At 46.7% G+C, this 72,089-nt stretch overlaps 3 protein-coding genes and 1 long non-coding RNA gene across 4 annotated transcripts; 2 read left to right on the forward strand and 2 right to left on the reverse strand.

The window, feature by feature from the left end:
• Positions 1-4,353: 4,353 nt before the first annotated feature.
• Positions 4,354-6,411, reverse strand: LOC135372417 (uncharacterized). Its single transcript, XM_064606032.1, has 5 exons — positions 6,154-6,411; positions 5,874-6,047; positions 5,651-5,795; positions 5,152-5,241; positions 4,354-4,427 (listed from the first exon to the last, which is right to left on the reverse strand). Exons 1-5 carry the CDS (start codon positions 6,324-6,326, stop codon positions 4,416-4,418), a joined length of 594 nt encoding a protein of 197 aa, XP_064462102.1. The 5' UTR covers positions 6,327-6,411; the 3' UTR covers positions 4,354-4,415.
• Positions 6,412-12,461: 6,050 nt separating this feature from the next.
• Positions 12,462-13,592, forward strand: LOC135372472 (uncharacterized). The gene has a single exon (XM_064606080.1). It carries the CDS (start codon positions 12,462-12,464, stop codon positions 13,590-13,592), a length of 1,131 nt encoding a protein of 376 aa, XP_064462150.1.
• A 24,463-nt stretch (positions 13,593-38,055) lies between these two features.
• LOC135372515 (uncharacterized) lies at positions 38,056-39,169 on the reverse strand. Its single transcript, XR_010416017.1, has 3 exons — positions 38,955-39,169; positions 38,713-38,889; positions 38,056-38,183 (listed from the first exon to the last, which is right to left on the reverse strand). It is a non-coding gene; the product is annotated as an uncharacterized LOC135372515 (long non-coding RNA).
• A 1,371-nt stretch (positions 39,170-40,540) lies between these two features.
• LOC135372473 (uncharacterized) lies at positions 40,541-41,752 on the forward strand. Its single transcript, XM_064606081.1, has one exon. It carries the CDS (start codon positions 40,541-40,543, stop codon positions 41,750-41,752), a length of 1,212 nt encoding a protein of 403 aa, XP_064462151.1.
• Positions 41,753-72,089: the final 30,337 nt, after the last annotated feature.

A 72,089-nucleotide genomic window follows, 5' to 3' on the forward strand; every position in this document is an offset into this window, starting at 1 on the left:
AGCCTGAAAGTAAAGGAAAAATAAATAATTCTGGCTAGGAACACACGTGTAAGAGCACTTAAATCTGACCAAGTCTGACTCCAGTTTTATGATATATATCAAATAATTATGGCTTCACTCCCTCAGCAGTATCTGCATAATATCAGCAACATGGTAGCTAATGGATGCTGCTTATATTTGAGGCCACAATTTTATGAATAGATATAGATGTGCAGAAAATATGTGCAATGAAAAAGCAATAAACAAAACAAGTACCAACCAAAGAATGTCCCTTTCGTCTGCGTTGTACTACTCAGAAGCTTTGTGCATCTGCACTCTCTGTGCGGTGCCATTATGCCTGCGCATTATAAGTGCCACTGACACTGATCACAGCATCTCATGGTGCTGGAAGGCATCGTAACGTTTTGTATTTCTTGTGACGTTCTTTACCTTGGTGTTGATTCTGGCTCCACAGCCACTGTTCTGAATGGAATAAGGCTGTTTCCCTTCGTGGTGCAGCTGCCAATTCCAATATTTGTTGAGCTCCATGCTAACCGATGCAAAAGATAATTAATGGTGAGCTATTATGTATCACTATCATGTATATTCACACCGAAGTGGGTGCCCAAACATAAGGGACTTTTCAATTGGGACACATATACCAAGACGATCTGTCATGAAAAGGACTTTCTCCTCTATGCTCTTTCTCGTTTAACATGTTCATAGACTTGTGATGCAGTATGTGCTGCGAACCAGATTCCCCGCATAGAACACGTACTTTGCAATATCCAGCACTTGCAGTTTATATAGATCAGTATAAGCATTTTTCTTTCTTTTTTTTTATAAGAACAAGAACTGAACTGCAAAAGCATTCACCTTTCACATCCCTTCACCATGCTAACAATCCACCAGGTTGGTGTACATTTACTGTAGTCATCCAGCCATCGTTGGGCATCCTCATGGTTCAACAAGTTGGCACGAAGGTCTTTGATACCATGCGTTGAACATACTTTGTCCCCAACACAAATGACGGATTAGGATTCTGACATTGCTTCCGGAGGAACGTGTCCCAATTATACCTACTCTGGAATCATGTTGCTTGCACCTGTCGGCCTTCAGAACCCTAAACTTTGCATGAAGACACTGAGAAACAACACACCTGCGGCACTTTCAGTTTACTAGGAAATGCATGCAAAGTATACGCAGGTGTCCGAAGCTGCCATAAAAGCGCATTGTAGAGGAAAGCTCACATGATCTCTGGAGCTGGACCAATGACTGAGTACTAGCCACCCTTTTTTTTTTTGTCGCCAATCATGCGGAATGACTGGGCATGCGTTTCTCTCGCACGACTTTCCTCCTTTCTTCTCCGCTTCCCATTCGTTCGAACTCTGTGTCTACTGCGCCGTTGGAAGGTGCCGAAAGCGTCCAGTGTTCCTGTGTCGTCGGGCAGCTCAGCGACTATTGGATCTCGATAATTCAGCAGTGTAATGAAATACACCTAGTAGCACAATTTCTTGCCAGAACATTGTGGTAGTGTTTTACTCCAACGTTGCAGAAACGTGGCTAATGTCCTCTTGAAAATCTGTTGCAGCAACGTTGCTGGAAAACATTTCTGCAACATTGCGACGGCACTAGAACCATGTTTCCCGAACACAAAATTGAGGCAATATTTCCGTCATGTTTCCACAATATTGTGACACCGTTACAGCAATATTCTTCAACGCACAAACAATATTTCGGCAACATTTGGGTAATGTTTTCACTACATTATGACAGTGTTACAGCCATATTTCTTTAATACAACACAACATTTAGGCAACAGTTATGTAACGTTCCTATAGGCACCGCGCGCTAGCCAGAGGGCGCTGCTGTCGCGTGATAGACAGCGACACTTGTGACCATTTCGTGCGTAACGACGTGGTACCACCACGCCGCACGGCAGGCTTTCGTGTATTTGGTTGCGGAACGTGCGCGTAGAAGTGGTGATGGCTTCGCGAATATTATATGCCGGATTTGCACCCATCGATCCAAGGGACCATTTTCGTGGTAGCAACTTAAAGAAGGGACATCTTCTACGCAACGCTAGGCACGTAAAGTGCCTGCGAGAAGAGGTTTTCGCGGACGGGGCATCCAAGATGACCGCGCAGTGCCTGGCGCAGACAACCGCGCGCATTTACAAGATAACAGCTCAGGTGAGAAAACTAGTACTTTTGTGTATAAATGGTAGTTCTTGAATGCCGTAGTTGACGATTCTGCGTAGTCGGCTCTTTCGTTAACCATCGTCTACCTGTTCCGGGCTGTTCCAAAATATATTTTCTTAGATCTTCTACCTAAGATGTGATTTGCGTAAGACATGATTGTGTTGCCCTTGGTGTTTCTTCTTTGTCGTCCCACTCATATATTAAACCGCATGCACTGAGGTATGGTACCGCAATTGTTGCGGTGAGTCACCTCATCCTATTGTCGTTCATGTAAGTGTTGTTGTTGTTGATGTTTCTTCTGCCTCCTTCATCGCGGTTCACATTTCTTTTTAAACTTCTGTAGCTTCAGCCACCGATCCCGCGTACAATCGCCGGAGCACATTGTACCTGTAAAGGTGGCATTGTTGGCCGCTGTAAGCACGTCGCGGCTGTGATCGTCACCGTGAATTGCCCTGAAGATGACTCCTGCACCGGATTACCACAAGCATGGGGCAGGCCTGGAACGTCACTGTCAGATACGGGTCTAAGGAGACCTCTCCAGGAACTCTTTTCGGGTGAGTAGTATGTAGTTCACAAACCAATCTGCCACAATGACTTGATGCATGTGTCGTCGGAAATGCTGAAATGCGAAGCTTGCATGTGCAAATTAGCAGCCACCTCTGCACCAACTTGATATGCATACGTAGATCATCACGTGCACCAGTATTTTTGCAGCATGTCTCATGTCAGCCCCAATTAACTTTATACACCTGCAACCTGTTCATTTTTTTTTTCAAGAACAAGCCAATTTATTCAAGCCAGTATGCAAGCCAGTCTCACCGACCTACATCCTGAGACACTTTCCTGGATTTTGCACTTCATTAGTTCAAAACCTCAAATATGAATATGAAGACCCAGTTCAAAAAGACTGCAGAATTGTGCTCACGTCTCTTGTTGATGCTGCCGTTATCAAACATGATACTGAATTGTTGGCTGAGCTGCTCATTGGTAATCCAACCAGGAAGCTATTTCATGCAATGAGTGTTGCAAGAATTGGGCCAAAACCAAGGCTGGTCCTTGCGAGGAAGGACTGGACTAAAGAATTAAATGATAAATCAGTAAGACTTTACAAAGACGTCATAGCTTCCCGCAGCTCAGTTGACGTTGGACTGGATACGCGAGGCCAAAGAACAAATGGAAGGTAAATCTGTACTACGATTTGTACGTAGCTACGATCTGTATTGCTTTAGTTGTGTGCAATGTGTTCATGGTTGTATTATTGTATGCTAGTGGCAGGAATGTATTGGGACTAAAAACATTCATGTGCAGATGGTTCCGGGAGAGACAACTCCGTATTACTAGCACACAGACCCACAGAATATGGACCAGGGTGGATGACTTTGACAAGCTTGCCACAATGCTGACAACAGTTCGGCCACTGAAAACTGCAGCCACGGCTTATGGTAAACACGTAACCCAACCTGTGAATACATTTTGCCAATGTCAAATATGGATATGAAATGACAAGTGACATGACATGCTAACTTATCGGTAATTTAGTGTTACAAAAGCCCTTCTATGATTGTGAGAGTTGTGGCATGTTGCTCTTTATTTTGTTCAGGAACTCAGATGGAGGGAGTAGCTGTACAAGAATTTCAAAGGAAATTCCCCTCAACAGTATATCAGGTATTACTGCTGTCAACATTGTAGTATACGGTGTATGTCATTTTTCTCCCATTTCCTGTTCCAGGTTGGCCTACTAGTGCACCCCGAGCAAAAGTGGCTCTGCGCTAGTCCGGATGGTGTTCTGCGGCTGGATGATGGACTTTATTTACTTGAAGTCAAGTGTCCATTCGGTCGCAAGGGACTTCCTATCATAGATCATACAGCAGAGACAAGCTACGTCCCATACCTGCGCTACGAAGATGGGAAACTCACACTTAGGAGAACACATCAGTACTATACTCAAGTGCAAATTGGAATGTATATTATGAATGTTAGCGAAACTTTTTTTTTTGTTTTTTCTGAGGCACAGTCCATCAACGTAATGGTTCCACGTGATGATGATTACCTCAGTGAGCTTATTCCCAAGCTTGAGGTATTTTATTTTACACACATGTTGCCCAAGATAGCTAGTAACTGGTGATTAAAATTCAACACTGCCAGCAGAGTTGTCTACTTTATTCTTGCATAGGTACAGAGTGCAGCATGTATACAGCACAATGAATCATAATTAGAGCCCTGTGTTTTTGAGTTTTATTTCATGAGCTGTAAAAAAGGGTATGTAAAAGTAAAAATTTTCGCAGTCTTAATTTTCGCGACATTAAGTCTCCTTTAAACATAGGTAGCTACATAAAGACATATTCTCACATATTCGTTCTTGCCAAACATTTCTGTAATTGCAATGCTACTTTCACAACAGTAGTTTGCTAGCATATCTGATTTCACAAAACCAGCATGGAATATTGTTACGGGATTTGAGTTCACGTTTCACTTTTACACTAAAACACAGAGTCTTAATCACACTCAGGTGCACTCAGTACTCCTTAAAACACTCCTTAAAGCACTCCTTAAAACAGTGTGGCATTGTAGCTCTAACGGTGCTTAGTGACGGAGGAAAAATCCAGTCCCTGGTTGCGGTCACCAGATTCGTGAGGACAAGAAAAAATACTCTACTTGCTGTTGATCGATGCACACCAAACAACGTACCCAAACTTGAGAACGATACTCCTAGTTTCAATTTCATCAAAAACATTAGCAGCTTGTTTGGAACAGTAATGCTGACTGACTTTACTCTGAGGCTAGTAAGCAAACTAAGAAGTAATGCAAAGCCTTGTAGGCTTATCCCACATAACTCCTGCACTGTTGCTGCATCATCACAAACGCTGTCATAGCCTTGGAAAATGCAAACACGGTCATCTGGGCCAGTCGAAGATGACTTGGTGTGCGGCGTTGCCTGAACTGCACTTTCAGTACAAGACAAGTGGCTAACCTGTGTGCTGCCGGCATTGTCCAAAATTGTGCACATCAAGACGGAGAAGGTACCAACATCACACTGGCTGGTGGCTTCTGTCTGCGTGCCCTGCATGAGAGATCACAGATGATTATCTCTTTTGTTATCATTAGAGTGTGGATAAATATGCCCCAAAAACTCTGTAATTATAGGTTCAACTATGCGCTAAAAACCTTGGAAACATGCAGTAAAAACGCTGCATATGCAATATTTTTCCTTGCTCTTGGCAAGAAAAAAACATTGATATTCGATAAAATTTGAGCATTTTATTAGTGTTGATGTGGTAAAATAACACTACTGTCGTTCAAGAGCACACCACAGAGAAGGTAGCAGGAGTACATTTATGCGTAATTTGTGTCATCCTATTTTTGGGCTACATGCTACAGCGTATGAAGTCGGGGTAGTTTGTAGGAATCCATGGTGTGTAGACAGCAAAAAGACGCGGGCGACTGCTACAGTGGTGTCAGGTCATACTTACCGTGGATATTAGGCCATGTTCCACATCACAGTCAATCATGTCTTCAATATGTAGCCATGAGGAATTCATGTCTGTGGTTGCAACAGGAATTTCCATGTGCCGGGTGGCGTTAGTGTTGCCATCAGAATGGGTACGTTTCTTGGATCTGTAATTTCGGCGGCGAAAGAAAGTGAGAAAATGTCACCGATGGTAGTCAGCAAGTTGCCCAGACATGATAGCCTACCTTTCGTAGCGTTCAATGACATCCACTGGTCTGGCTGATTTTTTCTTGTACACTTCCGGGAAAACCGTTGGAACGTAGGCTGGGTGCGCCTCATCAACGGCTTTCTCATTTCCAACGAAGTGCGAGCTGCATATGACGCTTGTGGGGCTCGGCTCCCAGTCAGTGCCATCCTCGCTGCGCGAAAAGCAAACGTGTGTGTGGTTTGAAATAAAAGAAAAAGAAACAACTCGATGGACCGAATTATCTCCATAAAATATGTCAAGCAACTAACGTTACTTACTTGACCCGTCGTACAGCTGTAATCCACCGACGTCGGCGTTCCTGTTCATACCACTTGTTCGGGAACGAGTAAAACTTAATGGCAGGTTGCTTCCCTCTTGCGTCAGCTCTGTTATTGTGGCATCCAACGACACAGCAGTAACTTCCCTTTTTCCTTTTACTACGAGGATCCATGTCATAAACTAGCACGAATCTCGGTGTATCGCTGCCTTCGCACCGTACCGCGTACCGCTGCACATTGGTTTGGTACCATGCGGTCGCGCCTCATTTCGCCTCGGCGTGGCGCTAGCGTCGGCAGAAAACTGTTGCGCGCGGTCCCCATACAACATTGTAAAGCGTTACATCCATATTTGTTGAACACACCTCAGGTAGCACCGAATGGTATGGCAACATTTCATCAATGTCAATGTGTGACGTTGCCCAAACGTCGCTAATGTCCATTACTTTAACATCATTTGCAACATGCATTTGTAACACTCGAGCAACGTATAAACAACACTGCAACAACATTGCGGCATCGTAAGTGCACATTTATTAATGTGTGTCCACATAAGTGCCTTGCCCCTCCCGCCAGACTGGGGGGAGAGACCCGTATCATCACCAAGCAGGAGAGCTACCTATGCCGGTAGACTCTACTGGCGAAACCGTTTGGGCGTCCCACCGGATGGAGCGTATACTTCAACACAAACTGTTCGGGTACTTTCATTAAGGGTAGTGGGGCGTGAAACATTTGTAATGGTGACGATGATGCATACTTGCAGTTAACCCATGTATCTGTAATGAGTTAAGTATACCCAAAAACATTCCTCATATCCTTTCCTGTCAAGTACCATGGAGGGAATGCAAGACTTAAGGACATAAGGTTAAGTTGTAAGGAGGATAAATAAAAATAGGAAAACTAGCACATGAAAAATAGCACTTACCAAGTACTGTCTTGTTCTGACAGGTTTTGACAGCCTTTGCTCTGCCAACAAACCAAACGAGCATCACCATCTGCCTGTTTCTTACCCTGTATTCACACGAGTCGGCTTTCTGCTGGCGGCAAGTCGGGAAGGAGTGAAAGGATATCCGAGAGAAACAAGGTCACTACGCGTTTGAAGACGCCTGCTCGTTCTCTAGCATTCACACAAGTCAGTTTTCCAACAGCTGTCAGTTTTCCGATCCCTTCTGTCTCCGTTTTCGAGCTTGCATTTCATCTGAGTCTAGCGCAGAATGGACCAGTGAAAGAGAAAACGTATTGAACTTGCGCTCTTTGGGGATGATGCATAGTGCATTCACATGGAAAACCGGGCAAGATATGGGTCAAAGAAGAGATGCTCAATAAGCACTATGACGACACGACCTAGAGTCACTAGATAGGGACCCCTATTTAGTGACTCCTGACGCAAACTCCTGTCAGTGTATTTTGAGAATGGACATTGACACATTTTATTTTATTTTTCACAAATGAAGCATATCTCGATGCTGAGCGTGCCGACAAGTGATCGACTGGCGATGACGCTGCAATATCGAGCTACAGGTAGGCAATAATCAATTTAATTAAATTAAATCAATTCAATTTTATTTTATTTTCGGTAAGAAAAGTGGCTTCCAGTTGTTATGTTTCTATACATGTATTGGAAATGTACACGTGAACGATTATGTGTAGTCAAGGTTTGTCCAGCGAAAGATATATCCACTTTTATAAAACTTATACTATGTATTCCGTGTCTCTTTCGTGTCACGGAGAGAAAAAGTATCCTGTGCAACACTGCATTGCAGGCATCCATATATGTATTGTTCCGAAGCTGCCTCGCCGGTGTGTCCTTCCACCACTTTCAGGGTAAAGCCAAGCATCTTTTTAGTTCCAATTGAGAATTTACCACTATACAATGAATGCCGTTGTATGAGACACATGCAGATCAATTCTGATTTAATAAAAAGCAAACGCGATCCGTATCCGCTGCGTCGTTTTCTCCTTCTGCCGCTGGTCGTCATAATCTGTGCCGGGAGGTGAAGATATCCCGCTGCCTCCGACTGCTGCTCCGGAGACCAGAAAGGAGTGACGCGGTGAAAAGCGCTGGTCACGTGGCACCAGAGAGCAGTCACGAGCACTGCTGCCTGAGCATCAGCCGGCAAAAAAACTGACTTATATGAATACAGGTTTACATGCAGTAGAACAAACTCTCTTGCTCCCTTCCCCTTCTTGGCTTTCCACGGTTCCACGGGACACCGTTTTGTCATGTATATCGGCTTCTTCGACAGGCCAGTCATGCTCTTCTCGGCACCTCGCAGGCGACCGCGGAGCTTGACCTTCTTGGGCAACGTTATTTGACTCGCTTTTGATCGTGCCATTACAGGCGCTGACATTTCCTGGAGATACAGTTTGTTCTTCATTTGCAGCTATGCAGACTTGATTTAAGGGACATGGTTCACACTTTGCTACTGCAGGTTCTTCTGCATGCTCAATGTACATACGGTCTTTGTCCTCAGGAATCCGCTCAGTGAATGACTGGCCTGCAAATGACTGGCTGGGACTGCAGTTGTCGTTAGGAGATTTGTCAGTTTGCTCCACATGCTCAATGTTATGAAAGTCTGCAGAATGAGGGTCATGCAAGGCCATGGCATCCTCGGTTGCCCATGACTGGTTGGAGCAGCAATTGTCTTTAACAGGTTCGTCACTTCCCTCCGCATGCTCAGTGTTATGAAAGTCTGCAGAATGAAGGTAATGGAAGGGCTTGGCATCCTCAATTTCAATTTGTTGAACCACACTGACGTCCGTCCCTCCTTCCCAGGCCTTGACAAAGTCCTCTAGTACTTGAATCCTTTCAGAGAACTGGTGCTCAGCTACATCAGCAGCCAACTGCGCAAGTTGCTTGCAAAGTGGAAAGGCTTTTCGAAATGTGTGTGTTATGAAAGACCTCTCTGACTTTTCTTGCTGATATGAGATGCTGAGAACTGTGGCTCTTTTCTTCGTTACTTTGGTCTTGGAATATTCTCTGATGTGAAAGGTAGTACCCAAAGGTAGTAGTAGAGCGGTCTACCTGACATTATCAATCAGTGCAATGTCGTATTGGTTCATACCAGACGATTCTCTTGCTACCAAAATATGGCGACAAGTTATTTTCATTGTTACCCTGAATGGACAGGTGCAGTGTGTGGACAGGACCACAGCCCTGGACCTTGCTAATAACTACGCCGACCCATATGACTCTACAACCTTGCTCCTCATAATTTTTTGTGGCACTGGTTTCTATCTCACTGCTGTACTTACACGCTTTACTGCCAAACCGTGATTGATTGCAGAGGCTACGCGCTAGCATTTCAAAGTCAGCCTTGCGTACCCTGAGTCTGTGTGCTTTGCTACTTGCTGAATGTCTTCCTCTCCTCAACAAGTGCCACTCAAGGCACATGCTTTGATGCACAGTTGTCACCGCTGTGGAGTTGCACATACAGTCATCTAGCATGACGTGTTCTATGCCTTCTAAGTAATTTCCTGGATACTCTGATGATCCAAAGCAAGGAGTGGACCACCCTGTAAAAGGCATCGGCTCTTCGAGGCAACGAGAATTATCTTGGAGTTGCAAATAGGCTTTTCACATCAGCCCTTTTGTGCTGTTCATGTTTATACAGTCAAACCTTGTTATTGCGAAGTCTCACGGGAACCGCAAATTTGTTCGTTGTATCCGAAATTCGTACTAAAAGAATGCCTCGAGAAAATGCAGGAGATTGCCGCTAAGCTACGAACAAGTGTGTGCACAACACTGGGGTATGATACAGTCAGGCTACAACACAAAATGAGCACTCAAAAAAGCATATTTATTTGAAAAAAATCTGTTATCACTTGTTGCCTCGTCGCGATAGCATTGCGCACGACGATGTCGCTCACCTTGTTGAGACATCTTGACTTGAACGTTGGCTTGAACGTGACATCGTCGACGTCGGGGAACGTGCACTTCCGCAACCTTTTTCGGGAACTTGCGAGGGATGCCGTACCTTGAAAGCTTGCTTTGATGTTCTCCCTTGCTTTCAGAATCGTTGAAAGGGTGTTGGCAGGAATCCCGTACTTCTCGGCGACATTCTTCTTTTTCGTGCCACCGTCAACATCCTGCAGGATCCGCATTTTCATCTCCAAAGACAGCGCTTTCCGTTTGCGAGACATGGCGTACCAGTAGTCGAAGGTGTACCCACGTTGCCCACACTGCCAGAAGTCAGAGGGAATGGGTCACGTTACATGTGGTCACGTGAGTTGACGAGGACCGGCCGCTGAGGTGGAGACGTGGCGAGGAGGAAGCGAGAGAATGCAGAGCGCAGTGCCAGGCTAGGACGCGAACGCTCATTGAGGTTGTTGAAGATCGGTTAAAGGGGCCGTAAACAGGTACAAAAGGTGCACATTTCTTTGTGTTATATTATTGAAACTTATGCAGTGAAAACTCCTTGCAATTACTAACGTTCAAAAACAAAAGGTGTTTGCATACGGATGAAATATTCACTGCACTCTTTCGCAGTTTAGCTCTGCCCCGCGCTCTAACTTTACGTCATTTTGACGTAGCGCTTTCCTCACCAATTACGATCGAGTGTTCCACGTATGATTTTATTGCAAATGCGGAATTGGACTGATGAACGTGAATCCTCTTCTGTTCAAAATCTAAACAGTTACAGCCTCAAACTGAAAAAGAAATGCGTTTAATTTAGGTATCCTATGCGCACTACGTTTTCTGGGCAGTAGCACGCAGGACACCACGAGCGCGAATGAATATCCGGGACTACAGTTCCGGAATCTTAGGTAGGTGTATAGTAGGTGCGCGATGGAACATCTTCGTCATCTTCGAATGGTTCCGACAACTGGGCTGCCGTACTTTGGTTTGAGCCACGCAGCAACTGCGTCACCAGCTCGTGTGGTACAGTGGATAGCGTGCTGGCCATGTCACGTCGTGACTGGGAGGAACCCGTGTTCGAATCGCGTCATGTGATAGCAGCCAAACTGTTGACGCTTGCGCCAGCCGTGGATGTTGAAGATGTCATGACGTTGAATTTCAGAACCACAGAGCGCAAAACGTCGTTTCACACAAACAAACTGAGCGCTCCGACTCACAGCTGATAACGAAGTATGTTTATTGGCTGGTAATAGACCTTATACGAAATTCAGAGCCATCTGTCGGGCGCCGCCGTCAACAGGAGGCCGTTTGCCATGTTCAAGGGCTCTTTGATGGCGCGTTTGTAAGCGAGGACTATGCAGTCAGCGAATTTTGGCTATTTTGCTGGTTTGTGAATTTATTCAAGCCAATTTTGTTGATTTGCGTGGCGATGCCGTCATACTGTGTCGTTCCACGTTGCACTCAGAGTGGAAATATTGGAGAACACGGGAGCAAGGTGAGCGAAATCTGTTTCATACTCGAATTACTTAATTTGCTTGAGAAATGTCAACAATTCCACATGGCTGGGAAGGGGTTCATCGTGTGAGGAAAGTAAGGGTGAGGATACCGACACAAGAGTAAAGTAGCAACAGTACCCAAACTGATAAGCACTGCACAAGACAAATTGCCCGTTCGAGTGCCCTCCCGCCAGTTCGTAGGCTGCTCCCCTTTCACTGTGCGTTCTCCAACTTTTATAAGCTTGCAACGGAAGCCAAGGTGTCCTGTGCAACTTAATCAGCCTTTTGCGGACGGTTTGTCCGAAACCAACGCGAATTTCCCTATTCATTATCATTAATTTATTTGTTGTTCCAAAACGTGGACTCCCTAGCCGTTGCGAATAAATTCGCTCTCTACGCTTAGGATTATACACAACGATGGCATTAAACACGTCCGGTACGTACATCAGGCACGAATCTCGACACAATAAATTACGCATACTATGCGTGCACAGTCGGTTTCTTTTTTGGTGCCCATTTATGGGTGCCTATATATAATACATACTTGCTAGTACATTGTTTATTGATCATCACACCGAAATGTTTCTGGTTTTTTGGTTACAGGTCTCTTTTCACTGTTTTCCAGCAGACAAAGAGCTCCGGAAAAGATGTCTCGTTGCCATAAAGCGTGTTCCAGACCTCGACGTAGACACAGCTCGCATCTGTTCGAACCACTTCATTGCTGATGACTTCGTAAGGAATGTTTAAGTGGGCGGAGGATACTACATGACGGAGTCATCCCTTCTGTGTTTTCATTTCGTGAGCTGCCAAAGAAGCGTAGAGCTCCACTGCAGAGAATCATACCGCTAAGGCCACAAAAAGCTAGCGCACGACCGCTACAAGAGATACAGCAGAACGAGGGCGCATTGTCACCCATAGAAAATGCTTCACTAGCCGCGGACACTGTGTTTGACACCATGAACAATGCACAGGAGGGGCAAAGCGATCCAGGCTTAACCTACAACATGCAGCAACAGAATGAAAATGAAAATGTGCTGACAAAGGAAGAAAGGCAAATACAAGAGCTGCAGCGAGAATTGAAAGAAGCAAAATCAACAATAGCGAAACTGCAATGGGAAAATGAGCTGCTCCAGGAAAGGTGTAGAGAGTATGAAGCTGTGCCCGCAGAATTTTCCGTTGATAGATTTAAGGATGATGATGACAGCTTTCAATTTTACACTGGGCTGCCCAGCTATGGAGTCTTCAAAGCCCTTCTTGACTACCTTGGTCCAGCATCACAAGACGAGGGTATGCCATATGACGACCAACCAGCATTTTCCCGGCGGGGTCGAAAAACTGTTCTCAGCACAGAGGACCAGTTGGTCCTAGTGATGGTCAGACTAAAGCTTGGACTGTTCCAAAAAGACCTCGGGCATCGTTTTGGCATCCACCAGAGCACCATGAGTAGACTCTGCACTGACTGGATAAACTTCTTGTACCTACGTCTGTGTGAGCTACCACTATGGGCCACCCGGGAAATTGTTGACAAGAACATGCCACGAGCCTTTGTGGATAAGTATCCAAGGACACGGGTCATCATTGATGCCACAGAAATAAGGTGTGAAGTCCCAAGTTCTTTTGTTCTACAGTCTGAGACATACTCAAACTACAAATCATGCAACACATTCAAAGGTCTGGTTGGAATATCACCAGATGGCCTTGTCACATTTGTGTCAGCTCTGGCTACAGGATCCATCTCGGATAGAGAACTTGTCAAGAAAAGTGGATTTCTTTCACTCCCGTTCACGGAGGGAGATGTCGTCATGGCAGACAAAGGCTTCACAATCGGTGACCTTCTGGAACCACTGAAAGTGGAGCTGAACATACCACCATTTCTGAGACAACAACAGTTTGCAGAAGATGACGTGCTGCAAACTGAAGCAATAGCATCACTCCACATTCACGTTGAGTGCAGAATTCAAAGGATCAAAATCTTCCACATATTCGATCGTCGCATACCCATAACAATGGCTCCCCTGATCGATCAGCTGTGGACTGTGTGTGTTATACTGACTAACTTTCAATCATCTCTGATAAAAGATACCTGAATTGCACAGTTGTAAAGGAATCATGACACGCAAGCAAATTAAGACCCGGTTTCACCAACGCCGATTAACACCTGAACAGAGATGAGCGATCCCTTAACTGTGCTTCACGAAAGGGAGTTATTGTCACTGAAACATTCATTGCGTCACCAACTGACGTTTGCAAAAAGAATTGAGCATTAACTTCAAGTTTTAGCAACATTTGATCTCGGTTCAAAGTTAACCGGTGTTTGGTGAAATCGTGCCTGAGTGTTGTGAAGTGAAGACTATTGAAGTGAAGACTATTCAGATGAAACTGTTCCAGCTTTATTCCAAGTAGTGCACACTGACTAGATTGCTTAGGAAATGCTGAGTATGTATACTTAAGGAGTCACTCCCTATGTATAGTAAGTCATGTAATCCCTTACCCTGCTTGAATATGTAACCTAAGAACTTTTAAAGGACATTTGCTCAAAAATAAATCTGTGTTCAATGTACAGTCGAAAAAATAATGGAAGAATACTCGTGCATAGTTCACGTCAAGTTTGCCTGCTCACCTTGAACAATAAATGGCAGAGCGTCATTAAAATAAAAGCTGTCCAACTTCTTTTTCATTCCTGACCAGGCTGAATCTGAAAAATCCACACGTTTAATGATAATCCATCCTGAAGAATACACAACAAAGTGACTCCACCTCATGTTTGCACAATACATTTGCCCCATGACCTGGGGGTAGTACACACTGGTCTCCTTCAGTCTGGGTTTACCGTCCACAATTTCTATACAGAACCGGGAATCTTCGAGGGCATCCTCCAGAGTCGTGGATCTCTTCGTCCAGGGGCATTTCACCTCCGACAGTCCATATGAAGGCTGCTCATGATGGTCATAAATAACACGATCAGGTGTGGCTGCCAGCCAGGGACTACCTGGCCTGACCATTAGTCCACAGTTCTGAACCATGACATTATGGCCAAGACGTTCCATCACTTCGGTGCACCAGGCAACTGCTTTCCCCTCGCTTTGTCCATGGTTGCTTACGTCTCAGCACCATGTCGAATCGTGATGCTGTCAGCCTATTTAGCCGTGCTTTTTGCCATAGAGAGCTGTTAAACTGCTGCCTGGTGTCCCTTTCCATATCCCTTGCCTCTTCTTCTGACAAACATATGTTCTGAAAAACATGTTAATATTCAGCTGCACAAATATTGTCTATGCATCACGTCACAACATTGAAGGGTCCTCTGCAATAATGGCGCAACTGAAATTTTACACTTGATATGCAAAAAAAGAATCTGGAATGCCACCATGCAGATTTATTACAAACAGCATTCTGCAAGACATACCGGCCAATGTTCTTTTTTTTTTTTTTTTTTTTTTTTTCTGTTCGAAATTTCTTCAGATATTAAAGTGTGAAAGCATCCTTTTCAAGAGCCGCTTAAGTCATTAGCAGATAATTGCGAAAATTGTCCAAACGAGATGTTTTCAGGCAAGTTTAAGCTACACTGTATTTAAACCGTATAAAAGTTGTAACATTACCTTCAGAGTCGAGACGTGAGCCACATCTTGAGGAGGCGTCCACTGTGGTTCATCCTTAAATAAGGTGAAGATTGGTATGGGACCAGATGGTACAGCATGAAGTCTCCCAAGGGAAACCAGTGCAGTATAATCTGGTGGGAGAGGTGACAACTGAACATCCATTGTAGAGCCACGGGGGGCTCGTCCAAAACTCGTGTCAACATACGAACAACTTGAGGCTGAACCGAGAACATCCACAAGACTGGTACTGCAACCTCCTTCTTGTAACCTGACTGCTAGTGTCTGTGAGGCCTCTCGCTTTTGGTCCTCCGTGCGCACACGCTTACGAGTGTCATAGAGCCTGCATGGCAAAGGGGCTTCTGAGCAACCTTCTGCAACTCTACGCCAGTTAACATTCATAACAATTTCGGGTGCCATTGATGTGCGTGGTCGCCTCCATTGTTGTGGGTGTTCTGTTGGTGCCAGTTCTTGCAGCGGTTCATTGTACCCGAGGCTTTTCAGCTTCGATAGGACCCGTAGTACCGCCAGAAGGTGGTGGCAGTACCCTCCGCTTCCTGCTGGACAGCTACAGTGAGCGTACTGAACAGCTGGCCCTACACATAGAGTTATGTTTACTGTGTATGGCGCCTGTGTTTTCGTTTTGCTCCTGTAGCATTTGCATTGCACGGCGTAACTTGGTTGGACAGCACTGTAAATAAAGGATTATATGTGTCGGCAATCCTGTGCACATAGGACAATTGTGAAATACGGTGAGCTAGATGAGCACACCATTCATGAGCGTGGTTGACTTCACATGTGATGTGACCAACAAGCATACAACCACTGTCACTATTTCACGAGGTGCTGTACGCGCGTGATGCACGCACCACAAGTGCAAAAGAAGTTGAAGATAAAATGCGCGTGCGATGTCATATGTTATATGGGTTGTGTGGAAGTTATATGGGTCAATGAGCTGGGACGACCTCAACAAAATGTACATTTGGGCTTTATGATATGCGTTCTTTCATGGGGTATAATTATTTCAGAAATGTTTGGTGGTCTGTTTACGGCCCCTTTAATTAGAGGAGGAGGAAGACTGGGGGATGAACCGAGCTCGCCCTGAGCAATAAACGAGGCATTCGATGTCTGTCTCTCAACCTGAACGGAGGCTAGTTCTTCTTACTCAACAGAGGTCATTCGCCTCATCGGTGACATGTACGCAGCATCGCTGATCTTCGTGGATTAGTCATTCCGCGATAAGAAATTTGAGATGGGAAATGGGATGAAAATAGAAGAGATTGCTTAGTTGTAGAAAAAAAATCCCCATAGAACCCCCCATGGCCAACCAAGTGAAGAAAAAAAATTTGTAATTAGCGACTTCGTTTTAACGAGGTTCGACTGGGTGCCGTGCAAATTTCGGGAGAAGATTTTGGATTAAACATGTTCATGAATTCGACACCTTTAGTGTACAGCTTCAACTGCTTGTTCGAAGGCGTTTTCCACTTGTCCAATTGTGAGGTTTGAGTGGTTGGATCTTCATTGTTTACATATGCTACGAGAGCTGCTGCATGCTTACGGTTACCTTCCACTGTACCTTTACATTTACAATGCGCTTGATTAATTTGTTTTCGTACATCAAGCAGAAAGAAATATAATTGTTGAGTTGCATTTGGGTACGGACATAACTTACTTTCCCAGCTAATGTTAATATGAAGTGAGTTTAACCTCTATTCACACGAGTCAGATTTCTGCCGGCTGACGCTCAGGCGGCAGGGAACGTCACCGCTCTCTGGTGCCACGTGACCGGCGCTCTTCGCCACGTCACCACTTTCTGATCTCCGGAGTGGCAGTCGGAGGCAGCCGGATATCTTGTCCTCCCGGCACAGATTCTGACGACCGACGGCGTCTGCTGCCGGCAGAAGGAGAAGGTGATGCAACGGATACTTATCGCGATTGCTTTTTATTTCATCAGGATTGTTCTGTATGTGTCACATACAATGGCATTCACTGTACTATGGCCAATTCTGAATTGGAACGCCAACGATGCTCGGCTTTACCGCGAAAGTGGTGCAACGACACACCGGCGCAGTAGCTTTGGAACAATTATGCAATGCATAGATAGATGCCTACAATGTAGTGTTGCATAGGAAGCTTTTTCTCTAAGTCAGATGACACAGACACGGAATACAAAGCATGAATTTTATAAACGTGGATATATCTTTCGCTGGACAGACGTTGACTACACATCATCGTTCGCTTGCACGTTTCCAATACATGTATAAAAACATAATAATTGGAAGCTACTCGTCCTACCGAAAGGAAAATAAAAATTTATTTGATTTAATTTAATTAATTATTGACTACCTGTAGCTCGACATCACAGCTTCATCGCCAGTCCATCACTTGTCGGCACGCTGTAGCGCCTATATTGATGCTCAGCATCGAGATACGCTTCATTAGTGGAAAATAAAACCGAATGTGACAACGTCTATTATCAAAATGCTCCGACAGGCGTTTGGGTCGTCCACGCGGAGATTTGGGTTAATGCTGTTTTACATTCCATAGCGCTTCTTCGGAACTTATTCTTTGGCCCATATCTTGTCCCGTTTCTCACGTGAATGCACTGTGAACCATCCACAAGGAGCCCAAGCGCAAGGAGTTTTTTCTTTCATTGGGTCCATCCTACGCTAGACACGAAATTCAAGCGCAAATACAGAAGAGATCGGAAAACTGACAGCCGCCGGGAAAATGACTCGTGTGAATGCTAGATAACGAGCGGGCGTCTTCAGACGCGTAGTGACCTCGTTTATCTGGATATCCTCTCACTCCTTCCCGACTTGCTGCCGGCAGAAAACTGACTCGTGTGAATACAGGGGCTGCGTCTACTAAAAAAGCGCCGCCAGCACCGGTAGGGGGCAGCGCTAGCGACAGCAGGCGCTGGTTTAGTAGACAAGCTCGCTGGTTTTGCTGAAAATGGCGGCCAACGAGCAGACGACGAGATCCCCGATGGTACCGCGCAGTCGATTACTGGATGTTTTTATTTCCGAAGCCTCCGAGACAGATGAAGAGCTGTGTATAACTGGCGCGCTTTCCGTCCTTACTACAAAAAAGCAAACAGACAAAGAATCCGAGGCCATGCACGAGAGCCGCCTTCAGGTTAGTCTCGCCGAAAGCGTATGTCGGTTCAAACCCTACCGCTTCGAGACCGATTTTAGAATGTCACCAACATCGTTTGAGGTTAGTTCATGTATCCACGACCCGTATAGGCTGCATGTTGGCGTCGGGTAGCCACTGTGACAGTGATGAGCCCAGCAGTCGATGTGGACGCCATGTTCAAACTACGCAGCGGGCGATGTCGTCTGCTATCGTGACGTCACACAGCCAGCAGCAGCGCGCTCAGCGGCTCCCGACCTGCTGCCTGCGCTGGCCAGCGGGAGCAGCGGCGCTGCGACAGCAGGTTGTCTACGAAACGAGCGCGCTGCCCTGGTCGACGGAAACTTGCCATCCGCTGACAGCGCTGGCAGCGGCGCTGCTTTAGTAGACGCAGCCAGGGTTACAGGAACACATTGCTGTGTCAAGCAAAATGTTACGTACCTCAATTACGACTGAGTACGCCTCAAGGTTCACGTTCGCTTGCCGCATGCAGCGTCCTTTCAATACAGACGACTGATGGCCCTTGCTTTCCTCTGACACATCAAAAACATAATTGCTGTTCTATAGTTTTTTCCCTTTCTCCTCGTTTGCACCTCTAAAAAATCCTGCACTATCAGCTCTGCGAAGGCTGGTCCTCAAAACTATGTTTGTAGCCATCGCATACATGCAAACACATCTGCAACATATTAAATCAATCAGCGCACAGCAGAAGGCATCACCACAACCGACACCGAACATGCCGTTTGCGGCGCTGTCGCAGGGAGACCGCGTGCCTCCTTTAGGTGTCGCACACTCCCTATGAATGTTCAGGTTGTCTTTCAGATACTCGATGGGGTCGAAGCTTGTGAAAAGGTTATCAAAGAACAACACAGTGTTTCCGAGATCTTGAATTCTTTTGGAACCACAACATTGGATCCAAATAGCAAATTGTTCCCATCTTGTATCACCTGTGCACCAATGAATGTGGTTTTACCCTGGTGCTGCAGCATGTCATGGATGATGCCAGCTGAGCTGAGCTTGCCTTACAGCACATTTAGAAGACACACTTGTCCAGAGTGATTGGCTTGCTCAAGGTTGTCTGCATAGTTAATGTATCTTTGAAGCTGCTGGAACCATTTTAGGACATTGTTTTAGCTGTGAAAGAGAACCTCGACTGCATGTACCAGCAAGAATCACCTCGTCAAGCGAGTACGAGCGCTTGCGACCCAACTTTGTTCCCGAGGCTTTTCAATCTGTCTCTGCTGGGTCCCCAGCCACACTGGGATCCCGGGGAATGAACGAGCCGACCGTGAGGCTCGGCGAGCGTTGGCACAAGAGGAGTCAGCTCTAGGACTACCCTACCAAGACATCCTGCCAGTGTTAAAGAGAGCTGTCTGCACACAGTGGCAGCAGGAGTGGGACATGGAAGAAAATAACAAGCTACACCTCACACAGCCACACGTTTCTCCCCCGCATCGGACTGAACACATCAACAGATCATCCGAAGTTCTTTACGCGAGATTGAGGATTGGACACACATGGCTCACGCATCACCACCTACTCAGAGGTCAGGATCCGCCAGCTTGTGCGCACTGCGGTGACAGCTTGACTGTCTTGCACGTACTGGCATCCTGCCCTCACTTCGAACACCAACGCCAACAGTATTTCACCGCATTCTACAGATACCATGTCCCACTCCACCCAGCCCTTCTACTGGGTGACACCCCTCTTGTGCCGTTTGATAACGTAATCAAATTTTTGACCACGTGTGGGTTTCTTAGTCAGATGTAGATGATAAGCATTGCTCCGCTTTTATCCATTATCACCGAGCTCCTCATGTAAATATCTCATTGTCACACTTGTAGATAACTTTTAACTGCCATGCTCGCTTGCTATCGTCATCCCCCTCTCTCTTATCCTGGTCAATCAATCATCGCTCATCGCTCATACCTGTAGATAGGTTTTAACTACCACACTCTCTCTCACATCATCTTTCCCATAATCGTCTCCGACACACTCAGCATAGTTTTGGCGCTCTATGGCCTTTGTTGCCTTTGTGCCATTAAACACATAATCAATCAATCAATCAATCAATCATGTACCAGTAATTCTTCACAAAGAGTTCCAAGGAAAGCACGAATTTCACTTGGTGAAGTGTTCAGCGAACATCCAGTCTGTCGCACAGAATAGAGATTTGTCTGCTGGCAGGTATGCATGATTATCTCGCTTGTAAACATGGACTGGAAATACTCGGAAGGAGTCCTAACAGATGTGGGTGCTGAGAACACAGGAGGAGGTGCCTCAAAATTTGTTATATCTGCCGTTTTTTCAAGTTCTTTGCCTGTTTGGATGAATGTCAGTTTCCTGGTTCGCTTCATTGGCAGTTTCGGTGGGCAAAGTTACTAATTTGTTTTTCGTTTTTGTGCTTTTTTGGTGATGTTGCCCCTCGTTCATCGAATCTGATCTCATTTGCTACTGCTCAGGTGGCTACGTCTGTTGCACAGTCCACGTCAGTTGTATCACTGTTTAAATGATAGGAATGTTTGAAGGATAAGCGTACATCCCAAGCTTCTACACGCTGTTAAAAAATGGCTGATGTGCATTATGTGTAACAGAACTGTCCGCAACCTCCCACTGGGTTCAAGAAGATGACAAATTTTTATTCTGTGGTGTCGTTCCACCAAAAAGTTGGCTTTGTTTTATTATGCTTATCACCGGTTATGAAGGATGCCATAAAAATAAAGTGAGTATATATATATATTTCAACACACATCCGCTTGATTTCAGTAGTTTCAGCACAAAAAGCCTTTACACATTAGGCATGTTCATAAGGAAGGTCACACAGTGCACGGTTGCAGTATCCTTTGCTGCTGTCCTTTAAACTGTGTTAATTTAGTGAACATTTGTCTGACTTTGTTTACATGGACACTTCTTGTCACCTCTTTGCTGGCATGATGCAGCCGTATGTTGACGTATTGACTTGCAACCGACCTGAAGAGGTGGAGTAGATTGTTTTCGAGAGGAGAGCTTTTGAACATGTGTTCGTGTATTGGCGGGAACAGATCCTGGTCGTGCAGCTTGTTGACAATTTGTGCCATAATGATTTGTGCAACATTTTTCTTTGGGCAGCTCGTTGTGCGAGACTGTGGCAAGAACTATCTGTTCACACTTCCTTGATATTTTAACCACTCCCTCTGAAGTGTACACCCCACCTCTGCTCTTACAATGAATTAGTGAGTACGCAGGTAAGTCACTGGACGCAACTGTCAGGACATCCAAGTGCTGCACATCAAGGACAGTCGTAGCTGGCGCATAAGAAATGCTGAAATCCTCTGTTTTGGCGCTCTCTAGTCCTCGTTGCTTTTGCGCCAAAAAAAAACCCAAACATCATCATCATCACAAATGCTGCAATGTATGTCACAGCCCTAAAAAGGGATGTCAGTAATTCTCCCTGGATCAAGACAATAACCGTGATTTCCTTCAACAACACTCAGTGAGTGTTTCTCAACATTTGGCAGGAGTTGTCTCCGTGAAATTATGTCGATCACCTCTTCAGGACATGGTACACTTGCACTGCTGACAGTGAGGATTGAAATGCTCTCCAGTGGCAAACAATTTCCAGTGGCGACACTCTGAATACTTGATCGCATTCTTCTTCGCTATTGTTTCTTCACACACATCAACGAAACCTTGCATTGAAATTTAGAACCCCAGAAATCCTGTCTTCCTGGCTGTGTTGAGCAGACTTGGACCACCTCTGTGCTCCCGAAGTGCAGATAAGTACTTCTGGATTGTTTTGAACTGACCTTTGACATTGCTGATGTTTCTGTCGCTGAGGGGCTTCTTCCACTGCTTTTGACGGATACTTTGTGAATATAGCACACCAAAGTTATTAATAATGTGACGCAGAAACTGTTCTGTTGCCCCTGGCTTCTCAAATCCTGGCTGCTGCGGAATTTGGCCAAGGCATCTACCACAGAGGTACTCATGACTTGAGCTGCCAAACTCACTTTCATTGGCTGCTTGCACCAGTCAATGTGTGCTGTTCGAAGATGATTTGGAAGAAGCTCTCTGAATTTGATGCAACATGTCTAGGTAGGTGCCAGACAGTGCCAGAATTGGTTCAGCAGGGGACCGTCAAGGTAAACCTCAAGCTGGCGGATTACGAAAGGCTGATTTCTAGGAAAATAGAGAATTGTGAGATGTCGAGGGCCATGAACTTCAATGCCATATTGTCCCAAATTCTTGAACTGCAGTGGTATCAGGCACAGCAACAACAGTGACAAATGGAACAACATCAGGAACTTATGGATGCATTCTCTACCACATTGAAAGGCAGCCTGAAGCCTAGGTTTGAGCTAGTCAAGCCCGATCTGTTTGACGAACAATCAGCGAGCCCAATGTCTTGGCTCAACTTTTACGAATATGCCTGTGACAAAAATTACTGGCATCTAGATCAAGACCGGGTAATGAATATGTGAATGTTCTTGACTGGAATAGCGAAGAAATGGTACGAGCTGCGTTTGCAGGACCATCCGGATCAGTCATGGGAAGAATGGAAGAAGGATTTTCTAGTCTCATTTGAAGAAACTTCGGTGGAACGTTGGGACCGACCCATGTGCTTCCGGTATAGATCATCAGACAGCCCTTTGGAATATTTCTTTGAAAAGCGACGATTACTGCAGGTTGCCGACAGCAACCTTCCGGCGACATCTTTAGTCCCGTTGATGATGCACGGGCTGACAAAAGACATGCAAAAACAGGTTCAGGTGAAGTCGCCTAAATCAGTCGAGGAGCTGCATATGTGCCTGAAGGAACTGTGTGTTGATAATGGACCACGTAGTTCGGGGGATTCTCTGCAAGGCGCTGGAAGCACAAATTCCTTTCGTGATCGGCGGGGCATGTCATCACAGGATGGTGGCAATCGTGCATGGCATGTTCGAGGTCCACCGGCCGTAAGGACTGTGGATTATCGGGAACCTGAGGATGTTGGCAGACTGGATATATAAAAAAAAAACAGTAAAAGAGGGTGTACAGTCCCACCCGTTGACATCAAGTGAGTCTTTTTTTTTCTGTGCAACAAGGCTCTTTTATATGTCGATGTCATTGTAAACGGGAAACCCGTCAAGGCGCTAATCGACAGTAGGGCATCGGTCAGTGTAGTAAACAGAAACATTGTGAACGACGGGTGTATCACCGTCGGAAGGGCAATAGATGTAGTCAGTTATGATGGTACAAGAAACGTTTATAACCAATGGGCCAATGTTACGTTCAGTTTTCAAACCATTACCAAGCGAACAAAGGCTTTGGTAATTGAAAACGTTGAGTACGACCTCCTTTTGTCACACCCAGACATGAAAGAACTGCGCATGAACATCTACTGGAATGACGAGGTAACAGTGCAAGATGTCTCTGTTGGAACGTGTGCTCTCCAAAAAAAGAATAGTAGAGGGAGCCGAGGAGGTCTTTCAGAAATACCCTGACCTTGACAAATATCCACCGGCCACAACATGCCTGGAGGTGCCATTTGAGTTAAAAGACACAACAGTTGTTCACAAGAAACGATACAACATGTCAAGAGATGAAAGGAGCTGGCTAAAGCAGGAATTGGGAGAGATGCTGCAAGCAAAAATTATTCGACCGTCCCTCTCGACGTTTGCATCTCCAATTACGATAGTGCAAACGGAAGATGGCTCGTTTAGGCTTTGCACCGATTACAGGTGTATAAACCGGCAAACGGAGCTCTTTCCTTTTCCAGTGCCACGCATTGATAGTATCATCGATGAAACTGGCGGTTGTTCCGTATTCTCTGGGATAGACCTATGCAAAGGCTTCTGGCAAGTCCCACTTCAGGAAGAGTTCAAGAAGTACACGGCTTTTGTCACTCCCTTTGGGGTATACGAATACAACAGACTTCCATTTGATTGGAAGAATTCACCAGCATGGTTTCAGAAGATGTTGAGTGAAGCTTTGAGTGATTTCCTCGGTATTTTCTGTAACGTGTACGTCGATGACATTATCATTTATTCTCGGTCAAAAGAGGAACATTCACAGCATCTCGCACTGGTTCTACAAGCATTGTCCAAGGCTCATGTGAAAATCAATCACAAGAAGAGTGAGTTTTTCAAGCAGCAGGTTCAATTTTTGGGACGAGTGTTCGACGGTAACACCAAGACAACTAAACTAGAGTCAGTGGCACGCATCCAGAAAGCAGAAAGCATCATGAAGCAGGTGGAGGCCGGAAAGTCAGCTTACTGTGGTCTCCCTGCGGGTCCCCGGTGGAACAGTGGTCCCGGTGCGCCTTGCCTGCTAGAGGGTGGTTCGCTGCTGGTTTGCCGAAAAATTTAGGATGTTGCATGGCCGAATTACGCCGAACATGGTGTTCGTTGTTCGGGTCACCAAATGTAGAGGAAGAGTCCTGACCGGCGATGATGGAATGTCCCAGCGGGCAGATGTGCGTGGCCTCACGCTAGGACGGTGCCGGTAGAACTGGCTGGCAGGCGCAGTGGCGCGCGCCAGCAGAGGCAAGTCGTTGTCATCGTCGTGCACGGGCCGCCACACACGTATCCTGTCCCCAAGTGTTTGCCCCTGGTCCATTTGAGATTTGGTAACCTCTCCGAGTTCATTATTAGAAAAGTCAGTGCTTACGGACTTCTCAACAAGTAGGCTCCCTATGGCTTTCTTGTCTTTCAATATGTCGGATAGTGCTCTTGCAGATCTTAGTGGGAAAATGGAAAGAACACAATAAAAAAGTGAAGAAGCAAACGAAGCAATTAAGAAAGTAACTGGTGCAAATGTCATAACGCTGTGCAATAACAAGACCTATCGTGTTAGCAACATTGACTGGATTAAGAACCCAAGGAGCACCTGCGACACAAAGCACAATATTCTTCATGGGTTACCACATCGCGCAGTATGTGAAAGACATCAGAGATCTCAACCAACTCTACTGGTTTGGCAACTAAAGGAGGACCTCAGGGCTCGAGGAATGCAGAACATTTATGGTGCCCGAACTTTGTGTCACGACTGGATTCGGTCTGTCGCTTTAAATTATCACTTGCATTGTATGACCCCACTGGCATATCTCTTTGTGTTCCGCTGGTTGTGCTAGGGTGGCAATCTGCAGCACATCTTAGCAAAACTGTAAACTGCTCTACACAAGCATACAACGAATCCAAAGTACCACAATAGGGTAAGGTGGTCGATGTTGAGGACAGTTCAACTATTTCTTTAATATCAGCAAGAATAATCGCTTAAATTATACCATAATTCGTTATTGGAATCCTCAATCCCTTGAGAAATGATCCACAATTTTTTTGCTGATAGAATATTTATTTATTTCTTACGAACCAAAACTATAAGCCTACATATTTGTAACAACTTACCCCACCCTATGGGTAAGTTGAGGACATAAAAAATGTGCCTGTGGGAAAGTTGAGGACGCATATGAAATCAACTAAAGAAAATTACGCGCACCTCCCGCACGTGAAAGAAGCCGAAGTAAAGGTTCCTACGCACACCTCGTGGTACCACACCCTGCAGATTTGGCATTGTATCCATTTGGTCTGCTTCGAGGAGCATGCAGCGTAGAAACTTTTCCCACAAAATCCACAGTTGTTTTGGCCGTCCTTCTCTCCTACGCCGCTGCTTGGCGTAGCCTTTCTTCTATTCTTCAATGTTCCTCCGCTTACGTTACCTTTCCCACGCTTTGAGACATCATTTTTTTCACCCCGTTTTCTGTTGTCCCTCCGTCGGGTGGCTTCGCTTACATTTTCAGGGCACGTGACCACAAAGCTACTCTGCATTCGGCTCCGACCTGCCTGCCTGGAAATTTTCGCTGGTGAAGGGATTACCTGCCTCACAGATGTCGCAGGATCTGGTGGGGCTGTCTTCCGGACGTGGCGTACCTTGCAGCGCGGAGCTAGTGGAGGGTTCATCCAGCTGCGTAGGAGCAAATTTGTGATCCGGCACACGCAATCGGTTGAAGGGAAAAATTCCTCTGGCCTCAAAGCTGCTTGAAGCATTAGCAGGGGTCGCTACAGACGCCCATACCTGTCCCAAAATGTGACCAAACTTCGATTTTGTGAACACATCGTTTGGATGAAAGCGCACCCACTGGTTCAGAAGCTGGTGGTAGGTGTGCTTAAATAGCTTGAAAAAGCACGTGTCCAGTGGCTGCAGGGCATGCGTTGTGTGACTTGGGAGGCATAACATGACGATGTCGTTTTCTATGCAGTAGTTCAGGGCGTCTATGTCCTTAGTGTGACTCACGTGGCCATCCAAGATCAAGAGAGTTCGGCCTTGAGGTCAGTGAGCCTGGAAGTGCTTCAGCCACTGCAAAAAAATCTCTTCGTTGCTGTATCCCGAGTCCTGCATGACGACCACCGACCCATTTGGCATGCCTGCGTTGAACTCTGGCAATAAACGTTTCCCCTTAAACACAACCATGGGAGGAATGTACGTTCCCGCCGCATTGCATCACAATGACAGTCACGTTTTCGCCTTTCTCATTCAGTGTTCTTGCGACCACCGTCTTCTCACATTTTTTTGTGACCACCTTCGGCGGACGGTTGTTCATTGGACACCCTGTCTCATCCATGTTGTAGATAAGTTGGGGGTAACCTTGTAAGTTCATCTCTTCCAAAGCCTTTTCCAGGAGGTCGTAAAAGCCGTTCGCTCTTTCCCTTGTCAAACCAGCCGCCCTAACCCGTGACAATCCCTCAGCCTGACGAATTGAGAGATCCTTGTGCCGTTTGAGGAATCCTCGAAGCCAGTCTCGTCCAGCAGCACCAGGCTCTTGAAATGGATGATTCAGGTTAAGAGACACAGCAAGCTTGAGCGCTGCAGTGCGAACATCTTTTGATGTCAGGGGAAATCCTTTTTCGGCCAGTTGGAGCAGCCTTGAGACGAGGTGGGTTTCTTGCTCTCGTGAAAAGACAGGAGGTCTTCCCTGATCCACAATTGTTACAAGAGGTGTCTCTTTTGAACGTTTAACGTATCTCTTAAGGGTTGCATTCTTAATGCAGAAAACACTGGCCGCCTCTCGGTAGGACATCCCGTTCTTTATGGCCGCTACTGCACTGGCGAGTTCATCATTACCGTAACTGCGTTCACGTACCCGTTTGTACTGTCGAGGCATCTGAAAAGATCATAGACAACATCTATTAAGTCAAAAACATGCACAGAAGGCAACAGCAAATTCTTCGTGACACCTAACGATAGACAGTGACGAGTGTATGAAAACAGCGACTGTCCTCAACTTTCCCCGCAGTGCCGGGCTTCAATTTAGTCTTTTGCTTGCGTCTACCACAATGCTCAGACCCGAGTAATGCACATGAAAACACAGGGCAGTGCCACAGCATCATGACGGTAAGGTCATATGTTACTAGTGCGGGAAGAGAACTGAGTAAATTAGAAGTCAATTTTGGCGAAAGTTAGAAATGAGACAAAAAAGACCCCTCTTACCTCGACGACAGCTGAGAAACAGCGCCTGACGTCTTTGTGAAGTGCGACGTGCAGAAATTCGACACGTGCTTCCAAAGCCCACACAGTGGCTGTCATCACCCTGGTGTCACAGACGCAAAGCAATCATTCCCAAGAAAATGCGACGCGAAAAACCGAAACTGTCCTCAACTTGCCCCCGTCCTCAAGTAACCCCGCTTTAACCTATTTCTCATTTTGGAGCGACAGCACTGATCGAGGCTACACTTCTGCTTCGTCACCAGCACTCCTCGACTTTTGATCATTTGTTATTTCACGGAATGACAAAGCTTATCCCTGTCAAGTGCATTCTGTTAAGAACAAAATAAAATTTCGCTTATGAAAGATAAATAGCATCAATGTGTCCAAATGCTTGGACATCACTTTTCTCCAAAATCGTGTTTGGCGCATCATGGCCATAGTTGCTGATGTGCCATCAAACACTAATTCATCAGCATTATCATTCTCGGAAATCGGTACATCCCCCGTATGGTCAAATACTTAGCAACTGCGCCATTCTTGGTGCTGAACACCACGGAGAGCAAGCATCGGGTTGCACGCTCATGCATGTCTTCTGCTTTGACAAATGTGGCAGATGACGTCCTCAACTCTTCACCAAAGAAAAAATAAAAATACTACTGTACACTCCAGTGTGCCACATATATTTCTGAAGGTCTTGATCTTGCATGCCACTCTCTTGGAACTTTAGTGCATAGACTGAAATCTGATAGAACAACACTGACTGGGTGGCGCAATCTGCATAACGAACTGGGGATAATGCGCAGGGAAGCACAGTTTTGGCTTCAGAGGTGCATTGGGTACCTGGCATTCCTTTCTGAATTTCAGTCTGGAGGTATGCCACAAAGTTACTTTCCTTTCGTTAACAAAGTTACTGTTATTTCTGGAGCAAACCTGAAACTGGCCACATCACGATAGAGCAGCAGTACTTCCAAGTCCGGATTTTCCAGTGTTCCTGCTGTTCCTCAAAATAAGAGTTATACTACGGATCTTGTTCCGACTTGTGTCTGTGGGAGTCTGCGGGATGGCACATAGGATGTGAGACAGAGAAAAAATATATAGAGAGAGTGTTCTAGATGACAATACTTCCAGTTTATATAAACTATGCGCGGTGGCCATCCTTTACCACAGTAGTAAAACTTCTGTTTGGTAGACTGCATAGTGCTCCACAGTGCTCTTGTGCACTCCTGTACACTGCATAGACTATGCTGTAGTGTCCATCGCGAACGGTGCTCACACCAGTTGCAGGGCCTGGTGGTCGATATCGTGCTCGTCCCTTTTCTTGAAAGGAGGCGGATGACATTGGTTCCCGAACAGCCGAAGTTCTTCCTCATTCTTGAAAGAAAATCATGCTGCTGCACAGCCTTGCATATTTACACACAGCTGAAAGAGCAAAGTATTTTTCAAAGTCCATGGTGCTGGAACAACTCAGGGTAAGAGACATGAAATATGAATTGGTTGATTACATGGTCAAGTCCATTATAGAGCTTTGATTAAAGCAGCAGTACTGCCCTAGGAGGTATTGCTAGTGGGCTTGAAGCATGTGATGTGAGCTATATTATGTAGGGCATGTGTATAAAACGCTCACCACGACCAGTAGATATACTTTTCTTTTCATTAGTTGCTTTAATCTTTAAAAACTCTTTACTGTAGTGTCTTGAACTCGACACACTCTGAAAGTGTTCACCCAGGAGGTTCGCTTGTACTTCCAAATTGTCACAGGGAAACCCATTAATTTGTAGAAGAGGGAAGTTACGATAGTCGCCCTTAATACTTCTCAGTCTCTCCCAAACTTTCTTTGATGGTGTATTTGACGTAAATGATGAAACAAAGCCTCTCCAAGATTCCCTTTGAGCTTGTTTCCGTGTCCATTATGACCTTCGTTGTCGCTGCGCCAAAAAAATCCCAATCGTCATCATCATCATCATCATTGTTTCCGTGTCCATCTCGCTTTACCTCGTGCTTTGTTAAAGGCGAGCAAGTTCTGCGCAGTGGGGTACATATTAAAGATACCCCACGCTCGGTTTTGTTCCCTTCGTATTTTCTCACAATCACTCGTCCACCATGGCTTGGGGCGCTTGGGGATACGGCCGGAGGTTTGTAGAATGGATTCGACGGTGGTGCTCCGGTATTGAGCATGCAAATCGGCCTTGTAAGTAAAATTCTTTCAATCATCTTCCCTGATCTGTCAACTTTTTGACTGCCCCATACAGAATTGTGGGCATTGAAATCGCCATGTACGAGACATGGCGATGGGAGTTCATCAAGTAAATCTTCCTGTTGTTTTTGACCTACCACCACCGATGGAGGCAGATATAAAGAGCGAACTGTTAAAACCCTATGAAGGCAAACCTGAACAGCAACTGCCTCAAAATCTGTTTTCAGTGGAAGGTGCTTTGTAGGAACATAATTTCGTGTAAGGATTGCAACACCACCAGATGTACGTGTTGCACCTAGACGATCTTTTCGAAGTAGGTTCCACCGCCGGAGTGTGTGTGTCTGTTGTGGATTTAGGTTAGTTTCTTGTAATGCGACACAGAATGCATCATGCCTGTCTGACAGATCGTTGACATCATCGAGATTTGCGAAGGGCCCTCGACAATTCCACTGCAGGATAGTCATAATGGAGATAATAAGAGGGCTGTGTACAAGACCAGTCCGCATGATGGAGATTAGTATGCTGTTCAAGTTAGAAGAATAGTGTTTAGGGAGGTTGTATCCTTCTCGGTGGTTGTTTTGGTTGCTAATTAGCTTTGGTTCCCCTACCTCTTCCGCTACTTTTTTTCTCTTCTCCTTCCAGAAAGACTCGATGATGACTTTTGTGATATGCAGTCATCATCATCGGTGTTCATGTTTTGGGTAATGCCTTGGGAGGGGCACTTTGTGTTCCCGTCCCAAATGGATGGAGTGCCATCGACCTTTGAAGTGGTCGTGGCTGTTTCCTTCTGTGCGGTCGTTCGACCAGGCGCAGTTCCCGGAAGAGACACTTGTGTGTCCCTTACTTCTGTTTGGGGAGTGTAGGGTGAAAACTCAGAATCCCGAGGGCAGGTCTGAGTTTCCACAGACTTCCTCAGTGGCGCCACTCCCTTGCGCACCACGTTGGAAAAGGTTCCTTTCTTGCCAAAATCTACTTGTGATTTCGCTGTTCTGTATGAAATATTCTGTTCAGTCATTATTTTCAGTATGTGCTTTTCTTCCTGCCAACGAGGACAGGACCTGGAGTAGACAGGGTGACTACCTCAACATCGCACATTGCATTTCGTTGTGGCATAATTCTGGAGCATGGTCCTTGCCAGAACACTTTGGACAGGTCGTGTGCCCGCGACAGACTCGAGAACTGGGTCCAAAGTGCTGACACTTAAAGCATCTCCTTGGGTTAGGGATGTACGGCCGTATCTTTCAATTCAGGTATCCTACCTTGATGGTTCAGGAAGTGTGTGTAGCTTGAACGACAGAACAATATGCTTTGTGGGAAGTTATTTACTAGCTCTTCGCATTACTACGTATTTTCCCGAATATAAGTCGACCCGAGTTTAGGTCGACCCCCCCAATTTGCGATGTCCAAAAAAGAAAAAAAGTAAAAGTGGTTAAGTCAAAAAGCGTTTATTCACTCCTCATCAGAAGATGAACACGACTCTTCCGTTGTGCATTCGGGCTCTTCTTGGTGAAGCAAACATTGTCATTCAACAAGAGTCCGCACTTCCTGAACGATCGCGCAACAAGGTCACGTGGAGTGGCAGCCCAAGCCGATAACACTCAGCTGCGCATTTCCAAAAGCGATGCCCTCTTAACCCGGCCTGACTGCGTCAAACAATACAACAACTTTATTTTGAAATGGAGAGTGGGGAGGTTCATCGCCAGAGGCGATACTCTACCCCATTGCTGGTGGGGATGTCTGGAATAAATAATGAGGCGTCCGTACGTGGTCACGGCGCGCAAGGCATTCATTACCTCTGCACTATGCCGTAGTGCAGGATTCACAAGAGAGAAAGGACCGCACAAGGTTGACCCTCGCCGCCAAAGAAGGGGAAAAAGGAAATATGAGAAGGGAGGAGACGAAAGTGGAAGGTGGCGACTAGCTGAATGGTCCTGGCCGGGCCTTCCAGGACCACCCGTCTATGGGAAGCAGAGGCCAAAGTGGTGTGTTGTTTTCCCAGAGGGGCCCCGACGGGTCCAAAACAACCTCTGGGTCCACTCAACCACCAGGATCCCTCTTTCCCCAGACACGGGACAGCTACGCACAGCTATACGTGGGGGTCAACTCTCCCGCGGCGATCCTACCGTAATTGCGGGAGAGGGCTAATGCGGCAACAATGCCGGGCGATTCCCGACGCTGGGTATGTGGATGCCATTGCAGCAAAAGAAAAAAAAAGCTCATTATTAGAAAAGTCAATGCTTATGGACTTGTCAACAAGTAGGCTCCCTATGGCTTTCTTGTCTTTCAATATGTCGTATAGTGCTCTTGCAGATGTTAGTAGGAAAATGGAAAGAACACAATAAAAATGTGAAGAAGCAAATGAAGCAATTAAGAAAGTAACTGGTGCAAATGTCATAACTCTGTACAATAACAAGACCTATCGTGTTAGCAATATTGACTGGAGTAAGAACCCAAGGGGCACCTGCGACACAAAGCGCAATATCTTTCATGGGTTACCACATTGCGCAGTATGTGAAAGACATCAGAGATCTCAACCAACTCTACTGGTTTGGCAACTAAAGAAGGACCTCAAGGCTCGAGGAATGCAGAACATTTATGGTGCCTGAGCTTTGTGCCACAACTGGATTCGGTCTGTCGCTTTAAATTATCACTTGCATTGTATGACCCAACTGGCATATCTCTTTGTGTTCCGCTAGTTGTGCTAGGGTGGCAATCTGCAGCACATCTTAGCAAAACTGTCAACTGCTCTACACAAGCATAAAACGAATCCAAAGTACCACAATATTTCTCATTTTGGGGCGACAGCACTGACCGAGGCTACACTTCACCTTCGCTACCAGCACTCGTCATTTTGATCATTTATTATTTCACGGAATGACAAAGCTTATCCCTGTCAAGTGCATTCTGTTAAGAACAAAATAAAATTTCGCTTATAAAAGATAAATAGCATCAATGTGTCCAAATGCTTGGACACCAGTTTTCTCCAAAATCGTGTTTGGCGCATCATGGCCATAGTTGCTGATGTGCCATCAAACACTAACTCATCAGCATTATCATTCTCGGAAATCGGTACATCCCCCATGTGGTCAAAAACTTATCAACTGCGCCATACTTGGTACTGAGCACCGCGGAGAGCAAGCATCGGTTTGCACGCTCATGCTTGTCTTCTGCTTTGACAGGTGTGGCAGATGACGTCCTGAACTCTTCACCAAAGAAAAAAAATATTAAAAATACTACTGTACGCTCTAGTGTGCCACAGATATTTCTGAAGGTCTTGATCTTGCATGCCACTCTCTAAGAACTTTAGTGCATAGACTGAAATCTGATAGGACAACACTGACTGGGTGGCCCAATCTCCATAACGAACTGGGGATAATGCGCAGGGGAGCACAATTTTGGCTTCAGAGGTGCATCGGGTACCTGGCATTCCTTTCTGAATTTCATTCTGGAGGTATGCCACAAAGTTACTGTTATTTCTGGAGCAAAGCTGAAACTGGCTACATCACGACAGAGCAGCAGTACTTCCAAGTCCGTTTTTTGCAGTAGTGAGCTGTTTCTCAAAATAAGAGTTATACTACGGACCTTGTTCCGACTTGTGTCTGTGGGAGTCTGCGGGATAGCATATAGGATGTAAGACAGAGAAGAAATATAAAGTGAGTGTTCTAGATGACTATACTTCCAGTTTATATAAACTATGCGCAGTGGCCATCCTTTACCACAGTCGTAAAACTTATGTTTGGTAGACTGCATAGTGCTCCACAGTGCTGCAGGAGGTGGATGACATTGGTTCCTGAACAGCCGAAGTTCCTCCTCATTCTCGAAAGAAAATCATGCTGCTGCACAGCCTTGCATATTTACACAGAGCTGGGAGAGCAAAGTATTTTTCAAGGTCCATGGCGCTGGAACAACTCAGGGGAAGAGACATGAGATATGAGTTGGTTGATTACATGGTCAAGTCCATTCTAGAGCTTTGATTAAAGCAGCAGTACTCTATGAGGTATTGCTCATGGGCTTGAAGCATGTGATGGGAACTATATTATGTAGATAACTTAGTCGGAACGATGTAGCCATAGTGTTCCCGACCATCCTCAAGTGCTCACCTGGTCAGTTCTGCGCCTGCTGTGTAGGTGTATGTGTTTTGCACACATACACACATGGACACAGTGTCTGTTGGTGCAAATAGACCTCTACCGAAGAAACTTCACCGTGGCGTAATGATGACGTTGGTAGACATACGAAACCGAAACAGCGCAGGTGGAGAACACCACCATTTCACAAAGCTGTATTCCTTCACGAAAGTCAGGGGTGGCTTCTTTGTGCTAGTGGTACACACAAATGAGGCCACGTTTTTAGTCACTTTTTGTCTTCGTTCACGTTCCCAGTCCACCCGGGAAAGAAAAGAAGTCTTCACCCTAAGAGTTGCAGCATCTGAATGTCCATGTACGAGGGGTGTTCAAGTCAAACTGGGGCTTTCCGTCTTCTGAGTGTACAAATGGATCGCGCTACTTCTTCTTCTTCACACGCGGCAGGCCTCCGCGTTCACCACGTGGTGCTCCAAAGTTTCTGCAAAATAGAAGACACGTGCTGGACAAGATGGCCGACAACGAGGTGAGCACGCACATTGAACAGCGAATTGTCATCAAGTTTCTTGTGAATGAAGGCGTAAGGTCATCTGAAATTCACAGAAGACTTCAGGCTCAGTATGGCCACGATACACTTAGCCGCAGCAAAGCGTTTGAGGGGTGCAAACGGTTCCGAGACGGTCATACATCAGTGCAGGACGATCACGCGGCCGGGACGGCTCAGAGCCCAGTGTCAGAGTTCCTGAGAACATCCAACTTGTGGAGCGCCTGATCCTCAAGGACCGATGGATAACAGTTCTCGAACTGGCTCGAAAGACGGACCTTTCTGTGGGAACGTAGAACACTATCTTTCATGAACACCTCCAGTTTCGGAAAGTTAGTGCCGGCTGGGTCCCGAGGCAGCTCTCCGTGTTTGACCGGCAGAGAAGACTGGAAATCTCCCAAGAACTAAGGTACCGTTTCAACACTGAAGGACAGCCGTTCCTTGATCGGATCATCGCGTGCGATGAAATGTGGGTGCACCATTTCACTGTGCACTTTTGCACTTTTCACACAGTGGAATCATCCGGGCTCGGCAGCTCCCAAGAAGTTCCGAAGCATCCCGTCTGCGGGTAAGGTCATGTGCACGGTTTTCTAGGACAAGTCTGGCGTTGTTCATGTTGATTTTCTGCCTAGTGGTACCACCATCAGGTAGTGCATATTACTGCCAGGTTTTCAGGGATGTGCATTAGGTGCTGAAGCAAAAGCGGCCGTGCCTGATCACCAAAGGGGTCCTCCTCCTACAGGACAATGCACGGCCGCATACCGCGCATCTCACGACATGCACGTTACATGAACTTGGCTGGGAGTTGCTGCCGCATCCCGCTTACAGCCCAGACCTCGCTCCCAGCGATTTCCATCTCTTCGGGCCACTGAAGTCGTTCCTTGGGAGCTGCCTCTTCAGCTGCGACGACGAGGTCAAGAATGCGGTCCGATCATGGCTGCTACGCGGCGGTAAGGATTTCTACGCTGCTGGCATCCATGCTCTCGTGAAACGCTGGGACAAGTGCATTACTGCAGCTGGAGATTAGATTGAAAAATAAAACTTATTTCTCGCCGCTAAGTTCATTTACTTTTGCGAAAAATGAAAAGTCCCGGTTTGACTTGAACACCCCTCGTAGTAATCCTGTGAGGAATGTGGCTTGTTTTTACGACTTAGTTCACGCTTTCCTTGTATAGAAACACCACGTGCACTTTGGCGAGAGAAACTCGTGCTCCAGAAGCTGGAAAAGCCCGGTAGCCATCTTTAGAAAGAGCTGCTCAAAAGCATATGGCTACCGGTAGAATGGAGCAGAGAAAGGCCATACACCCAAGCAACATGCCAGATATTTTCTAAAATTGGTCAAGGTTTGGCCGTGACTGGCCTAAGCAATGCCAAAGAGTATGGTACCGGTATGCGATTGGTTCCTTTCAGCCAAAAAGGCCAACGATTAGGCCCCTCTTAGGCTGGCCAACAAGCACCAAAACACTTCCCCTAGGTGCCTATTTGGTTCACCAATAAGCACCAAACGTTTGCCATAGATACCTCTTTGGCTAGCCAAGAATCACCCAAATGTTTGCCACAGAATTCAGTTTGGCTGGCAAAGGATTACCCAAATGCTTGCCATGGGATTCTGTTTGGCTGGCCAGTGCGCACCCGAATGTTTTTTCGAGGCTCCCTTTTGGCTCAACTGACGATTTCAAGCTTCTCTTGTCGCATGGGGGAATGGGTGTCCAACTGTCGAGTGTGATCTGAGAGCAGACATGTACAAGGTACTCAAAAATGTATTTAAGATAAGATAATAAATGCTAACGTTAGAATGTAATTAAGATAGAGTATAAATACATGAAAATCAAAGTAATTAAGATATAGTACAAAATACTTCAAATGTATTTGAAATACAATTAAGATATACTATTTATCCTTGAACGCGAAAAGTCACCGGTCACTGGTCAATGCCGCAAGTTGCCGCTATGTGACATGAATCACCTAAACCCTGCGCACTACGCTAGCTGTGTCATAGGAGTCATCTAAGCACAAGTCCCAAAAAGATGACAAAGAGATACCACGTAACTTCACTGAGTATATGTGACCCAGAACAAAGCAAACTTCTAGCAGGTCAGAATTCGGCATTACCGCGTCAGGGCACACATAATGGAACCCTCACTCGCCCATGATTAGTACACACAGGGTAAGATCTCTAAAGGAAGACTTCCAAGAAGAGCCAATGTCCGGGTCAAGTCCGAAGAACTCAGGAAATTTCCACTGAACAAGCAAGATTATGGAAAGAAGAGACACAGAAAGTTTGAGAGGGAGATCCAAAATATGTAATTAGAGTATTGAGTAGAAAATACCATAAAATGTATTTTAAATAGAGTATAGATACAGTCACCCCTGAGGAAGGAGCCGAACTGGCTCCGAAACGTCGGGTATCCCCGTCCTGTAACTTGGTTGGAGATTTTCGTTACTATCACAAAACAAAAAGTATTGAGTAGGGTACCAAAATACCGCAAATTATATTTAAAATACAGTATTTTAAATACGGTACTCCAAATACGTACAAGTCTGTCTGAGAGCTAAATAAGCGAATTACCAGTGCTGTAAAATTTGCGTCGTCTTCAAGGTAAATATCAAAATCTTCCAGCAATAGGAGGTGCCGGATGACAGTCTAGATTAACATCGTCTGCAAAATTAGCACATAATTACGACTACGCTTTGTACATTACAGCAGCATGTAGTTGCACTTGTTTCGAATGACGCATACTATCACTGTCACCCATATGGTGCCCTTCGTGATGCTGAACAAAGTGGGGACGTGCAAGTTCTGCTACACGTGACACAGGAGGTGGAGGTGGAAGCTGTTTCTCTGTCATCGTTTTTGCACGAGCGACTGAGGGAACAATGGAAAGCATGCACTAAGACACAAGTCATGTGCTTGTCGATATTTGATAACATGTTGCCGAGCATAGCTCATAGTTGTCAATTCATGGTTTTTCATGATACGTGGAAACTTAAACATTAACGATGCAAACTCAATGTTCGGCTCTATTTTTTGTGGGTGAGAACTGCTCTTAGGGGTAGTAATATTTGTGTCGTAACTACTATTAGCTAGCTGGGCATACAGTAACTATACACGCAGGCGTGGTATTGAGAGCCTAATATTATGATTGACAATTGCGTATATGTGCGCATTGGTTACCTTGGGGAGCCAGATAAGGTGATTCTGTAGGCATTAGATGGCACTGGGTGGGGTAAACAACAGCTGGAACACCGCATTACCTCATCCGCCCCAAGCTCCGAGACTGGTATTGAATCTCTGTGCTGCCCACGTGGATTTGTTTTTGGTGCGGCTGGAAAGCCGCAAGGGTATGATGAGAATGTGAAAAAGGTTTGTAAGTCAATTTTCCTTCAAGACACCTTCTCAACACATTTTTGTTTTGACACCACATACCGAATTGGTATGGTATGTATTGAGTGCGTAGAAGTAAAGAAGTAAAGACTGTGAAATGACAAAGATATTATGAATGCATAAAATGGTTCAAACGATGCTCGCCTGATCCATACGATAAGTGGGTGATGTTTTCAGAGTCTTTAGCACTGCTTTGCCGTCCTGATCTTTTGGGTGACTGACTTTGTACCGGAGTTCAGCACTGCTTGACATTGCCTGTGCCCAGCATCCATTTTCATTGAAGTCCGTGGCAGCCAGGAGTGACCTGTGAACATGACCTCGCATATGACTGTAGCGAATAACACTCACAGTCACGAAATTTACCAATGGATGCATGCGGTGAACGCCCGTTTCAGGATTTCTAAAAGGTAGAATGGCTTTCGAAGAGGATTGTCTCTTGTTGTGCTCTCTCGCTTTTGCCTGATATTCCCGGATTAAAAAGTTATTTACTAACCATTTTAGGGTAATTAGTCATCTTGTGATTACATGCTTTCTTTGAGAGTGTTCTCTAGTATAACTAAACTGCAAAAACGACATCTGTGCTGCTCTCATAGCTTTTTTATTATAAATTTGTAAACGCTAAAAAACGCTGGACTTGAACAGCTGTACTACATGTAGCTCATTCTATGTTTGCTGAGCGATTGCTGTTAACTATATAGCAGAACATTTTTGAAGCCATGCAAGCTACTTGTTGTCTGTCAGCGAAGTAACCGATTCATGTGACACGTACCTCTAAAGACTGCGTCTTGTTTGGTAGGTTTCACATGATTAGACAGCCTTGGAACAATACCAACCTAGCTTCATTCCTTTCATGGTCTACGCATGCATCATTGGGAAGGAATTGAAGCAGAAGGCTGGTGGGGGGTACACTTCTGCGCTGTACGTCTGCCCAATAGATGACAGCTGTCCAATATTGTTCAAAAGCATCTTAGCACAGACTATGTTCTTGAACTTTAGGTGTGCCTCGGCCCCTGTCAGTAAGAAGGAATTCAGTGTAGGAGAGCAAGACATTTCTACCTGCTTTTCTATGCCTTACCTTTGTCAAACTACAGTTGTCATGGGAGATCACCATGTTCACACTCTGCATGGTGAATATTTTCGTGAACATGAATGTTGATGACTTGATTTGTCATAGAAGTCCATTTGGTCAGCGTCACTTTGCGATTTCCGCCACTGGTCATAGCACATGTTAGAGACGAAATGGGAAGACGGCGTGGTCCAGCTGGTCACTAACGGGCGGTGATGACAAAGTGGCAGTCCAGATGACGTCCCCATTTGGCCAGGACAGATGTTGACTGAAGTTATGCATCAGCAGGCATTTTACCAAAGGCAAGGTAGACGTTTATTAATGCTTTAGGTTGGTAAAGGGCCGAATTAAAGAGCTCATGAGATGTTGATGCGTCGACGCTGACCGATGAACTCTCGTGGCCTCTCTCGCGCCCATCGCTTATGTGGATGGGCGATGCCACGATGAAGACGATGATTGGGCAGCGGTGATGACGATGCTGCTGCTGCTCACACGACCTCCGCATTGAACGATGAACTGTCCTTTGTTCAGGAGGCACTTTATTAGAACGTCTGTGGGATATGGAAATCTTCCGGTTGTGAGGTCTTGAGTCACTGATGAATCCAAGTCTGCTTCGACTTTGGCAGTCTTGGTTTTTTTTCGGGTCCGGGTTAATGATTCCTGGCGTTCTCCAGAAGATGTCTGATGTTCAGCAAGAACAAGCAAAGAATGAATAAACATGAGACGTCACTCGCATGCCAAGCTAGGCTAACGAGGTCTGGTACGATCGCATTGAGTGTAATTGGTCAAAACCAGGAATGCAATGTCTGCAACTTACGATACGGAAGATAAGCCGAGTTTCATTGGAACGCATTGAGGCGCTGTCTTTACCACAACATTCCAAGACGGAAGCTCGTCTCTCAGCCGTAATCATATCAGTGAAGCATGACGTATCACCACTCCCAAATTTTTTCTTTTTTGTCATTTGCGGTTTCTTGAATTCGTAGAACAGTGAATTGCAGTAGCAAACGAATTATGACTATATATATCACGTAGCAAAGGAGGGAGAGGAGGTACTGCACAGGGGGGGGGGATATATTTATTAGACGAAAAGGAAAAAAAAAACAGGCTTCATCTATCTAGCTGGTGTTGGCCGAGCCTTTAGTAGCCACCTATCGGCTAGCAAGTCGTCATGGCCCGGTTTCAGTCGCCGTTCAGCACACCATTCATTGTAGCTCACCATAGTGCACGCGCTTCTCATAGCATGTACTCGCGGCCTATATATCTTACACATATTCATCTCCCGATTAAAGTCAGTTAATTGAGGTGTAGTTGTTCAAAATGCTCTTTATGATGAACTGGGCCCCGCAGGGGGCATCAGCGTACGCTGATGTTTGGTGAGTGGCGCCACCACGGACCCTAGCCCCCAGTCCCAAGGTGTTATCCGTACCGTGCCGAGGGGATGAAAGGCGAAGAGTAGAAGCCTTGAACGGTGGCGGTCGGGGTCTTGGTCAAGCCTCGGCCGATGGGTTTTCCTTAAAACTCCGGGACCTTCTCACGCGTATGGACGTCAAACGTGAGCGACTCTTAGGAGCGTCCATTTTCTAAAACCGCGCATGGTTAAAAATTCCTCTTCCTCTACGATCGGGGGCGGCAAACGTCCCCGGACCGAAGTATCTGAAACAAGAATGTCTACCAACTTCATAGCAAAATACATCGTGCTTTCAGCAACAGGAAATGACAAAGAAAAGATAGTGCCCCTGGGTAAGATGTCGCCGTTCTTCATGGAGAAGGCGGTGGCATCTCTGTCTAGACATATACCTGAGATCAAGCGCATGCGATCTGGCGACTTGTTAATAAAGTGCACTTCTGAAACAGACTGTGAGGCCATTCTGAACACAAATGAAATGTTGGGAAAAAGAATATCAGCTTCCTTACACAAGACACTGAACACCAGCCGAGGCGTCATCGCCCTATCTGAACTCATCGACGTGCCCGTTGAGGAAATTCTTCTAAACCTGAAAGACCAGGACGTCATAGATGTACGAAAAATAAAAATAAGAAAGAACAATGAGTACATTACAACCCGCAATATTATTCTTACCTTTGATCGCCCGACTCTGCCTCAAAAGTTAAAAGTAGGATATCTGTCAGCAGAAGTTCGCCCATACATCCCAAATCCGTTGCGCTGCTTCCGTTGTAACAGATTCGGTCATGCTGCCGACTCGTGCCGTGGCTCCGCCTGTTGCGCACGGTGTGGGAAGCCTGACCACGAAACAAAAGAATGCAAAGGGCCAGACTGTTGTGTCAACTGCTCTTCTAACCACCCATCCTACTCGAGATCCTGTGCAAAATGGAAATATGAAAAGGAAGTCCTACATGTTAAAGTCACGCAGAACCTCACTTACCCAGAAGCCAGGAAAAAAGTAGCTCCCATCTTTTTCGAGAAATCTTTTGCCACAGCTGTAAAACAGAAAGTAAAACTAGTCACACAGTACACCCAGACCGAGCAGTCAATATTCACCCAGACCAACGCAAGTCAGATCCAAGGAGGTGCAGATCCACCTCCAACTCCTGAAATTCCTGTGGCGTCGCTAACACCGGCGCCACTCCTGTCCTCACAGTCCACGGAGGTTACATCCATGGATTGCGAGGATGAGACGAGCTCTGAGCGCTCCTTTGCGAGCACGAGCTCCCAAGTCCTCCAAAAGAATAAGGCTAGTCTGTCGGGGAGTGGGTCACTGCCTGACATATCTGACAAGGAGCTTGCGGCCGCGCGGAAAAAGCCCACGAGGCCACGGGTCACACCCCCAACAAAAGATAGGTAATGAAAGCTCTTCCTAGTCGGCAAAAGTTCCTGACACATGTCCTTCTTCTTAGTACTGCAATCATTATGCAGCACACAATTCTCCAATGGAATTGCCGTGGGTTACTATCTAATGTAGATGACGTCAACGATCTTTTCGAGAAGTATAACACATCATGTTTTTGTCTTCAAGAAACATATTTGAATACACAAACACAAAATCCACTGCGTAGACACAATGTCTTTCGAAGAGATCGAACTGACGCCACCCGTGCATCCGGTGGTGTTGCGATCGTCACTCGAGGATCTCTCCCAACCAAAGCTGTTCATCTAGTTACAAACTTGGAAGCTGTAGCTGTGCAGGTGTGTCTAGACAGGATAGTCACCATCTGCTCAATCTATTTGCCACCAGCAGGCACAATTACGCAAAGAGACTTAGAAAATTTGTGCAGCCAACTTCCTAGCCCTTTTATACTTCTGGGTGACTTCAATGCTCACAACCCACTTTGGAGCAGTACAAGAACGGACACACGAGGGAAAATGTTAGAGAAGTTCTTGTTATCAACATCCATCTGTATTTTAAACACAGGGGCACCTACATACATACACACGTCAAGTCAATCTCTCTCAGCCTTAGACCTGTCCTTTTGCAGTCCATCTTTGTTTCAAGAGATAAAATGGACTGTAGAAGAAAACCCACTTGGGAGCGACCACTTCCCTGTGGTGTTAAAATATCTTGCGCCAGTGAACCCTCTAACAACACGCCCCCCTAGATGGAAACTCCAACTAGCCGACTGGAAGCAGTTTTCAGAAAGAAGTGACCTATCTTTAATTCCCTTTGATAGTATAATGATAGAAGAAGCTAATTGTCTTCTCAGCAACGTCATACTTGATGCAGCAACAGTATCTATTCCCCAGATATCTGGTCGCCTCCCAAAGCGACCTAAACCCTGGTGGAATAATGAATGCGAGGAAACTCGCAAACTTCAAAATCGTGCATGGGGTACATTTCGGAGATACCCCACCTCAGAAAATCTTTTACTTTTCAAAAAGGCAAGAGCGAAGGCCAGGTGGACACGAAAACAGGCTAAACGGTCCTCTTGGCGAACCTTCATATCTTCTCTATCTTGTAATACTCCATCCAAAACTGTATGGGACAGACTTCGCAAAATCAGAGGAGAACATATCAGTCATTCAGTCCCTCTTTTAGAAGTTAACGGTCAGGTATGCGAAAGCCTAGAAGAACAGGCTAATGCACTTGGGGAACACTTCCAAAGCATTTCAAGTTCCTCCCATTATAGCAGTGAATTCCTTAAAATTAAACAAAGGTCCGAAAAACAAAAGATTTCAGCAAATGGTGGAGACTGTTTTGGATATAACCAGGCTTTCACCATGGTAGAATTGTCACGCTCCTTGTTGTCAGCAAAAGCGACTGCTCCTGGCCCAGACCGTGTTGCATACTCAATGCTACAGAACTTGTCTGACATATCAAAAAAATGTTTACTTCGGTTCTTCAACCTCGTTTGGGTACAGGGGACACTACCGTCTGCATGGAAAATTGCCACCATAATCCCTCTCCTGAAAGCCGGAAAGGAAGTGTCTTGTCCTGCCAGTTATCGTCCCATCGCTTTGACAAGCTGCATAGGCAAAACCTTTGAGCGAATGGTCAATAACCGTCTGGTTTATTTTCTTGAAATGAATAAGTGCCTATCAGAATTTCAATGTGGTTTTCGAATGGGGTGCTCCACAGTGGACCACCTCGTTCGTCTAGAAACAACAATCCGTGAAGCCTTTGTCAGGAGACAACACTGCTTGTCAGTTTTCTTTGATTTGGAGAAAGCATACGACACTGCGTGGAGATATGGCATCCTACAGGATCTCCATTCGTTCGGTATACGGGGTCGTCTCTTTAAATGTATTGCTGATTTCCTACAACACAGAACATTCAGAGTTCAGCTGGGAACTACCTTATCCCGTTTGTTCGTGCAGGAGAATGGTGTCCCGCATGGCTCTGTTCTGAGCGTCACGTTATTCCTTATCAAAATCAACTCTATAGCCAGTGTCATCCCACCCTCTATATCCTTTTCCTTGTATGTGGATGACATCCAGATATCTTGTTGTTCAGCGAGCTTACCCAGATGTGAACGACAGATGCAACTCTGTATAAATAAAATGGCAAAATGGTCCTCACATAATGGGTTTAAATTCTCTCCTGAAAAAACAATCTGCGTTCATTTCTCGAGAATCAGAGGAGTGTTTCCGTCTCCTGCGCTGCAACTTAATGAACAGGACATTCTTGTGAAATCAGAATGCAAATTTCTTTGCATGACGTTTGATTCAAAGCTCACTTTCAAGCCCCATATTCAAAACCTGAAGGCAAAATGTGTGAAGTCACTGGATCTACTGAAAATCATCTCTCATAGATCTTGGGGTGCAGACGAGGAGACACTCCGCCGTGTATATAGTGCCTGCATTCGGTCCAAGATAGATTATGGGTCTATCGTCTACGGCTCAGCCCGCCAATCTGTATTGAAAGCCCTAGACCCTGTTCATCACCAAGGGCTCAGGCTTATCCTTGGTGCGTTCCGAACATCTCCAGTCGAAAGTCTGTACGTGGAATCCCATGAATATTCGTTGAATAGAAGACGATTTTATCTTGGAGTGTCATATGCTCTAAGAATAAGGAGTTGTGCACAACACCCCGCACTGACTTGTGTTAAAAGTACACGTTTCGAACAGCTGTTTATTAACAGGCCTTCAGTAGTCCCCCCTCTTTCAATGAGAATTGAACAAGATAATGGGGATCACAATTTTTCTTCCTATAATTGCCAAGTTGTTGAATATGGGAAGGTGGTCCCACCTTGGGAACCACTTCCAAGCCATGATACCTCTTTGACTAAATACAGCAAACACAACACCTCTACACATGTACTACAGCAAGAATTTGCACACCTGAGGGAGAGTTTCGGGACTCACACAGAAATTTACACGGACGGATCAAAGTCTAGTGCAGGTGTGACCTGTGCCATGACCTGTGGCACATGTGTGAGGTCACATCGTCTAAACAATATAGCATCTATCTTTACCGCAGAGATTTATGCAATCATCCTTGCACTTACGCACATTCTTCAAGGCTGTATCAAGTCTGCAGTTATATATACAGATTCTTTAAGTTCTGTAAATGCTATTTGCTGCATACGCAAACCAAAGAATTTTCTGATTCAGCGTGCACAGTCCTTAGTGAGTGTGGCACAAAAGAGAGGATATTCAGTTATTTTATGCTGGGTGCCTAGCCACACAGGCATACAAGGCAATGAGGTTGCTGACCGCGCTGCTGCTGCCGCAGCTTCAAAAGACATCAGTTCTTTTGAGATACCGATGCATGATATTAGGTCAGCACTTAGGAAATCACTGTATTCAAAATGGCAGAGTTTCTGGAACACTCAGACACACAACAAACTACACTTAGTTAAGCAACACATCCAAAGTTACGGAGACCGCCAGGAAAATCGTCTCTTGAGTGTTCTGAGAACAAGGTTGCGGATTGGCCACACTTTCCTCACGCACAAATTCTTACTCTGTGGAGAAGAGCCGCCACTGTGTGAGCACTGTGGCGAACTCCTCTCTGTCATCCACATTCTTATCACCTGCCCACACCACGAAATCCATCGCCAGCATCATTTTACAGAGTTTTATACGCATTTTTTGCCTCTTCATCCAGCGCTCTTGCTTGGCGATGAGGCTATTATTCCCTTCAGTAAAATTTTTAATTTTTTAAAAGACACTGGAATTGTAAGTCTTGTGTAGTTTTAGTCTTGTATTTTAGATGTTACTTCTCTCCTTTTTTAAGTACTGCACCTACTTCTTGCTAGTTTTATTTTAATCACAGTGTTGGCGCATTATGACCTATGTAGTTAATGCGCCATTAAAACTCCAGTCATCATCATCATGATGAACTGGGGAAAATCTGGGGGAAAATTCGGCGCATTCGTAGTTTTATTTTGGTTCCAGATACGCAAGTGCCGTTTTTTCCTGGTTGCCTTCTAGGAGTTCAGAGTGGTCAATCATGGCTTGCCACAGAAGCCCCCTCGCTGGTTGCTTTATCCAGCTTTATCGTCCGCATACTTATCTCCATACTAAAGTCTATCGCCGAAGGCAAAGGAAATACATATAATGCACTGTTTACAAGTTTCAGATAAATTTTATTGTGTTCCATCTGTATACATTAACATTCTTTCACGAACAATTACAAATAACAATTATATTTACATATCTACGGTTTCTCGGTTCTTTTCTCGGTTTCTGCTTCTTCGGAGCTGCTTCCTCCGCCGCCAGCAGTGCTTCAATATGTCGCTTCGTGCGGATGTGCACAGCCCTGCTGACGACGAAGGCGCCGCAAGTTGGGCACGTCTCGAGTACGTGCCCCGAAGGTGCCGTTACGACCTCCGCTTCCTGCTCCACCGCCGCTTGGCCCATCTGTATGGGTCGAATGTCTTGGAACCGGTTGAGCCACGGGTCCCCGCGTACTCCCTGTGGCTGCATGCCCCAGGGTTCAGTCCACGCGAGGACCGTGACCCTGTTCTGCTCCCTCTGCGCCATCGTCGCGGCGTCCCGTCGTCGTGGACTTCGGTTCCTGTCTCGATTTCGGTCTCGGTGGCTGGGCTTTGTCCAGTGTCTGGACCTATTGGTTGGCGGAGCCATCTGAAACAGCGGAACAATTAGCACTCCGCACAAAAATGTGTGCACCGTAAAGGTCGCTGTCTCCTATTTTGTTTCTTTTCACTACAACGCGCAAGTTTTCTCCTTCAGCAAAACACTCATCCTTTCTGGACACACATATCTGCTGAAGGGGAAAGGTTTCTAGCTCACACACGAACAAAAGTAATATTCCTGGCGTTTTCTGTCGCCATTCGTTCCTACAGACCTCGCCAAAGTAATATACACAAATTGATGACTTCTGCTTATGCGCACATTTGGGCGAAGAAAAGTTTCCCGTCAGGTACAACGGGGGTCCGTCCAACTTATTACAGCAAGGTAGAAGAGTTGCCCACTTGGTACAAAGTCATAACTGAGGAGTGCGAACAGTCGAGGACACAGGGCGGACACGGACAGGCGCTATTGCATTTATATAACTGATTTCAGCATATGCAGGTTGCGTGGGGCCGAACATTATACACTGGAAAATGCAAGTAAAATGTGTACACACTCTCAGTATCGGAGAGAAACTACGAGGATGGAGGCCAGAAAGACGTGGTTTACCAGAGGGCATGTACAGGGGAATGAACGTGTAGTATATTTCTATTGTCGGGAAAAACTCACGTGACCTCAGACGTCGGGCCAATCGTTGGGCCTCGGTAGAGTAGTTTTTTGCTTTGTTTTATTTTGTCTCCATGGGTGACGCGTGACGTAAAGCGACGCTGCCGATGGGTTCTCTTTCCCTTTCCCCTCTGTTCTCTCCCCGCTTTGGCGGTTCTGGATTTTCGTTCGCATCCAGTGAAATAAATAAAACGCGGAAGCGTTGGCTCTTTCTGTTGCACAAGGTGCTTTATTTTTCGGGATTGGTATTTCCAAATCACACATATGCAGTCTTCTGTATCTGCGCCAAACACGAACTTGACATGAACATTGTTTCTGAAGTTCGAGTAATATGCCGAAGCAACTTCACATTCACTGTTAGCTGATGTCTCAAGTGGAAGACTTCACAGTAGATCAGTAAATTCACTGCACAGGCACACACATTCACAAATCCAGCATGACAGGAAACATGTCCATATCCCTTTGCTGCTTGTATAGTGTCACATGTCAAGGCTGACCCGTCACAAAGGAACCTGTGCAGCTGCTAAGCCAAAAGATGATGTTCCATTGGCATATCCATTCTATTGCGTCCATGCCGATGCTTTTCTGAAGCAGATATGAGTTGAGCAGTACCTAGTTGATACCTGAGCAAGAAAGACCAGAACAGGGATCAGAAAACGTGAAGACTAAAAATTCTACCGGCCGAAATGCTGAGTATATGCCACAGGTGCGGTGCTATGCTATGCTACGCTAAGCGGCAGAATGGAATAGGAACTGACTTACCTGCCATCGAGTGGAAAACACAGTATTGATCCTTCTTGAATCGTTGTCGCGCCAAGCAAGCGAAGCAGACCTGCGCCTTCCACTTATCTATCACTGAATTTACTTGCAGAAGTATCCAAGAGGATTCGAGTTTTGCAGAGTCGGTATCGACGGGCACTAAAAGCCATCCAAAGCGGTACCGGCAAAGATGCTATGCGTGCGTCCCTGCTGCACCATATTTCGAAACTTTACGGCGAACTGCTCCGGCACCCCAGACACGGCGGTGACCGCTTTCCCGCGCCACGAAAAGGTTATAATTTCAAACCGACCAATGAGCGCTCGCATACCAGGGGAGCGGCCGCAGGAGCCAATGGGATGCTCTCGGTAGAGAACTCGCGCTTCGACGTAAAAATTTTGACGTTTCATGACGTTTGATGACGCGAAAGGCTCGCAGCGCCTCACTTTAGTCCGCAAAGGAACTCGCGAGTTTCATCCCCTTGGCATGTATGTCTATAGCAAGTGGTGAGTGTCTTATATAGGTGGGGTGCGATAGTGTGCGCCGCTTCACCAGAAAGAAGGAAAAGAAGCACCGGCGCATAGGCGGGTGTGGCGGTTTAAAAGAAAGGGAAAAAGCACGGGTAAAGCTATGGTGTGACGTCACATGCACGCCACCTATATGGTGAAGAAGACTGTGACATGGAGGAGGGAGCTGGGGAAAGAGGGTGCAGGTGCGAAAGGAGGAAACGGAGAGATGTCTTCGCTCTTGCCTTCCCATCGTTGTGTGTCGTTTTCCTTTATTTATTTCTTTTTCATGAAGAAGTCCGAGAGACACGGACACAGAAGACGACACACGTAGGTTCTCAGACACAGCAATAAATTTATTGGTTCATCTCAACTTAAAAGCTAAAATCTTCGAAGGGGTGCGAGAGGGATAAAAGACACATTGCTAACTACGTTTCCCCTGGTGGCAATCTCCAAGGATTCCCGAAACAACCTTCGGTGTGCGTATGGTTCCCATGCAAGCACTGTAGTGTCCTTGAAGCAAGGCTGGCAACCTTTACAATGTATGTACAATGTTATGTACGTTGGCCAGACGCGCCGGTGCCTCAATGACCGGATTAGGGAACATGCAGCAAATGTTGAAAGAATGGCCGGGTCTTCGGAACTGGTAGATCATTTACGAGATTGTAAAGGTTGCCAGCCTTGCTTCAAGGACACTACAGTGCTTGCGTGGGAACCATACGCACACCAAAGGTTGTTTCGGGAATCCTTGGAGATTGCCACCAGGGAAACGTAGTTAGCAATGCGTCTTTTATTCCTCTCGCACCCCTTCGAAGATTTTTAGCTTTTAAGTTGAGATGAACCAATAAACTTATTGCTGTGTCTGAGAACCTACGTGTGTCGTCTTCTGTGTCCGTGTCTCTCGGTCTTCTTCATGGATCTATACCAGCTAGCCTGCACCCTTTCCCTTGTTTCTTTATTTCTTTTTTGCATTTTTGTTTGTTTTGTTCTTTCTTTTTCTTTTTTCATGCTGGCCGGTGTCATGAAAACCAAGGCCATACCTACTACACCCTCAGGGCCATTAATTCTACATTCTCAATTGCTGCGATGAAGGAAACTCAAAACGCTCAGAAGACCGAAAAGTCACAATGCTGAACTATTGAAAAGCAATAAGAAATAGTTACAGTTAAAGTTCGGAAAAAATACAACTGTTACACCAAGTAACTAGCCGAGTTTAGGTCATGTGTTGGGAGTTAATGTAGGAAATAAAAACATTTTTAAAAAGAAAAGACAATCACGGAACCTGTCCTGTGTGGTTTGTGCGTCAGTACATTGGCATCCCAATGGCTGTACGAAAAGAAGTGGTATTGGAAAATTCCGGTCCAGAAAACATGGTCCCAAGCTTCCTGCACGCTAAAAATACTGGGACGTGGTAAGCCGATGAAACGGTGTCTTCCCAATCTGCCGAATCCCAACTCGCCGAATGCATTGAAGGCCGGGAAACAGCCTTAACCCTTTGAACTCCAAACGTGTTGTACCAACCGGTCGAATGACCGAGATGTCCGTTCCCTGCAATTCGCCGAATTGACCTTGCTACCGTGGCTTATTCGCTAGGATCATCAAAACTGGGAGATGACCCGAATGCCTTGGGTGTTCACGATGGATTCTCCTTAGCTGTCCGTAAGGTACCCATGAAGTTAGCCCAGGAGGTACGGTCCTCTGGCAACGTGCCTTCCGCAACAACGGAAGGTAGATCGCCCGGCCAAGCAAGCAAGCAAGCAAGAAAGCATGCTTGCTTGCATGAACTGCAGTTCACCTATTCTTCGTGGAACAGTGTGCTTTTCCTACGATCGGCGTTTCATGCCGAGACTCCCCGCAGGGGGCATCAGCGTACGCTGATGTTTGGTGAGTGGCGCCACCACGGACCCTAGCCCCCAGTCCCAAGGTGTTATCCGTACCGTGCCGAGGGGATGAAAGGCGAAGGGTAGAAGCCTTGACCGGTGGCAGTCGGGGTCTTGGTCAAGCCCCGGCTGATGGGTTGTCAAACTCCGGGACCTTCCCGTATGTATGAGTATGAAATACGGGTGACTTTTTTTGAATACTCATTGATCAAACCTACATGGGTAAATCTTCTTCTTCTACTGAGATCGTGGCCGCAAAGCGTCCACGGACCGAAGCCTTAAGGACTGTAAGAAAACAGTTCACTTCAAAATACATTGTACTTTCTTCTTCAGATACAGAGAAAGAGAAAAGCACACCACTGGGAAAGATGTCACCCTTTTTCATTGAGAAAGCGGTGGCATCACTGTCTAAGTACATTACTGAAATCAAACGCATCCGATCTGGCGACCTTCTCGTAAAATGCACTGTGTAAAATAGACTGTGAACGCATTCTAAGCACTCATGAGATGATGGGTAAAAAGATTTCAGCTTCCTTGCACAAAACACTGAACACTTGCAGGGGCGTCATCGCAGTATCAGAACTGATTGACGTGCCTGTGGAAGAAATCCTAGAAAACTTAAAGGACCAGGGTGTCATCGACATGCGAAAAATTAAAATCCGTAAGAATGGTGAATATATCACCACGAGGAACATTGTATTGACTTTTGATAAGCCAAACTTACCTGACAAGTTAAAAGTAGGGTATCTCTCAGCAGATGTGCGGCCATACATTCCGAATCCCTTGCGCTGTTTCTGCTGCAACAGAAACGGGCATGCTGCTGACGCATGCCGGGGTTCTCCTTGTTGTGCGAGATGTGGTCAGGCAGGCCACGACACAAAGGAATGCAAGGGTGCCGACCGTTGCGTCAATTGCTCCGGTGAACATCCCTCATATTCAAGATCCTGTCCAAAGTGGACGTATGAAAAGGAGATTCTACATGTCAAAATCACACAAAACATCAGTTATCCGGAAGCAAGAAAAAAGGTATCGCCATACTTCTTTGAGAAATCTTTCGCAGCAACAGTCAAAGGAAAGCCACAAATGGCCACCAAACACACACAGACCGAAGGGCACACAAGCACACCACCGGACACAGCGGAAAACAGGGGAGTGGAAGATCCACCCCCAACTCCATTTACTTCTGTGGCGTCACCGTCATCGACGCCACTTTTGTCATCGCCACCCATGGAAAAGACTTCTGTGGAGTGCGATGACGATGCAAGCTCGCAAACCTCATTCATGAGCGCGAGCTCCCAGTCTAAAAGACAGCCAAAAAGTAGTCTGTCGGGGAGTGGCTCACTTCCTGATATATCGCCAAAGGAACTAGCGGCTGCTCGGAAAAAAACTCCGAGACAACCAATAATGGCCCCTCAAAAGAAATAATGCAAGCTTACTTGAACAGCACACCCTTCACCATAATGCAGATATGTGCCACACGTGTCTTTTTCTTCCTCTGCTTTATGGCGATTCTACAGAGGAATTGTCGAGGGCTTTTCACGAATCTTGACGATGTCAATGATCTTGCAGATAGGTATGATGTGTTATGTTTTGCAATACAGGAGACCTATCTGAATCCGCAGCAGACACATACACTCAGGCGGTGGAACTTGTTTAGAAAAGATCGTGTTGATGGAACACGCACATCAGGGTGTGTTGCTATTCTTACATCGAAAACCCTCCCTTCAAAACATTTCCCATTAAAAACAACACTCGACGCAGTTGCTGTTCAAATATGTCTTCATGGGGTCCTAACGGTTTGTTCCTTATACCTACCACCATCAGGTGTGGTAGATCAGAATGCACTCGAAACTTTAATTGACAAACTCCCGCCGCCTTTCCTCTTGCTGGGAGATTTTAATGCCCATAACTGTTTATGGGGCAGCTCGAGAGTCGACAGGCGAGGAAAAATGTTGGAAAAGATATTACTTTCTAGAGCTATCTGTCTTCTTAACAAAGGAAGTCCCACTTATGTATGCAGTGCTAATCAGTCTTTCTCTGCTATCGACGTCTCTCTGTGCAGCCCATCGGTGTTTCAAAGCATTGACTGGGCAATAGATCAGAATCCTCGGGGAAGCGATCATTTTCCCGTAGTTCTAAAACTGCGTAATGCCCCATCCATCCGAGGCACACGTCCACCTCGGTGGAAACTGTCACAAGCTGATTGGAATCTCTTCAAAGAAGAAGCCAATCTCCTAACACCATCTTTCCAAGGTTTAAGTATAGAAGATGCCAATAATCTTATTACTGACATCATTATAAATGCTGCTCAACAGTCAATCCCACAAACATCCGGTCGCCTCCCTAAGCACTCTAAGCCTTGGTGGACAAGCGACTGCGAGACTACACGTAAAGAACAAAATCGGGCGTGGGGTGTCTTTCGAAGGCACCCCACAGCTGCAAACTTAGTTGCATTCAGGAAAGCACGTGCAAAGGCGCGCTGGACACGAAGACAGGCAAAAAAAAAAAAAGAATCTTGGAAAAGTTTTGTATCTTCTTTAAATTGTAACACCCCCTCAAAACTTATATGGGACAGGCTAAGGAAAATCAAAAGGGATTACACAAGTTTCTCTGTCCCACTATTGGAGGTAGATGGCATAGTTTGGAAGAGCAGGCCAATGCCCTTGGGGAGCATATGCAACATGTATCCAGCTCAGCTCACTACAGCAGTGACTTTTTGAAAATAAAATCATCTGCTGAGAAACAGACTATTCCAAGCGAAGGCGGTGACAAGTATGCATACAATTCATTATTTACAATGACTGAGCTACAAAGGGTTCTGTCATCCAGTAAAGTTACAGCACCAGGTCCAGATCGTGTTACCTACTCCATGATCCAGCACTTATCTTCCACATCTTTAGGATCCCTTCTTGATTTCTTTAATGTTGTCTGGCGAGAGGATTGTCTTCCGTCTGCAGTCTAAGAAAAAAAAGGTGTAATTTTCTACCTTTTGGGGTAGAAGTGAGTTGTTACAGATTCTCAACCCTTTTGGGGTAGAAAGTGAGGGATAGAAACACTTCTACCCCTTCATTTCTACCACACTGGTGGAACAGTTCTACCCCTGAGTGTGAAGAGAATTCTGCCCTGTTAGTGGCAAAATTCTGCCCCTACATGGTTAACTGTTATTCCTCTGCAGGGTCTATCATTTCTCTCTACCCCCTCTACCCTCTACCCCAAGGAAGACACCTCTACCCCAAGGATGAGAAATATCTGCCCATCTTGACGCTAAATATTCAACCATTCCCGGAAGACAGTTCTACCGTGAGTAGAACTGTTCTCCCTTATTGGAAGATAATTTTTTACCCGAAATGGTAAGAATCTCTGCTATTATTCGTGCTGTGCCTACCGGTGGCATATCTCTACCCGTAATGACGGGGCATTTAGACCTTGTAGGGAAATATTTACTCCGCCTTTCATGAAAGACGTCTGCACAGAGCTTACGTGGACTGTCTTGCACATAAATTCCACATTCATGCACCATAACAAGGGCATCGGGATAACTTCTGAGGGCTTGACGTTTCACACTACTGTGTCGCTCTAAATACACACGAATCTTCGCTCGGTGTGTAATATCTGCCCGGAGGAACACGTGGCAGGACGGATGATTTCAACTGAAATGTAAATGGCATTAATAGAGCATTTAAGATAAGCGATAAATAATAACGACGGTACATGTTTCACTCCTCAGCAATATGTTTACATGTGTGATTCCCTCGGAAATAAGCATGCAAAAAGAAGAAGGCTATCCCGGCAGTGGACAAAAGCCAAGAAAAAGAAAAAATAACACAGAGCACATCTAAAAAACCATGACCCGAGCGATGAGTGCCTTCTCCCATCAAACAGTGGCTCACCGTATATTATGGCTCCGTTTCTTCATTTTCGAAGAGGATCCTGTAATCACATCCGGTGGGCGCTGATAAGGTGCCGTGCTAAAGTTGTCATGGTGACCTGCGTGTATTACACAAACGCATTTGGTCATATTGAAGTTTCATAGGATGCTGAAAAAGTGTCAGACGACATGCCGATCGACCCGAACACACATGCGCAAAACACATCTGATCACTGCATATAAGACGCTCGGGAAGAAAAATCTTGAATATCAAAATTACTCACCTGATTCTGTCCTAACTCCACCTTGCTTATGTTCATATTCTTTTGCGCCAAAAACCTCCAATTATCATCATCACTTATGTTCATATCATTGCAGCTGAACCGATAACACCTTCCACCACGGAGATGCGAATACTCGACTCAGCATAGCCATTAGGCCGCACGCATGGCCTTCGGTGCAGCAATGTCCACGTGCAAACCGACAGTCTGTCACTTTCAGCGTTCGTCTCTATACTGACCCCTTTTACACAATCAGCGATTCCGCGCAAGCGCAGACACTCTGTGTTTGGTCGCTCTGGCTAATCTCTTGAACAGTGACCTCGAAGCTGGACCAAACGCCTTTGTGCGCAGGATTAGTAAACCTCAACTATTGTCGTCGCTTGAGTGACTCCATTTACACTTCCATTAGTGACCCTGCTATGAAACACACAAAAAGAAAAAAAAGATTCACTTGAACCCTAGTAGTGATAAGATTGCCACAGTGGTTCTACCGTTAACAGGAGAGAGTTGAGTAAAAGGGCAGAAACAGCACAACTTCAACCTACAGTCGGTAGAGGGAAAATAGGTCGGGGAGAACTGTTGCGCTTCTACCCGTTTTCAACCTTTTTTTCTTAGAGTGTGGCTGGAAGGTTGCAGCCGTCGTTCCATTGCTAAAACCTGGAAAGGACCCCTCAAACCCCTCCAGCTATCGACCCATAGCGCTCACAAGTCGTCTAGGGAAAACATTTGAGCGCATGGTGAATGATCGCCTGATGTATTTCCTTGAAGAAAATAAATGTTTCGATAAATTCCAGAGTGGCTTCAGAGCTGCGTGCTCGACAACAGATCACCTGCTGCGGCTAGAGACTGCCATCAGGGAAGCATTTGTTCGAAGGCAGCATTGTGTGTCCGTATTTTTCGACATCGAAAAGGCTTACGACACTGATGGGCGGTATGGTATTCTGCAGGATCTGCACACTCTGGGAATAAGCGGCCGCATGTTTCACTGCATTGCCAATTTCCTTCAAGGACGATTATTTCGGGTCCAGGCTGGATCGACACTTTCTCGCCCATTCATACAGGAGAACGATGTACCGCAAGGGTCCGTCCTAAGTGTGACTCTTTTCATTGTAAAGATGAACTCCATAGCAAGTGCCATTCCTCCTTCAGTCAGGTATTCACTGTATGTTGATGACATTCAAATTTCTTGTTCCTCTTCCAGCATCGCTAGGTGCGAACGTCAACTCCAACTCACAGTAAACGAATTGGTCAAATGGTCGCACGAAAATAGTTTTAAGTTTTCCCCGGAAAAGACAGTCTGTGTCTCCTTCTCTAGGGTACGGGGAGTATTTCCCGAACCAACACTTAAAATGGGCAACCACAACATTAATGTAAAGCCTGAGCATAAATTTCTTGGGCTTATATTTGACCGGAAACTGACGTTCCTTCCGCATCTCAAACACCTCAAGGCAAAAACTATTAAATCTCTAAATCTTCTAAAGGTGCTTTCTCACCGGTCCTGGGGAGCAGATCGTGACACACTCAAGAAGATTTATGTCTCCACTGTTCTTTCCAAATTGGATTATGGATGTGCTGTGTACGGCTCAGCACGGCCATCTACACTCAAAATCCTTGACCCGGTACACCACCAAGGACTGCGTTTAGTTCTCGGAGCTTTCAGAAATTCTCCGATACAAAGTCTGTACATAGAATCAAATCAGTGGTCTTTACAGCAACGTAGGTTTTACCTTGCTGCTTCATATGCACTCAGAATCAGGAGTCACCCCGAGAACCCAGCATATCAATGTGTGAAGGATACACCATTCAGACAGCACTTCTTGAACAGACCTTCAGCCGTGCCTTTTTTCAGCATTAGAATGTCACAAGCAGTCGAACACTATGGCTTTCCGGAATTCACCTCTATGATCCTTGAGACAACTAAGAAAATCTCTCCATGGCAGCCACCTCCAAAATGCAACATGTGCCTTTCCAGATACAACAAACGTGATACTGCTAACACCGTACTGCAGCAGGAATTTGAAGTGCTAAAGGGTAGCTTTGTCAGCCATGTAGAGTTGTACACTGATGGCTCAAAGACTATTTCCGGGGTATCGTGTGCTGTGGTCACTGGCACAGTTACAAGGTCACATCGTTTGAAAGCCACTATGTCCGTTTTCAAAGCGGAAGTGTATGCCATTATTTTAGCCCTCAACTATATTTTGCAAAATCATATCAAATCATCAGTCATATACAGAGATTCTTTGAGTTCCTTACAGACTATCTGTAGCATTCGTTGCACAAAAGACCCCATTGTTCACCGTGCAAGGAGCCTAGCAAGCACTATAGCTAACAGGGCTTATCGGCTACTGTTCTGCTGGGTACCCAGCCATGTTGGGATACCCGGAAACAAAAAGGCCGATCGAGCAGCTGCTGCTGCCCTAACAAAAGACATAACGCTCTTCGACATTCCATCAAAAGATCTCAGGTTATGTTTAAAAAGCAGCATTAACAGACACTGGCAAAGCTCTTGGGACCAACAGACAAGCAACAAATTACACACTACAAAACCAAAGATAGGCCCTTCTCCATCTGCATCCAATAGACTGCATGAGGTGCTATCTTGTCGGCTCCGCTTGGGGCACACATATTTAACACATGGATATCTCTTACGGGAAGAAGACCCTCCTGAATGCAGTGACTGTGGGGAACAGCTCACAATCCTTCATATCCTTATTGTATGCCCAGCATATCAGCATCTTCGTGAACGTCATTTTGTTTTATTCTATAGAAACTTCTTACCACTCCACCCGGAGCTTTTGCTGGGCGATGAAAGTTTCATACTCTTTGAAAAGATCTATATGTTTTTTAGAGATACCGGGTTTTTAAAGGATCTGTGATTTTAATTACTAACCCAGCACTCAACACTGTTTTAGTAAATAGACAAATTTTACCCAGATAAAACTTACACTAGTATTTGGCGCATTATGGCCTTAGTAGCTAATGCGCCAGAAAAACCCAAATCAAATCAAATCACATAGGCCAAAACAAGTTAATCCTTGGTTGCTTAGTCATTTGCACAATATTCCAGGCCTACACAGTCTTGTTTTATAGCGTGTGGCAGCACAATTTTCTCCATTTAATGCAATGCCAATGCGCACACTATGATGGCCAATTATAAGTGAAACCATTGACTGATCTCTTCCAATGAAATGAGACAAGCACCTTTGTTTTTCAAAGTACTCCTTGTTTGCATGCACAACAAACAACTTCTTTATAGTGAACCCTCATGTAGCAAAAACATGAATGTAGTGTAGTCATAGGCGCCGACTGCGGGAGTGCTTGGGGGCTTGAGCCCCCCCGGAACTTCCCTAGGCGGGGCCAGGCTCCCTCCGGGAAGTCTACCCGGCTGACACTCAAGATGAAAGTTTTGAGAGATATCCTAAGAATCAATTGCGTGTTGCATGTGATTGATAATGTAAAAGTTCGTCTCATAACGTCACAACACGGAATTCCTGATACCCTGCCCGACCTCTCTCTATGGGCGGGGGCGTTGTGCCCCGGCCCCCTCCGGCAGATTGAAAACCCAGGTGTAAATACTGAAGTGGTTCCACTTACAAGTGGTTCCAGTTGCAAGTGGTTCCACTTGCAAGTGGTCCCAGTTGCGGTCCTTCAGGTTGCTGCTGCTTGTCCGAGCTTGAAATAAGGACTATACACACGAAAGAGATGTGAAGGTACACTGTTTCTTTATTGTTTCTCTTAATTATTAGTTTTCAATAAATTACGTTTTGCTGCCTTGCGGACGTCTTGGATTTTACCGCTTAAAATGGAGCCTATATTCGTAATTGTGTCTGCGACGTCCACGTGACGCATCTTGCCCCAGTGTGCCACTGTTTCTGTAGAAAGAAAATGGGGGGGGGACATGAGAGCTGCATGTACTATGCTACTATGGTCATATCATGCATGGTTTTGGTACCTTCGCAAAATGAGAAGCTTACCAATAACGAGTTTGACTTTCTCCGGGGTTAATTCTTTCCTTGGCAATATGCCAGGGTTACATTTCTCTCTTGGAGCTACTCTCCCCCCAAAGCTCCGCTCACACAGCACTGCATTTCCCCAGAGTGCCTGGGCCATACCCTTGGCAACAAGGGTTAGTCTGCTATTCTTTAAGACCCGTAGGGCAGCTGTCCCAGCAATAGTATATCCATTGTTGACATGGTACTGCAATGATAAAAGAAGTTGATGCCACTTTTATATGCGTTCATAACATATGCTGTGACTGACTAATACACATCAGATTAATATGTATATACTTATCCACTTAAAGGGAGACTCCGCATCAAAAACGTGGTAAGGTAACATTGAGACATCAATCCGTACCACCCCGGCGTCGGGAACTTGGCGCCCCCATCGCCCGGCAGCAGCCGCAGTAGCCCCCTCCTGCACTCACGGTTGGGTCGCCGCAGGAGGGAGACCCCCACGTATAGCTGTGCGTGGCTTTCCCGTGTCTGGGGAAGGGAGGATCCTGGCGGTTGAGTGGACCCGGAGGTTGTTTAGGACCCTTCGGGGCCCCTCCGGGAAAGCAACACACCGCTTTGGCCCCTGCTTCCCGTAGACGGGTGATCCTGGAAGGCCCGGCCAGGACTATTCAGCTAGTCGCCATCCCCCTTTTCGTTGCTTTCTCTTTCTCTACTTCTTCAACCCCTCTCTTTCCTTTTTCACCTTCTTTGCCGGCAAGGGTCAACCTTGGGCAGTACTTCTTCCTTTAGAAAACTGCACTCGGGTATAGTGCAGAGGCAGTGTTAACGTGTGGGACACGTTCCCTCGTTGGGCTCCATGGTGGGTGACACACTTCTGCACCGAATCACTTCCTCCACTTTATGGATAGCACTCACTCAAAAAACCCTGATCGGCGTCACAAAAGGCACCGCACCGAAGTTCAAACGTTGCAGTTCTTCAACTCCACTGCAGAACCATGGTTCCCGAAGATTTTCATCCTTCAGGCTGAGGATCAGTCAAAAGCACTAGCTAGTATATCTCCGTTCCTCGTTGCTAAAACTCTTGAACAAGTCATTGGTAAAGCATACAATGCAAAAAAATTGAGAACTGGTGACATCCACATTGAGGTACAGAACCGGCAACAGAGCTCAGCACTGTTGTCGCTAAAGCAAATTGGTGATATTCCAGTCTTAGTGACTGCGCACCGCACGCTCAACACAGTCAGAGGTGTTATCTCTTGTGAGGAGCTACTGCAGTGCTCCGAGACAGAGATCGAGGAGGGTTTAAAAGACCAAGGGGTGATCAGTGCCAAACGAATATCCATCCGCAGGGACAACAAGGAAATACCTACCAGGCACGTCATATTATCTTTCCAGTTGCACACACTCCCCACAGAAATAAAGGCTGGGTATGTAAACTGTCACGTCCGACCTTACATACCCAACCCACGTCGATGTTTCAAGTGCCAGAGATTTGGCCACCATTCCCAAGTGTGCCGTGGACGCCTGATATGCCCCAAGTGCGCAGGTGACGGCAATGACCATACTCCAGAGTCATGTAAGAACACTTTCCGTTGTGTCAACTGCGAAGGCAACCACCCATCCTATTCAAGAAGCTGCCCACGTTTTAGCGACGAAAAAGAAATCTTGAAAATTAAGACTGTACAGCAGCTCACCTACAAAGCAGCGAAAACGCAACTGGAGTTTCAGAAAAAAGGATCTTTCTCTGAAGCGGTGCGCCGGGGAGTGGCATCGCTCAGAGTATCGGTGGGGACCCAAACTTGTGGGCCTCCACTCCACACTCCCCAAACACAAGAAAAGTCTGCGGAGAGTTCGCCTCCGCCGGCTCCCGCCACAATCTCTACGGAGGTTGATGGTGCGTTTTCAGTTTGGGATGGGCTCACTGGGAGCTCATCCCAGACTGCCACACACTCAATGGAGCTTGACGACGATGACTGCATGTCGCAGAAATCGTCGTCAAGTCTTCCAAGTACTCTAGACCAGAGAGCTCCTTCTCAAGGGAAGGAGCAAAGAGAAAAGCACGGAGGTCGCGGTAGAGGCAAGTCGAAGGAGAAACAGAGGCTTCCCCCGCCAAGGGTCATACCCCCTTAACACACAATGTGCAGAGTCCCTTTGCTCTTCCTTATTTCCATTCTAATTATGGGACAGGTTTTCCTTCAGTGGAATTGTCGAGGCCTCTACAGCAACATTGATGATGTACACGATCTTTTTGAAAAGTACACAGCCGTCTGTTTCTGCCTACAAGAGACATACCTACACGAAGAAAACCTAAACCCTTTCCGCCGACATAATATTTTCAGGAAGGACCGCACAGACAGCGCACGTGCATCTGGTGGTGTGGCTGTAGTCCTTCCACAGTGCATACCTGCAAAACATTTTCCACTCGTTACAGACTTGGAGGCAGTAGCAGTCGAAGTATGCCTCGACAGGACTTTCACGGTTTGTTCACTGTACCTGCCCCCATCAGTGGTAATAGAGCAAAGAGATTTCGAAGACTTATGCAATCAACTCCCCCAGCCGTTTATGATTTTAGGCGACCTGAATGCCCACAATCCTTTGTGGAGAAGTTCAAAACTAGATGCACGGGGGAAAATGTTGGAGAGGGTCCTCCTTTCGGGGTCACTCTGTCTTCTGAATACTGGGCTACCTACATATGTGAACTCTTCAACACAAAATTTTTCTTGCATAGACATTTCACTATGCAGCCCATCTATTTTCCAGTTTCTTGACTGGACAGTCGAACAGAATCCCCGAGGTAGCGACCATTTTCCGCTCATTATTAAATTTCGTGGTCACACTAACAACATAAGAACACGTCCACCACGGTGGAAATTACAAGAGGCAAATTGGGAAATATTTGAAAGAGAAGCCAGTTTCCCATCTTCTGCTTTTCAGGGTTTAAATGTTGAGGAGGCAAATAAGTTGATCACTCATACAATTATAAATGCCGCTGAACAGTCCATTCCACAAACATCTGGCCGACTCCCCAAGCGCTCCAAGCCTTGGTGGACGAGCGATTGTGGAAGCACACGCAAAGAACAAAACCGGGCGTGGGGTGTCTTTCGACGGCACCCCACTACAACAAACCTAATTGCTTTCAGGAGAGCTAGAGCAAAAGCACGTTGGACGCGAAAGCAAGCAAAGAAATAATCTTGGAGAAACTTCGTATCATCCTTAAATGCTACAACTCCATCAAAAATAATATGGAACAGACTAAAGAAAATAAAGGGCGACTATACAAGCTTCTGTGTACCATTGTTAGAAATAAATGGTACAGTGTGTCAAAGTATGGAGGAGCAGGCCAATGACCTCGGGGAACATTTCCAACAAGTGTCAAGTTCATCGCATTACAGCAGAGATTTCCTAAAAATTAAATCATCTGCTGAAAGGCAAGCAATTGACAGTGGGTCAGATGAGAAGTGTGGTTACAACTCACCTTTTTCAATGGCGGAACTACAAAGGGCTCTGTCATCCCCTAAAAACTCGGCACCTGGACCTGATCGCATAGTGTACTCCATGCTTAAACATCTGTCTTTAACTTCATTAAAGTCTCTCCTGGATTTCTTTAATTTTATCTGGCGAGAAGGTGTTCTCCCTTCTGGCTGGAAGGAGGCAACCATAGTTCCACTGCTGAAGCCAGGGAAAGATCCCTCGCACCCATGCGGTTACCGACCCATAGCGCTGACAAGTTGTCTGGGGAAGACCTTTGAGCGCATGGTCAATAACCGTCTTATGTATTTTCTAGAAGAAAATAATTGTTTAGATAAATATCAGTGTGGCTTTAGAGCTGCGTGCTCAACAGTCGACCAACTTTTGCGTTTGGAGACTACCATTAGAGAAGCCTTCGTCAGGAAACAGCACTGTATGTCTGTTTTCTTCGATCTAGAGAAGGCATACGATACAGCATGGCGATATGGTATCCTTCGAGACTTGCATGCACTTGGTATACGTGGCAGAATGTTCCAATGTATTACCAATTTCCTACAGGGGAGAACTTTCAGGGTACAAGTTGGGACAACACTATCTCGTCCATTCATCCAGGAAAATGGTGTCCCGCAGGGGTCCGTACTTAGCGTGACCCTTTTCATCGTAAAAATGAACTCTATAGCAAGTGTTATCCCTACAACAATCAAGTATTCATTGTACGTCGACGATGTTCAGATTTCTTATTGCTCCTCTAACCTATCGGTGTGCGAACGTCAGCTACAGCTAACAATAAATAAGCTGGTTAGATGGTCTCAGGAAAATGGCTTCAAATTCTCTCCCGACAAGACAGTTTGTGTTCGTTTCTCGAAGGTTCGGGGAATGTTCCCAGAGCCCACCCTTTCTATGTGCAACCAAAGTATAAGCGTGAAACCTGAACACAAATTCCTCGGTCTTATTTTCGACGAAAAACTGTCTTTCTCGGCTCACCTGAAAACTCTCAAGAAAAAATGCATTAAGTCTTTGAACATTTTAAAGGTACTCTCACACCGATCATGGGGCGCAGATCGCGATACATTACACCGGATCTATGTCTCCACTGTCCTTTCAAAACTTGATTACGGTTGTGTGGTGTATGGGTCAGCACCGCCTTCTACTCTGAAAATGTTGGACCCTGTACATCACCTGGGACTGCGCCGGGTACTTGGAGCATTCCGGACCTCGCCAGTCGAGAGTCTTTACGTAGAAGCCAATGAGTGGTCTCTCGAAAGACGGCGGTTCTACTCAGGTTCTACCTGAGTACGTCATATGCATTAAGGATTAGAGGTTACCCACAAAACCCGGCGATCCCTGCTATAAGAGAGACACAATATAAACAACTCTTTTTGAACAGACCTTCAGCGGTATTGCCATTTAGTATGCGCATGTCGCAGGAAATTGAGCACTATGGCTTTTCAGAATATAACTCATTGATCCTTGAGTGCAGCAAAAAAATCTCACCATGGCAACCTTATCCAAAATGTGATAAATCACTGACCAGATTCGACAAACGTGATACGCCAAGCATTGTATTGAAACAGGAATTCGAGCACCTAAAGAGAACCTTTGGCAGCCATATTGAATTCTACACTGATGGATCAAAAACAAATACCAGGGTTTCATGTGCTATGGTTACTGGAATAGTTACACGTTCACACCGTCTAAAGAGCACCATGTCTATTTTTACTGTTGAAGTGTATGGAATAATTTTAGCCCTCAACTACATCCTACAAAATCACATAAGATCCTCAGTAATATACACAGATTCTCTCAGTTCTCTGCAGGCTATTTGTAACATACACCCCACTAAAAACCTGGTAGTTGCTCGTGCAAGGAGCCTGGCAAGCACTATAGCTAATAGGGCCTAGCAGCTACTCTTCTGCTGGGTACCCAGTCATGTTGGGATACCTGGCAATGAGCGAGCTGATCATGCTGCTACGGCTGCGCTAACAAGTGACATAACCCCTTTCGAAATTCCATATCAAGACCTCAAACTATGTCTAAAAAGATGCATCAATAACGACTGGCAGACATCTTGGGACCAGCAAACCAATAATAAATTACACAGTATCAAGCCCTATGTAGGCTCCAGTTCACCTGGTATGTCCAGTCGACTATATGAAGTGCTATCCTCTCGCCTTCGTTTGGGACACACATACTTGACGCATGGGTATCTTCTTCGAGGAGAAGACCCACCGGAATGCAACCACTGTGGGAAACAGCTTTCAATCATTCACATCCTCATCACGTGTCCAGCGCACCAACATCTTCGTCAACATCATTTTGCTCCTTTTTATAGAACCTTCTTGCCCCTCCACCCAATGCTTCTGCTGGGGGATGACAGCTTTGTTCCTTTTGAAAACGTATATAGGTTTTTTAAAGATACTGGGTTTTTAAAGCATCTGTGATTTTAAATACTAATGCACAGTTACTCACATTTTAGTCCTACACACGTACCTTTTAACTAACTAGTCTTCAGTGGTATTTGGCGCATTATGGCCTTTGTAGCTGATGCGCCAATAAAACCCGAATCAAATCAAAATAAAAAAAATCCGTACCACATGATATTTCAGTACATACAATTTCACATCCCCAAGTGGCCCAGATGATTAGAAAATGAATATTTTGCTTTGAGGAATTAGGCGCTTCTCCACGGAAAAGCAGTCCAGCAACATTGTGCTTCACCTGACCGGTATTCCTCGTGTTCGGCTTTCTGCAAGTTTTGCTGTTACCACTGGCGAATATTTTAGAACGAAATCGAGGAAGCAGACGACTGGTCATCCACGCGACACGAAGAAGTTACAAGGCACGTGCCCGAAAAACAGCAGGTGTTCCACACCAGACTACCGGTGACGTCACGCATGGTATAGGAGGTAGTATAGAGGGAACCTTCGGGAGTTTCGGTTTCGTTTTGACCTTCCCAGCTCTTTTAGCAACAAACAAGTCCCCGTTTGTCAAACCAACTGTATATCTCATTTCAGAAGGATGTATCAAACTTATTTACGCAGCCATTATAATAGTTTCGGATTACCCCGGAGTCTCCCTTTAACTGCATAGATAGGTAAGATACTCACTCGACCATTCATCATTTCTGTGAATGGTGGTACACCAACTGTGGCGGACACGCTCCTCTCTGGATTGCCTTGTAGTTCACCTATAGTAAGGAGCGAAGTGGGAAACTATAAGCAATTTCTTGCCCTACATGCACATCGGAAACACACCACTTATAATATTAAGCAGAGTTTCGAGCTTGGCAAGAAAGAACCATGGGACGACAAAAATACTAATCGGTCCTGTGTCCACTTACACAAAATAGCATACGTCGCCGCAATTGCTTACTATTTTTTAACACTTTGTCATTGGCCCCCTTGTTTGCTGTGGGTGTTCTGCCACAAGGTGCTCCGGCGTTTGATGTACTAGCCACGTCTATTCAGGAAAAAGATAAGATAATGTCTGTGAAGGAAACAGGCGGGACAACCTTCATGTTGCGTGATACTCAAGAAAGTGATTTATTCGAGAGGAGATCGTGCCGGAAACGGCTCGGCGCGAGAGAATAGCGATGGCGCTGTATGGCGATGGCGCTGGAACCGCTACAGTTGCCCCCCTCCTAGTGAATGGGCGAAGTCCATGAATGGTGCGTGCAGAGTACTGGCGCCCAGGACACGTGGCGGCGGGGCGGAAGCTGGCGAACGGAGGCTGTAGGGCAGGGACTTGCGGACGCTTGGGGCTGACAAACGGTGTAGCCTAGCTGCGAGCAGGCTTCCGTGTAAGCCGGCTTGAGCCGATCAATAGAAACTTGGTCGTCCTTCCCGTTGATGCGGAGCATGAACTGCTTCGGTGTACGGCTGATGACGGGGTAGGGTCCGTTGTAGGGCGGTTGAAGGGGCTTGCGTACGGCGTCGACACGCACAAAAACGTGCGTGCACGTGAGCAGGTCCCGATGAACGTAGACCCTAGCGCCAGAGGTGCGACGCGGGGGCGTCGGACGCAGGTCGGCGAAAACGGCTCGCAGCCGAGAAACATAGTCTGTGGGGTCGGGAACGGTGGTGGCGGACGCAGGCGCGAAGAACTCGCCAGGAAGGCGAAGGGTCGTGCCGTACACCAGCTGCGCGGTAGTGCAGCCCAAGTCGGACTTGAAAACCGACCGCAGGCCGAGAAGGATAACTGGTAAGGCTTCAGTCCAGGCTGAAGAGTTGGAGTGGGCTCGCAAGGCGGCTTTAAGGTGACGATGAAACCGCTCCACCAGGCCGTTAGACGCGGGGTGGTAGGCGGTGGTGCGAGTGCGGTGGGTGCCAAGGAGCGCAGTGAGGGCGGCAAAGATGGACGATTCAAATTGCCGTCCCCGGTCGGTAGTCATGGTGGAAGGGACCCCGAAACGGGACACCCACGTCGATACGAAAGCAGCGGCGACAGTGCTGGCGGTGATGTCGGGAATAGGTGCGGCCTCGGGCCATCTCGTGAATCTGTCAATGACAGTAAGCAGGTAGCGGTGCCCTTGCGAAGGCGGTAAAGGGCCCACGATGTCGACGTGTACCTTGTCAAAACGCTGATCTGGCGGAAGGAAACTTGCGACAGGTGCCGAAGTGTGGCGGTGTATTTTCGCCCGTTGGCAGTGCAAGCAGGAACGTGTCCACTGCTTGATCTGGGCGTGCATGCGAGGCCAGACGTATCGCGAGGCGATCAACTTCTGCGTTGCCCGTATGCCCGGATGAGATAACGCGTGGAGGGTGGCGAAAACTTGCCGGCGGAGAGTGACCGGGACGAAAGGCCGAGGGTTGCCAAGAGAGGTGTCACAAACGATAGTCGATGTGGCTCCAGGAAGCAGGAGGTCCTCAAAATGGAGCGTCGAATTGGGATCCGCGCGGAGCGTGGCCAATTCTTCGTCCACAGCCTGGTGATTGGCCAACCCTTCGAGGGAGAAACGGTTGTCGGGGACAAGACGCCGGTCTCGTGACAAGGCGCTGATACGACTGAGGGTATCCGCTACAGTATTGTCCGTGCCGCTGATGTATCGGATGTCAGTGGAGAATTCAGAAATGAATGAAAGTTGGCGGATTTCTCGAGGGGTGTAGTTGGTGCCGGATGACACGAAGGCGTAGGTTAGCGGCTTGTGATCGGTGTAGATGATGAAGGGCCGACCCTCGAGAAAATGGCGAAAGTGTTTCACGGCTAGGAAGACTGCGAGGAGTTCACGTGAAAACGTGCTATAGTGCACCTCCCTGTCCTTGAGCTTGCGCGAAAAGAAAGACAGAGGCTGCCATTGGTTCGAAACTTGCTGCTGCAGGACAGCGCCGACGGCTGAGGCGGAAGCATCTACCATGAGGACAGTGGGCGCGTCGGGTACCGGATGCGCCAGAAGAGTGGCGTTCGCCAAGGCGAGCTTAACCTTGTCAAATGCGTCGATGGCGGACTGCGGCCAGTCGAGGGTGGCAGAGCGACTCTTGGCTGAGGCGAGTAATGCTTCTAAAGGCTGAAGAGTTGATGCGCAGCCGGGTATGAACCGACGATAAAAGTTGACAAGGCCGAGAAATTCCCGGAGCTTGCGTGCCGAAGGCGGTTGGGGAAAGTCTCGGATGGCTTGAACCTTGGTTGGTAGGGGGGTGATACCGGCGCTCGCGATAAGGTGGCCAAGGAATTCGAGCCGCTCTACGCCGAATTCGGACTTAGCGGCGTTGATTACGATGCCAAAGTCGTTGAGCCGGGCGAAAAGGGCACGGAGATGTTCGACATGCTCCTGCGGCGTGGAACTTGCGATGAGTAGATCGTCGATGTATGCAAACACAAACGGTAGGCCCCTGATGACTGAGTCGATGAACCGCTGGAAAGTTTGTGCCGCGTTTCGCAGGCCAAACGGCATCCGCAGAAACTCAAACAATCCGAACGGCGTGGTGATTGCTGTTTTGCCGACATCCGCGGGCGCGACCGGTATCTGATGGTACGCACGTACCAGGTCGACCTTCGAGAAGAGTCTGGCGCCGTGCAGATGAGCGGTGAAACCTTGCACATGAGGAATGGGGTACCGATCCGGCACCGTGACACGGTTCAGGGCTCTGTAGTCTCCACATGGCCGCCAATCCCCGGTCTTCTTGGGGACCATGTGGAGAGCTGAAGACCAGTTACTGGAGGATGGTTGGACGATGCCGAGGTCGAGCATGTGCTCGAACTCTGCTCTGGCCACTTTCAGCTTCTCCGGGGCCAAGCGGCGAGGGCGAACATGCACAGGCGGCCCGGTGGTCATGACGTGATGCACGACGTCGTGCTGGACCGGCAACTTCCAGTTAGGGGGTTGAGTAAGCGCCGGAAAGTCTTGAAGAACGGCCTCGTACGGGGTTTGAGGTGGCGGCCGCCGGAGGGTTGGTCCGATGGTATGCGTTGAAACAACGGCGCCCTGAACAGACAAGTTAGTGGTGGTGTCTATCAAACGGCGGCGGCTCATGTCAACAAGTAGGCCGAAGTGGGCCAAGAAGTCAGCTCCCAGGATGGCGTGGGGGACCTTGGCGAGGATGAAGACCCAACGGAAAACGCGTCGTAGCCCGAGATTCAGGGTCACGAGTTTCTCGCCGAACGTGGTGATAGGTGTTGCGTTGACGGCTTGCAGGGTGTTATTAGGTGCGCGGCGTCGAATGTCGTCAGCGGATGCTGGAATGACGCACACCTCAGCGCCAGTGTCCACTAGAAACCGCGTGCCGGAGCAGCGGTCGGTGATGAAGAAAAGACGTGGACGACTGGTAACTGCGTCAGCGAGACTGGTCGCCGTCAGTTGATGACGCTCCCGTTTCCCGAGCGGGAACAAGGAGGTTGACAGTGGCGGGCGTTGTCGCCGAAGTTCTGGTGATACCAACACTCTGTGGAGTCAGCAGAGAGCGGGCGCAAGGGGCTGCGGCGACGACCGGCGCGGCGAGGGCTGCGGGGCCTGGGACTTCGGGGACGATGGCTAAGGTGAAGCGAGGTGGAGATCATGGCAGTGAGTCGCGCTACCTCGTCACGGAGAGCTTGAAAGTCAGCCAAGGTGGGCGTAACGGGGGCGGAGGATGAAGAGACCGCAGAAATGGCTGGTGGAGCAATATCCATGATCTTATCCGCCATCTCTGCCAAGGCTTCCAGGGACACAGTGGAGGACGTCGTGAGAATCATGCGCACGGTGTTTGGAAGTCGCTGCAAGAACAGCTCGCGCAAAATCGATTCGTCCACAGCTGAAGCACGATCGCCCAAGAGTTGCTGCATGCGACGGAGGAGTTGGGAGGGTCTCCTGTCGCCCAGGACTTCAGCAGTGAGCAGCTGGCGGAGGCGCTCTTGTTCAGAAGCTGTGGTACGACGGGTCAAGGCTGTTTTGAGGGCGTCGTATGGGCGCTCCGTGGGGGGGACGGTGATGATGTCCCGCACCTCAGCAGCCTCGTTTGGCCCGAGCGCTCCAACGACGTGATAGAATTTCGTCAATTGGGCGGTAATACCGCGGAGTGCGAAATGTGCCTCAATGTTGGCGAACCAGAGGACCGGGTCAGCCGGCCAAAACGGGGGAATCTTGACGGTCAGGGCGTGCAGTACAGGTTGATGAGCCCTATCACCGTGTGATGGAACGTCCTGCCCGGGAGGGATGCTTGGAGGTGCTGGTTGAGATTCCATTGAATATCACGTTCGGGTCACCAAATGAAGGAAACAGGCGGGACAACCTTCATGTTGCGTGATACTCAAGAAAGTGATTTATTCGAGAGGAGATCGTGCCGGAAACGGCTCGGCGCGAGAGAATAGCGATGGCGCTGTATGGCGATGGCGCTGGAACCGCTACATCTGTATCAAAACAAAACACATTAAAAGAGACGAACACCCACCTCTCAGCAGGTTTTCAGCTGCGCCTGTTGCAGCTTGACTAGTTCCTGCTGAGGATGAACCTTCAAGTGCGTCACTTGAAGTTATGGCAGCCGTGGTCCCTTGATACAGCAACTCATGATTTGGCTGAGGGTGTGGTGACTGGTTGTCATCCAGATCTAAGCAATTTAAACAGCGAGACATCATGCATGTGGCAGGTTGCTGTTGTTGCAAAAACGCAGCGTGTTAAGCTCCATAAATGGAGTCCACCTCATTTTGTAAGGCTCCAGTTGTGCTGTTTACATGTTGTCTTAATGACCAACTCAGATCTCTTTCTTTATATTATGCAAGCTGCCCACAATATATATATATATATATATATATATATATATATTGTGGGATTCCGCCCCCTATATCCCACTTGGGGTAGAACCCACCAGTCTCCTACCGAAAACACCGCACCGAGAGACGCAGACACGAATCAATCAATACCTCGTTTATTGTTCACTTACACCATGGTGGGGCAATCTTCCTTCTCGGTCGTTCGCTCACACTCCGTCTGCCTTCCCGACCGCCGAGCATCGCCTTATCAAGGCTCTGCGCGCCAACATGCGCGCCCTCTCTGGGCGCGTAACTTAGTCCAGACAACATGTGCGCCCTCTCTGGGCGCCAGCCGTGGGGCGCGACACCACACTCTCCCCCCCCCCCCCTACAAGTCCGGGGAATCGAGGATAGCGTCGTCCGGTGGGCTTCTTGGATGACCGGCGAGCAGACCTGGCTGGTAGCGTCGAAGGAGGTTTATAGCTGCGGCGATATCCTCCGGACCCAGCGTCGAGGGTGTGATGGCTCTGTCCCTAAGAAGGTGACTCTGGTGCAGAGCGCCAGCTCGGTGGGTGGGTGGGTGGATCTCCGGGACCCAACACAACTGGCATAAGCGAGCCAGCTCCTCAGGAGTGTGGACAGCGGGAGGTCCTGTGGGGTACCTCTCCTGTAGGGTGAATCCTCGGAAAGGTTCCGGTGTCGAGTCGAGGGGGTCTCCCCTCAGGGGGCGGCTCTGGTCGCGCCAGCGTCTTCGAGAGGCGTAGCTGATCGTAACGACGCCGACCTGCGTCGTCCAAGTGGCAACGTGGTGCTGTGCGGGGGGACCACCATGTGGAGCAGGGGCTGGGCGTTGTGGGGGCCCGTCCGTTCTCCCATTGCGAGGACGTCGGCGAGGCAGACGATAGGGCTGTCGTCCGACATGTTTTCCTCGTGTCCTGCAGGAGGAAAGGAGGAAGGGTTATCTCGGCTGCTTACGTGGGCGAAGGTTATAACGGGTAATCCCGGGAACCCCGCCCTGGGCAGTAGTCTTTTCGGGGGATGGTTGACCGTCCCTAAGGGGACTTGAGGGAGAGCGGGCTTGCGATGCTAGATCGTGGTCCTCCTCCCGCCTGCCGTTGTCCGAGATGCGCTGGCTGAAGGTGTAAGGCGCGTAACTTAGTCCAGACAGTGCGCCCTCTCTGGGCCCCAGCCGTGGGGCGCGACGCCACAATATACAGGGTGTCCCAGAAAACGTGTCATTGAATTATAATTAAAAAACTACACCACCTAGAGTCATGCAGTCAACGGCATTTGTTCTCACTGGGTTTTTGCCACCTCCTCATGTGAATGTCGTGTAACGTAAGTTTAATTATGTAAATTTTTGCGAGCTTAAGTCGGAAATTTGCCCAGTAAAGGTCACTTTTTTGCCCCACCAATGTGAAGAGCGTGTCTAATTTAGTCAAATTAATGATAATTGACAGGGATATTCAGGAACTATCCCATCGAAAAAAATAGCCGAACATCATGCTCTACGGAGGTCGCACAGAATAGCGCACGATGAATTTTTCAGCGCAATCTTTGTCAGTCCGACGAAAGGAGGTTGGAAACCCAGCCCTCCCCGACATCGCAGAAAGAGATAAAACAGGCACGGCTTATCACGTCCGACTTTCGCTGGGATAATGCTTTCCCTCTCCCAATTTTAGGAACTGTTACTTTTTCTACTATCACTCTGTGGGCCGGCTTCGGAACCTCCTTTCGTCGCACTGAGAGCGATTGCGCTCAAAAATTCATCGCGCGCTATGGTCCGGTGCTCCGAAAAGCATGATATTCGGCTATTTTTTCCGATGGGATAGCTCGTGAATATCACTGTGAATTATCATGAATTTGAGTGAATACGGCAGGCTCTTCATATTGGTGGGGTAAAAAAGTGACCTTTACTTGGCAAATTTCCGAGTTCAGTTCGCAAATTTTTACATAATTAAACTTGGAGTACATGACGTTCACATTAGGAGGTGGCAAAAACCTAATAAGAACAAATGCTGTTGACCGCATGATTCTAGGTGGCGTAGTTTATTTTATTATAATTCAATGACACGTTTTCTGGGACGCCCTGTATATATATATATATATATATATATATATATTTCATCACCATCTAACTTAAGAAAGCTTATCTTGTGTACATACA

This window comes from Ornithodoros turicata, unplaced genomic scaffold (genome assembly GCF_037126465.1).
Source record: "Ornithodoros turicata isolate Travis unplaced genomic scaffold, ASM3712646v1 Chromosome15, whole genome shotgun sequence".
NCBI lineage: Eukaryota > Metazoa > Arthropoda > Arachnida > Ixodida > Argasidae > Ornithodoros > Ornithodoros turicata.

Bases quoted from the DNA above. Each gene is read 5' to 3' on its own strand.
- LOC135372417 (XM_064606032.1), bottom strand. From the start codon at position 6,326: ATGGATCCTCGTAGTAAAAGGAAAAAGGGAAGTTACTGCTGTGTCGTT. The intron at 6,048-6,153 runs GTAAGTAACGTT...CTTTTCGCGCAG, and splicing joins ACAGCTGTACGACGGGTCAA to CGAGGATGGCACTGACTGGG. The intron at 5,242-5,650 runs GTAAGTATGACC...TCTCTCATGCAG, and splicing joins AACATGGCCTAATATCCACG to GGCACGCAGACAGAAGCCAC.
- LOC135372472 (XM_064606080.1), top strand. From the start codon at position 12,462: ATGAACAATGCACAGGAGGGGCAAAGCGATCCAGGCTTAACCTACAAC.
- LOC135372473 (XM_064606081.1), top strand. From the start codon at position 40,541: ATGGTTAAAAATTCCTCTTCCTCTACGATCGGGGGCGGCAAACGTCCC.